Genomic DNA, 70,287 nt, shown 5'->3' with positions numbered 1-70,287 from the left:
TGTGTCCTATACTCTGATGAGCTCTGGGTGTCCCGGCCCATCTCACCTCCGACGTGCCTCCTCCCACTCATCCTAGCACATAGCAGCCCCTTTCTGGTCCTTTCAGATCGTCCTGGTGGGAACCAACTCTGTCAGGTCCACCATGTGCCCCACCCGCTGGAGACACATGATCCTTGTGACCCTTGTCTCTGCACCCAGAGGAAGCTACTGACCAAGCCTCTCCCCCTTCATGGGGGCAGAAATCCAATCAGATCTCTCTCCAAAGAAATCCTTGTGATATGATCTCTCCTCCTCTCTAGCCACCTGACCCTCATTCCCTTAGCAGGGGGGTGTCATTAATCTGTTCTTGGCCTGGCTCTCCTTCCACCATGACTCCTTATCTGTGCTCCCCTCCTCCCCATCATGCCCTTCCTCCAGGGTCTGGGTCTCCAAGCCCAGTAAATGGTGCTTCACTCAGCTGCCCACACTGAACCTGGGAGCCTTCTCTAACCCCTGCTACTCCCAGTTGGACCCTTGCTCTGAGGACACACTCACCCTCGGGGTAACAACCCCATTGGATTTGCCAGGGACTTTCCTGATTTCAGAGCTGATAATCCCGCATACTGGGGAATCCCTCAGTCCCAGAGTTGGTCACCCTCCTCACCTCCCCTCCTGCAACTGGCAGGAGACATCTCTTGCTTAGATCGCTGTCTCTGCCCCAACTCAAGCCTCTCTCCGATCCTTCCCCACACAGCAACCAGAGTGACGTTTCGAAGAAAAGTCTCCCCATCTGTACACTGCAGGCCCCAGGTCCTAGAAGAGCGTCTTATACCTCTAGGCCTTAGCACATGCGACGACTGCCTGGCAAATACTGCTCATCTCCATGAAATCCTTGGCCATCAAAGGTGGCTCTCTAGACCCTCTATCTCCTGCACATGCATGCTTCCTGTCTCTCCAAACAGCTAAGCTCTAAAGATCCGAGCAGGTCCTGCCCTGCCTGCAGGCTGTTAGGCACCCTACAGACCCAAATTCCATCCTACCCCGGACTGTGGCGATGACACGTATGGGGCCTCTGCACCTCATCCAATCGTTCATCAAGCACACACTGCATGCCAGCCACTGTGGTAGACACTCAGGATAGAGCGGTGAAGACAACGTCCCTACACACATTCAGGAGCCCTACAGTGCACCTGCGGGGACACACACACACACACACACACTTGCAGACTCAGGCCTGAATGGAGACCTCGGTGTACAGTGGCTTTCCTGGAGGCTGACTTCGGGAGGCCAAGTTCACGGTCAACACTTCTCAATAAAATGCTCCTGCCCCTGCCCTCCCACGTTTCCCAACACGGGTGTTGTCTTCCCTGTGTCCGGGATACAGCCTCAATGCCTTCACCAACTTCTAGTCTTAATGCCTGCTATACAGCTCGGGATGGGCCATGATGGAAATGAGGAATATTGACCATGACCACTGACCCCCACCCTGGGTCCTCCCCTCCCACCCTCCCAGAGCCAGGGGAATCTCCTCCAGGCAGGGCCCACTGGCCTAGTCACTGGTTTGAGGCTTTTTCCTGTCTCAGCTTCCTTTGCAAAGTGCTGGCCTGGACCCCATTCCCTCTCCAACGGAGCAGACCCGCCATCACACTTGGATGTTCCCCTGGGGCATCCTGATTCACAGAACCCTGGACTTGGCCCACCGGGGGCCTATGCCACCTTCCTCTGTCTTCTAGATGGGGTCATTGTGAGGAGGGAGCTGGACACCCCTGACCCTTGCATCTTTGCTCCCAGTCCTCAAGGTTGGCCCCAGGGCCACCTCCTTCAGGAAGCCCTCCAGGGTCTTCTCCCTGTCCCACCCCCTCAGACAGGGGGACACCCTGGCCTCAAGCCTCTGGGCCATGTTAATGGTGTATCTGCCTCCCTCTTCTATGGATTTCCTCTTTGAGCTTTGTTCTAAGCCAGCATTTCTCAAACTGCCTGTGTATATGAATCAGAGGTGCTTGTTAAAACCGCAGGCTCCTGGAGCCCCTCACAATCAGGGAATGAGAATCTCCAGAGGGTGAGGCCCAGGAATCCAGATCTCTAAGAAAAGGCTTAAGTGGCTGTTAAATCAGGCAACTGTGGGTGAGCACTGTTGCCTGCATTCCCCAATCACCTGATCTCATTCTGGCGCTGAGAACGGGGTCTGCTGTAGTCACGCACCCATCTAACCATTCATTCATGCAATAAATATGTCTTAGCTGCCCTCTCTGTGCCAGGCATTGTGCTCGAGCTGGGGGCAGGGCGAGGAACGAGCCAGAAGCTCTCTCCACCCTCTGAGGAACTTGGAGTCTGGGAGGAAGGCAGGAACTCTAACCAGCGGTCACATATAATTCACACTCAGGAAAGCTCCAACGTGGAAAATGAAGTGGGGGCCAGACATCCAGCGCTTGCTCTGCGACAGGCAGCCATTCTAAGGCCGCCCCTGGGCTAACTGACTTGGCCTTTGCGGCCACCATGAGGGGGAGGCTACAACTATGCCCGTTTCTGCAGGGAGGAGCTGAAAGCGACCTGCTTGCTGGTGTTTGCACAGCTCGGGAGGGGCAGAGTCTGGATTTGAACCCATGGCCCGGATGTGGGCAGAGAGGAGGCAGTGCTTTCTTCTTCAGGAGAAGGCCATTGTGTGTGTGTGTGTGGGGTGCACAGCGAAGCCACCCATGTCATCCCAGGACGTGACATGCAAGCTGCCTGAAGGCCGATTGGAGGGAAAAGCAGGCTTAGCCAGGAGAACAGGGGGAGATGGTTCCAGAGGCGGGGGGAGCACAACTCATTTCTGAGCGGGATAGCAGAGGAGTTCAGGACACGAAAGGGGCTCAGGGGCTGGCGACTTGCTCCTCGAGATCAGGCAGGCAGGTGGGTAAGCAGGCCCTGACCAGCGGCTGGCACACTGGCCAGAGTGTCCCGGCACCTGTGACTGTCACCTCTCTGGGAAGCAAGGCCGACAGCCATGTGGCGGAGCCCCAGGACTGGCGGGTGGGGTGGCCGACTTCAGGCAGCCTGTGGCCACTGGCTCACCAGCTACGTGACCCTGGGAAGCTTACTTCCCTGCTCCGAGCCTCCTCGGATTTCTCATCTGCGAGATGGGGATGATGCCAAGAATCCCGAGGTCTTCGTGTTGTCTGGGGGAATAGCGAAGACAGTGTGCAACGTGCTGAGCACGGGCTCGGCATGAGTTACTAGTGTCCGCCTGGCACGTGGCTCTGAGCATTCTCTGTCCACTTTCACAAGGAGGACGTGGAGGCCCAGAGAGGTAGAGTGAGTGGTCTGTGGTTTCTCAGCCGATGAGGGCCCCCAGTGCAGGCAGGGGTCCTTCCAGCACCCCATGTTTCCCCCCAGGGGAGAGGACAGCCATGTGTCGTTCAGGGATAAGATCACCCCTCCATTGTCTGGATGACCCTCTGCCCTCCTGGGGGTAGAGCCTCTCAGCTCTGCTCCCCTCCAGCTCCCACAGTCACACCTGCTAGAGTTGCTGGGCCGCCAGAGGGTTCCTCACAGCTAGATTCTGATGGACCAGGACACCTGCATGGGGTCGACTGCCAGCCTGGAGGAGGCAGCCTCTGGAGGGGCTGGGCTCCAAGAAACCCAGGAGGCCTACAGCTATGCCCCCATCCCAGGGATTGCCCTGGGAAGAGGCGGCAGCCCAGACTGTCTCTGAACTCCCCATGTGTAAACAGGTCAGCCAGGAGGGCCAGGGCTCCGTGCCCAGTGCCTGGTGCTGGCTGATGGCTGCAGTCCAGTAGCAAAGCGCAGGGGTGGGGCAGGCGGGACCAAGGGTGGCGGTGACTTGTCCGCTAGACACAAGGAGAATGGGATGGAGCCCGTGGCTCTCCCTCTACCCCCAGCACACATCCCTTCCTCCTGGGCCTGCTGTGCCCATGGCATCACCCAGGGCCTGAGCAGCGCACAGGGGGCTGACCAGCTCTTGGAGTCAGGGAACATTTTCTGACACCCCATCTCTCTTGGGGCCCTCTAGCCCCCCTACCTGCCATACACAGAGCCCCAGGGAAATGTCGAAATCCTTTTAATAAAAAGGCACAGCTGTGTTGATGGAGAAAGCAGAGGTCCTGCCTTAATTTGGCCACACCTGGGCTGGAATCCCGTCCTGGCCACTTAGCAGTTTGGTGGCCTCAGGGTGGCCACTGCCCTTCTCTGGAACCTCAGCTTTTCCATCTGTGAAGTGGAGGGAGGTGTGATCCTAACAACCACGGCGTCCCCGTAACAGTCACACGCGCTGAGTGAGGGCCTGGCATGCAATAGGGGTCCAGGAGGTGTCACGAACAAAAGAACATTATGGAAATGGGCTCATGACAGGTGCTCAATAAATATTTGCTGATTAAAGAGGAGGTTGAATTAAAGAAGAGATAAATGATCCCAACATCTGTGCTTTTGTCTTTCTTCTAAAAGCACACTGGAATTAGAGGCACTGGCTGGGGGTGAGATGCAGCATAATTCTTGGGGGACGGAAGGCTGAGAACATTCTTAGTGACGTCAGCCCCTGTGTGCAGAATACATTACACCCTCTCTCCGTGCTGCTGGCTTGCTCTGACATTGAGGCTCGTCAGGGAAGGTGACTCCGGGCTGAGTCCATGAAGACAGACTCGGGTTTCAATCTTGTCTCTGCCTCTTACGATTCAGGCAGCCCCGCCGTAGATAAGGGTCTTGGCCGGCACTCTGGTTTCTTATCTGTTAAGGGAGGATCCAAGTTCCAACTCTCAGAGCCACTGGGAGGAGGCAATGGGAGGAGTGAATGAGGTGATCCCGCCAAGAGCTCGGAAATGGGCCTGGCGGGCCATGGACCCTCTGCAAGTGATTGCTGTCGTCATTATTCTTCTCTAAGGCCAACAACCGTATCAGCCAGCTATGCCGTGTAATAACTGGCCCCAAATGTAAGGGCCGAAAACAACCACGGCTCATGATTCTGCAGATCGAAAATGAAGGTTCACCTGCTGGGTGATCCTACAGTCCTCCTCTTGCATCTGTGGCTGGCCAGAGGTGAGCTGGGTGGCTCGTATCTGAGGGTGGGCTGGGGTAATGAGGTGACGGGGCCACTTGCCTCTCATCCTGCAGCAGGCTCACCTGGGCAGGGTCAGAATTCTTCATGGGCAGTGGCTGAATTTGGGGAACGGAGGGAGGGTATGAAGCCTCTTAACACTTGGGCTCAGGATTAACTCACTGTCCCCTCCCCACATCCGATTGGCCACGGCAAGGCACAAGGCCAGCCAAGACTCAGGGAAGAGCTGGCTGCACAATCACATTCATTGCCAAGGGCCATGACACAAGAAGGGGAAGAGTGACCATTTCTGCCGATAAGTGACGGAGCCACCACAGGGGACCCCTGGGACAGGATGCGGGGCTCTTGATCCCCAGGGCAGTTCATGATCCCACCTCAGCAAAGCCCGTGGCTCTCCCAGATGGCTTCACCACTCCATCTCCTACCTGTAGGCAGAGGCAGGTTGCCACCTGCAAACTCTCTAACCCTCCGGAGATGGAGACCAGAGTCCAAATAGGGCCGCTGAGGGCCAGCTGCACATATGCCACACGTGGAGTCCTGGGGACCTGATGCCTGCACCCCCTCAGTGCTCAGAGGAAGGAAACACACACAACACCCCAGGACACCCCTCCCCACAGGCAGCCCCAGCTGTCCACTAAGGAACCTCATCAATCTATCCCAACCCCAAAAGTGGTCTTCAGACCATCGCAAGCTTCAGTTTCCCTCGGCCGCCTAGAAAAGGTCATTCTGCCCACATGGAATCCACGCGAGGCCGTGACATTGATATCCATGTATTTTTAAAAATATTTTATTTATTTATTCATGAGACATACACAGAGAGAGAGAGAGACAGAGACAGAGACACAGGCAGAGGGAGAAGCAGGCTCCATGCAGGGAGCCCCATGTGGGACTCGATCCCGGGACTTCAGGATCACAACTTGAGCCAAAGGCAGACGCTCAACCACTGAGCCACGCAGGCGCCCCTCTATCCACATTTTGATTGGTTCTTGTGCCTCCTTGAACCCTCGGCCAGCCAGCCTCCTGGGGAGTGGCAGCCCCCTGGGGACCCCAGGCAATGAGGACGTGGGGTGACAAGAGCCATCTGGGGACGGGCTTCTTCGGTCATCTGTGCATTTACTGGCGGGTAGGGACAGAGCTGTGACCGGCTGTCTCTGACACAGGGTACGTCTTGAGGTTTAACTTTGTGTTTCTTGTCTGTGTCCCCTCTCTAGACACCAGGGACTTCCTTCACCTGGCTGCGCCCTGATTCCCTCCGCAGAGCCTGGCATTCAGTGGGTGCCCCTTAGTTCCTGCACAGACGGATGGATGAAAGGTCAGATCTCATTGAGTTGAGCCTCTTTGAAAAGGGCCCAGCTCCTCAGCAAATTTTCTGAGCCAGGGCTCTTTATTCCCATTGGCCTCCCCGATGGAGAGGGCACTGGACGCAGAGCCACGAGCTCCAGGGGCCAATCCCCGCGTCTCCACTGTGTGGCCGTGGATGCGAGTCTCTCAGGTGCGGTGGTTCTGGTTATTGTTCACTCCCAACTCCAGGGGGGCCGCTTATTTAGACTACAGTGTGAACAACGCCTCCTAGATCGGTGCCGAGAGGCAGCCTGCAGCACACAATGCAGCTGGGCCGGAGGATGGTGATGTTGCGGACTGGGAAGGAGACAGGGACCAGGACATGCGCCGGCCCACGCCCACTGGCTTCCCACTCTCTCTCCTCCGGCTGCCCTGCCTGGCCCTGTGTCTGCTGCCCAAGGCACGCCTCCCCCTGCAGAGCTGGCCTGGCTCTTACCTGGGCTCTGGCTGGGGTCCTGTTCGTAGCCTCCTTCTCACTGCTGCACTCCCTCCCTCCTCGTGGGCTCCCTGAAGCTTGGAGCCCGGCCCCCCTGGGAAAGGGGCTCTCTCCACCCGTCCTACTGGACACAGGATACCTCCTGGCCCCTCGGCCCAGAGTCCTCCGTAAACCAGCACCAAGAGGATTGGCTGCTGGGAACACAGGGCCGCTGTCACCCCAGAAGCCACCAGTGGGGCTCACCCGGGTGTGTGATGCAGGGGCAGAGGCTAGAGCTCTTCACTTGTCAGCTGCCACCAGCACCCTCTGACCCCTACGGTCCTGGTTCTCAGTGGCCTCTTTCCACCCCACTTTCCATCCTTCCCTCCCCTGCAGCCCCTCTGCACTTCCAGCACGGCCAGCATCCTGCAGGAAGCCCATTTCTCTTCCCAGGGGGCCTGCTTGAGGCATCTGAGGTGACACTGTGGGAGCCAGCCCAGCCCAGAAGGCAGGTGCTGGGGAAATGACCTCAGAGGGGGCAGCTGGGGGTGGGGGCGGCCACGCGCAGCTCAGATGGCCTGCATTAGCCAACCGGCCCCTCCCACCTGCCAGGCCTCCCCCAGAAGCAAGGAGGCTCCACCCCACCGGGCAGGGGTGGGCACAGATGGCTTCCTGCCCCAGTTCCTGCCCTGGAGGCACCAAGTTCCAGGCAGGGCCACCGCCAGGGAATGGGGGATCCCGCCGAAGCCCAGGACAGGTCATGGGAAGCAGCAGCTCCTGGTGTCCGTTACCTCATGCAATTCCCACGGTAACGCCGGGAGTTTGGACTTACGGCCTCTGTGTCACAGAGGAGTCGGCGAGGTTACGTGGCTTGTTACTCCTGAGCGCAGGAGCTGGTTGATTCGATTCATTTCCGTTGGGAAGGGGGCAGCCAGGGGGGTGCTGATTCCTGTGGAGTGTGGCTGGAGGGGAAGGGGCTGAGCGTGAGCGCTTCCGCACCCTTTCCTGTTTGTCCACTCGCTGTTCATTATTCTACTTCCTTACACAGGATGCCAGAGGCTATGGGTGGGCCCCGGGGGTCCCACAGCAACATTCGGCATGGACTGGGCTGTCAGCAGTGGTGGTGGTTGTGCCCGTCTAGGTGCGTAGGTGTGTACAGGTGAGGGTGCCAGATTCCGTGTAAGCATCAGAATACAGGTGCCAAAAGGTCAGGGATCTGCTTTTCTTTGACCACTGTGTTCTCAAGAGCCTAGAACAGTGCCTGGCACATAGTAGGTGCCCATTTAAGTATTCACAGAATGAATGAACGAACGAATGAATGAATGAGTGAGTGAAACCACAAACAAATGGTGAGCAAATGAAGCCTAGCCCACAGGTTCCAGGGACCCCAGAGGGCAGCCAGGTATCTGCCCCGAGGTCTCTGTCCCCCTGCAGGGAAAGGAAGTGGTGGCAGTCCTGGCCTGGCCTGGGAGATGACGCCCTGGTGGCTGGCGTGTCATTAGTGGCATGCGCCGCCTTCACCATGCTGCTCCTCAGCCTGGGTAACTTGCTCACTTGTAAGACCCCAGGGAGGGAGCGGAGGAGGCTCTGCTAGGAAGCAGGCAGGATTGGGGTCTCCCAGGGCGGGTCTGGAACATTCCAGGCTGGCGGACATTTGCCCCGTCGTGCCTGCCCAACCCTGGCCAGGTACGGCTCTGTCTGAGGAGAAGATCTGGGTTCCCTCACGGCTAGGAATGGACTGAGTCCTCAGGGAGGCAGGGCCTGCGTGCGTGCACACACACACTGGGCGGACGTTCGGCGGTGCTTGCCTATGCAGCCAATGCAGCCATGGCAGTCATTAAAATACCGGAATATTTCTCTCCTGGTTGACAACAATCCTCCCCCGGCCAACCCCTAGGCCCCCCTGCACCTCCTGCCAATCCGCACAGAAGGGCTTTATTCCAGTTCGAGTCTGGCGTCTATGCCCATTGCCAGCATCCATGCCAGATGGCCCCCCTTCCTGGACACTTCCTGCACACCGCCATTGGCTCCCCCAAAGACCCCGAGCTGGTACCCACCTATGCTTCTCCCTGGTCCCAGGGAGCCGAGTGGACTCTACCCAGGGGCACCCTTGGGCCTTCCTGCCCTCTGTCTCAGCAACCAGGCCATTATGGGGCCCCTGTGCCAGTCATCTGAGTGGCATATCCCTTGGCCTGGACCTTCATGGCAGAGATGACAGCCTGGGGGTGCCCTGTCCCCCCACTGAAGGCCTGGTAGCCCTTCAGATGGCTCAGCAACCCAAGCAGGGAGGCAAGAAGGATGGAAGCCCCAGGTGGGCTTGGGATTGGTGACTGGCTATAGGGGCCAACTCAGGAATTAGAGAAGCCGGACTATGCTCTCTCCCCATGAATCTCTCAAGCCTGGGGGAGGCAGGGGGCAAGGAGGGCAGTGGAAACCGGGACCTCCCCAGGAGGTAGGAGTGAGGGGCCCGGCAGCCTCTGTGCTCACGATGACCAGATGTTACTGAACTTAGGCCCACGGTCTGACAACACAACCCAGCCTGGGAATCGTCCCAGGAAGCCTGGGAGGCGGTGGAGGCAGGAGGACGTCTCAGAGTCAGATCTGTGCGGTCCCAGTCCTGGCTCTGGCACTTTCCAGCTGCGAGGCACTGGGACAAGCCTCGGGAGGAAGTGGGCTGGGGGATCAGCCCACTCTCTTAATAACTTCTGACATTTTCTCAGCCTTCTTTACGGTATTTATTTTGCAAGCACAATTTTGAGCTCACCCCTGCTCTCTGGGGCCCAGGGTCACACGGGAAGATGGAGGTACAGCGAGATCCAAACCCAGGTCCCCGGACCCCCTGCTGTTCTGAAGAGCCAACCTGACACGCTCCCTGTACCCTCTCTGAGGGTGAAGATGGCAGGACCCTCAACGGTAGGTCAGGGAGCATCTTCCTCCTTCCCCTTCGCTCTGCTCACCCAGGAGAGAGACAACCCAAGGCCAGAGAGGCGATCCGAGGCTGACACCCCTCAGCTGGTCCTGTTTAGGTTGGGGGTCAGCAGGTGGCCTGAGACAGTGGTCATCTCAGGCCTCCCGCCCCCTGCTCCCCAGCCTTCTGGAGACTTCCAGTCTCAGCCCCAAACCCCTGGGCATCAGAGAGACCCACATCTTACTTGGTGCCCCATTCTTGGCCAGCTGAAGTCTGCTGCTGCTCTTTGGGTGGGGGCTCTCATTGTCCATCCCAGAATCCCATTCTCCCCCCGCCCAGGCCTAAAGTGGGGGAAGGAGGGGGAGACATACACAGGGCAAGACAGGGGCCCCCGGCTTCTCTGTGTTCATGATTGGTGGGTATTATCTCCAAAGCCAGGGGCCTGATGGAACCCTGAGAGCTCACGTGGGCAGAGACCCCCATTGGGAACCCACTGGCCCCCTTGCACCCTCCTCTCCAGGCCTTATGCCAGAGCTCCCCACAGCAGGCACCCCCAAAGGGCAGGAAAGCCCCTCATCTGGTGGCCTACTCTCCTGCCCCATCGCACCCCGTGCGCCTCACACCCCACCTGCTGCAGACCGTCACCCTGTGCAGGACCCCCGCAGCCGTGTCCTGCCACAGTCTGCCACGGAGACTGGAAAGCCAGGAACACAGCGCGATGGGCAAAGCCAAGGGATAGGATTGCTCACTCTGGTTCAGGGTTCCCAGGGAGCCAGGCACCTTGCTGAGGCTCCTACCTCCTTCCCAGCACCCGAGCGTCCCACAACACTGTCAACATCCTGGCATTCGGATGAGGACAGGGAGATCCCCAGGGGCCAAGAGGCTTGCCCGGGATCATGTGACTACACAGCAGCGAAGCCCCCGTTTGGACCCAGGCCTGCCCTACCCACCGCCCAAGCCCTTCTCAGGGAAGCCCTCCCCGAGACCTGCTGATGACGTGGGACAGTTGCGTGGGCACCAAGGGACCTCTGGGCTGAATCAGACTGTGTCCCCACCCCACACAGCCCCACGCCCACCTGAAGACTCGGATCTCCTTGTCTGCCCGGGGAGTCTGGCCCACAGCCAGGGACCAAGCCTTGTCTCCTAACTCAGCCTTTCTCTCCCTACAAGGCTGTCATCAGGGCAAGGGTGGCACGCGGGTCCCTCTGTGGGCCGGAGGAGGCTGACAGTAGATGTGGGACAGCTCGTGACTCCCTCAGGCAACGCCACCTCAGCCCGCAGACTGCACAACCAGATGGCCAGGGTGTGGTTCCTGCTCCTCTCGGCAGGAGACAAAATTATTTAACCCCTTTGTTCATCGTCCTTATCTGTAAACTGGGGATAATGGACCCACACCTCCTAGGATTATAGCAAGTAAATCAGTTAACATATGTCAGCGGGACTAGAACAGAGCAGATGCTCTTCAAGCAATTACTTTGTAAGATCGTCACCCAATTGCTTTGTGCGCATTCACTGGCCTTCCTGGCTCCTCCTCGGCAGGCAGATGCACAGCTTCGGTCCTCACTGCTCACAACCAGCACAAGGTCAGGCACAGTAGGCTCATGGGTGCTTTTTGCTCCAGTCGTGAAGGGATACCAGAGTTTGTGTTTGAGGGTGGCCTTTAATTCCACATTCCAGCCAGTCACGTTCCCCCTGGTAGCTAAGCTAAGGAAACCTTGGGAAATGAGAGCTATATAACTGAGAAAGTTTCCCTTTTTGCTTTGACCACCAGGAAGCTCAGAGGCAAAATTACATATGACTCAACTCAACCACTAGAGCTGTCAAAGGTAATTGCTTTCACTTTACATGCCAACTAGATTGGTGGACGGTACTGAATTGGGAAGGATTCGAGGCTGCCATGAATGATATCAGCTTAGAACATGGCCAGCGTGCATCCCGGCCAAGGAAATGAGAACGGCGATCAACTAGTGATGTCTGCTGCGAGCACAGTGGTGGAGAAGGTGGGATGAGCACAGCATGGATTCGCAATCACCAGGTTGGGCAACTTGGCTGGACTTATCTCACCCCTGTTTACGCTTCCTTGTAAGCTTATATTTTCCCTGTTATGTTTCCTGTTTTATTACATGTACTTCCCTGTGGAATGAGGCAGGTTATAAATAAAATAAACTGGCATGACTCCCTCTCTGCCTTGGCTGAGCTCCGGGGAGGGTCTCTGACTGCAGCAGAGAACAGGCTCCGTGGAGCGTAAGGATCCTTCGACCCCCAGGGGCGTGCCCTGTGCCTTCCACAGGCCACAGTATCAGCCACAAAAATCTCTTGCAAGAAACCAATTAGGTTCAGATCGAGAGTTGGACTGTCCCTAAGGTGTGCCCCACCACCGCTCGCTGAAGACAGGGCTGTCTGGCCTGCTCCCCCTGCCCTGTCTCTCTTGGGGGATCACCAGGGGGCAGGAGGGGGGCTATGGGGGGGGGCATCTGTAGCTCCATCTTATCAGGCAGGGCCCAAGAATCTCAGAATCAGGATTCAGGAATCACCTTGGAGGGCTGCTAAAAATGCAGACTCTTTGTCCCCATCCCAGATCTGCTACCTCAGAATCCTTCAGGCCTGGAATCTGCATTTTCACCAGGGCTCCAGCTGGAGTGAGAGACGTCCGTCCGGGGGCTGGGGCTGGGCCAGGGCCTGGAGAAGCCAGGGAGTCACTTGGGGCCCGGCCAGGCCCTCAGGCTGGGGCAGCAGCGCCACCTGGTGGGCTCTGCAGAAACACCTCGCGACCATCACCCTCCTGCGGCCCCACTTCCCAGGAGCCTGGCTCTTTCCAGTCCATCCTCCTCTGGACGCCAGAAGCAGCACCGCCAGGCAGCAAGCTGGATTGTTACAAATCCTCTTTAATATTTAGCTGTCACATCTCAAACATGTTTTACAGAACTATGCACAGAGCCCCTCCGCACTCCCTCGCAGGGCACAGCCTCACCCACCCATTCCCCAGGGGGCAAAGGACAGGCCAGCCTCAGCTTCTCCTGGGGGAGAGCATCCTTCTCACTTCCCTGGGCAGCTCGGGATCCTGGCAAATGCAGGACCAACTCTGTTCCGGGCCCCAAGCATTCACCCACCCCCGGATTCCCTAAGCAGCCCAGAGCCAGTCCGGAGGCCTGGGGCCAGGCGGCCCCTCTTCGGCCCAGCTTATCACGTGGCCTAGGTTGGTCTGAGCTGCCTGGATGAGGCTGGAGCTGGCCTGCAGAAGGGTTGCTCCTCCTACTCGTGTCAGGTAAGGCCCACCCTCTCCCACTACCTTCAATGAAAATGTAGAAACCAAAGAGTGGACAAAAGAGTTTGCCCATGCAGTGGGCAGTCCCCTGAAGCCCAGGGTGCCTTATCTGACCCCCCACCCCCACCCCAAAGTTTAATACATTTTCCCCATCCAATACACACAGCTCCCAAGGCAGGTAGAGACCCAGTCTACCTGTGCAGGGATGCCTCAGGAGCATTTTCTCTGGGTTGCTAAGGGAATCCTGATGGGCAATAAGCGGAGGAGCCACAGAATTGCTTGGCAGCTGGGGCTCAAGTCTGGAGGCAGAAAGGTGGGGAGACGGGTCCAGGCCCCAGGAAGCCCCCCACCTCCAGCCGGCACAGGATGGGCATGGGCGACTGAGGTGGGAAGTGAGCCTGGAGGAGAGCCAGGGAGATCCTGAGGAGCCCTGAGCCTGGGGGCAGGCAGGGAGGTGGGAGACAGCAGGTGCCTCAGTACTTGGGGACCTTGCTGTAGTCTTCAGAATGGACGTGCCGGCACAAGCAGATGGACAGGAGCATCCCCAGGAGCTACGGAGGGAGAGGGCAAGAGTCAGAGGGAGGCAGGGCCACCTGGTCCCCTGGAAAGCCCCAGAACAGCATCTCATGGTCCAGGTCCTTGAGCTTCACAGGCTTTGAGTGGGATTAAGCAGATCCACAATGAAAGCCTTGTGACCAGCCTGGGGTTTCAGCAGTAGGGGGGGCCCCTGGGGTGGGGGGTAGTGGTCAGGCCAGGCCTGCTCCGGGGCCTCTAGAAGGGGATGGAGCTCAGCCTCCCTGAGGAGGCAGGGCCAATCCCGGAGGGCAGAGCTGGGGGTGGAGGGCAGGGAGGGGTGTGGAACGCTGGAGGGGGGAGGGACTCAGACCTCAATGACAGCGACGCCCACACACACGCCCAGGATGATGCCCACATTCTCCTGAAGCCACGCCTGCACCTTCTTCATGCAGCCCTAGAAGGGGAGCACACGGTCACGTCACCCCTCGCCCCATAGATGCAGAAGCCCCAGGAAGGCCCACCCCAGCCCAGAGGGCCTGCGGAGAGAGGTTCCGGGTGGAGAAGAAGGGAGGAGAAGCCGAGGGGCCTGAGTACCTGAAGGCACAGGTGCCCCCCGCCTCGCACACACCTCACGGTACACGGGCCAGTACTCAGGGTTGTTTCCACTCTCGGTCCTGGTGCTGTTGAAAGCCTCACAGAAGCCCTTCCGCACCAGGAAGCTGTCGTCGGCCTCCCTCTTATCCTCGCAGGAGCAGGGGTAGGTGACATTGGTGCGGTTCATGAGCTCGGCATTGTCCGTCCAGTTGTAGAAGCTGGCCCAGCCGCAGCACCTCACCTGCCGGGGACACAGGCCGCTCACGCCCACTGGCAGAGGCGAGGTCCCCCAGGATGGGGGCTCACATCTGCCCGTCTCAGGGATGCCCCCCTCCCCGCCGCCCCCGCCACCCCACTCGTCCCAGCCGAACCGCCAGGATTAGGGTTTAGGCTTCACTTTGGCTTCTGGGAGCCACAGGGAACTTGAAGGGGCTTTCAGGAAACACGGACCATAAATATGAAAACAGCAAGAAACAGAAAAGTCAGGAGCAGGAAAAAGGTAAAAGCAGGACAGGAGGGACCGTTGCAGTGGAAAGAGAACAAGGACGTGTGGACACATGAAGGGCGAAGGACACACAGGTAAGAGTGTGGGGTCTAGGGGCGCCTGGCTGGCTGGTGGGTGGAGCATGCAGCACTTGATCTCGGGGCCGTGAGTTCAAGCCCCAGGGTGGCTGTGGAACCTACTTAAAAAAAACAAAATTGTTTAAAAAAAGAGTGCAGGGTCTAGAGTCTGGCTACTGGGTTCGAATCCCAGCCTTGGCATCCACCAGCGGCTTAACTTTGGTTTAAGTGCTTTCCTCAAGTCTCCTCATCTCCAAAATGGGGTAACCAAGGTTCCTAAGTCAAAGGGCTGTTGGGAGGACACGGTGGTTACGGGGCAGGCCAGGTATCCGGGCCCCACCTGGAGAGCACAGGAACCAGCTCCGCATCGAGCTGCTGTGTACATGTTGGGGTTGGGATTTGGCTCTGAGCTTCCTGGTTGCCAAGGTGAAAAGGAGTTATGGTCAATTGTGCCTTTTAGAAGAGAAAATGGTCTAGTTCCAGAAGGGGAGAGGCCCTTCTGGGCTCCCCGTGCTAGTAGGGGCCTCTGTGGGGCTCGTGAAGGGGACCCCGAGGGCTTTGGATCACGTCTGGGCTTGAAATCCTGATGAGACTGGGATCTGAGAGGCCAAGTCCACCAGGGGCAGGTGGAACCGAGTCAGGGAGGGCTGGTGCCCTGCGCCCGGGCGAGCCGCCAGGCCTGGCTTCCTCACGTGGAGAATGGGATGACAAGAGCCACTCTGCCAGGGTCTCTGGGAGGATTAAGGGGACTCCCATGGATACACTTCATGCCATTGCTCGAGGGCGTAGGGCTATCCTCCACCTGCTTCCCTCCCATCTCTGGGTGGCGGGTCCCCACGAGCAGCCCGGTGGCCAGCAGGGGGCGAGCCAAGCACGCTCAGGCGTTCTTGGGCGCCAGGCAGCTGCTCCAGAAGGTTCCTTTCTCCTGTTCCCATTTCAGGGAGAACTTGGCTGCCTCCTCTGGCAGGGAGGCTGGCACCTCACACTCAGCACAAGTAGGCAGCCCCCCTGGGCCCTCTGCTACACCAGGCAGGGCCCACCCCGACTCGGGCCGAGATCTGTCCTCCGTGGTCGTGTATGGCTGATAAACCCTCATCACCCACATGCCCCATAAGCGCTGCGCAAGTGCCACGGGCTCCACAAAGCCACCTCGGGCGAGCACGAGCCGTAGCCCCATTTTACAGGCGGGAGCAGCCTCGGGCAGCGCCCGGCACACACGGGGGTGACCCAGAGGCCTTGCCTGCTGCGGGAACCCCCGCCCGGGGCGCGCACAGCTGTCCCTATCCACCCGGGACGAGAGTCTCCCCCTAACCTCGGCAACTGTGGGTCAAGCCGAAGGTGGGAGGAAGACATCTTCCCTGCCGAGCCGCCAGGCCCCGACCGGCCCCTCACCAAAATTCCGGGGGGCGGAAAACCGCACCCTCCCCTCCTCGCGGGAGGCAGCAGGGGCGCAGCACCTGGGGCCTGGTGTGCGCGGCCACCGGCTCACCATCAGGGCAGGCTGGGACCCCAGTGGGCCAGTCAGTCTTCTGCCTCTCAGGCAGTCAGTCGGCCAGTCACTCTGTCAGTCATTCTGTCAGTCAGTCAGTCATTTTGTCTGCCAGTCAGTCCATCGTCCATCCATCTACCTATTCATTCATCATTCATTCATTCACTCACTCAGTCGGTCATTCATTCTGTCTCACTCAGTCCATCATTCATGTATTCACTCATTCATTCATTCACTCATTTAGTCAGTCAATTCTGTCCATCAGTCATTTTGTCTGCCAGTCAGTCCATCATCCATCCATCCATTCATTCTATCAGTCATTCATTCAGTCTGTCAGTCATTCATTCTGTCATTCCGTCAATTATTCATTCAGTCAGTCATTCTGTCAATCATTCAGTCAGCCAGCCATTCCATCAATCACTCGTTCATTCACTCAGTCTTCAGTCAGAAGTCTTCAGTCAATCATTCTGTCAACCATTCATTCAGCCTGTCAGTCATTCTGTCTGTCAATCATTCATTGATTCATTTATTCAGTCAGTCATTCTGCCAATCAGTCATTCAGTCAGTCAGTCTCTCTCTCACTTTAACTGAGGTATAATACACATACACTAAAGTGCACAAACAGCTTGATGAATTTTTACACACATACTGGCATAACTGCAAGTTGGATCAGGATGTAGATAGAACATTCCTTTCACCCCAGGAGGTTCCCATGGGCACATCACGTCAATACCCTCCCAGAGGTAGCTTCCACTCAGACTCGTGTCAGCATGTCGGCCTGGGCACCCAGTTAACCTTAACCCCCAGGACAGACTCCCGATACTCCCCAGCCTGGCTTGAGATGAGGGCCCTCGCCCTCCACCACAGACCACAGCACAGTGAGCCATGGGCAGCCTCCAAGACCCAGGGCCCCCCGCGTGAGGGACTGTGCTTAGCCGGGTGCCAGGCAGGGGGACTCTGCAGAGGCCCCTTGCCCCCAACACACACACACACCCACCGGCATACTGTGTCAGGCACATGGACGCCATCAGGCCGGGATCCTCACGCCACCCCACCCCCGCCACCTATGTACCTGAGCCTGCACGTAGTCCCAGGCCTCCTGCAGTCTGTCCTCTTGGCCGTCCTTGTAGTCCTGGATGAGCTTCATCACGATGCTGCCCATCTCTTGCTTTAGCTGCAGAGGAGAGAACAAGAGTCAAGGTCGGATTTCCTGAAACTTGTGCCCCACTTTTGATCACATCTACTTAAACGGCCTCCCTCGTCACCCACCCCATCCCTGGGGACATACTGACACTCGAATGGACCAACGTCCATTGCAACTACTTTCCTAGCACCTCCTGGTGCCAGCCCCCCTGCCCACCACACCAAGCCCAGTGTTGTTAGAGCCAACTGCTCCTGCGCTATAGTCTAAGTGGCACTCGGCGGCTGGGGGACCCTTTAAATGTGAATCTCTGCATGTCGCTGCTCTCATCCGTCTCGGGGAGAATGCCAACATCCTGGCAACAGCCCGCAAGGCCCTACGTTGTTTGGCCCCTGCTTTTCCCAAACCTCATTTTCTGTTTTTGGCTCCTTTTTCTTCAATAACACAGATCTCCTTGCTGGCTTCCTGCGAGGTGGCACTCCTGTCACAAGACCTTTGCACTTGCTATGCCCACCACCTGTATCCTCCTCCCCCAAACATTAACATGGCTCACCCCTCCACTTCCTTCAGTCACCTCATCAGAAAGGCCTTCCTGGACCACTCGACAGAACACACCCCTTCTCCATCCCCTCCACCACCCCCTCCCTGACCCTCCTCCACCTGCAAGGGTAGGCGTGCTGTCTTTTCCTTCCGTGGCACTGTCATTGCATGCTCTTTTGTGTTCAGGGCATATTATCTGTCCCCTCCACTAGAATGTCGGATCCAAGGGAGCAAGGACCGTCTCTGGAGAAGCCTGGCCACAGCAGATGTGTGGTGCACGGTCACTGCCATTCGCTACACACCGGGTGGGGGGTGGTGCTCCCACGCTCTCCCAGTTAATCCTCATGCCTGCCCCCGGGGCCCCACAAAACCTAAATCCTGACTGTGCTGGTCTTTCACCAGGCTTGGGAATTCAGGGTCCCTCAGTGAGGGAGAGAAGCGTCCACTCTGCCTTAGCCCCACCAAGGGAACAATGATTTCCCAAGAAGGCGGATGAGGGGTGCGGGGAACCAAAGGTCCCTCAGTGGTGCTCTCAACAGGGGATCTCACTGCGGCAGCTTTTCAGGAACAAGTTGCAAAGGGAGGCAAAACCGAAACCTGCCTTGAGACCTGACAACGGGGCCCGCGCCCCAGGTGGGAGCCGGGGGGCCCCCCAAGAGCCAGACCCAGCCTGGGCCCGCCTGGCCGCTCCCGTGGACCTTGCTCAGGGGCCTTCCTGGCACGCCAGCATGAAGAAGCTAGGGACAGCCACCTGCTGTCACCACAGAGCCCCAGGGTGAGGGGCCCGGCCACCAAGGGGACCGCAAACTTGCCTCCCCCCCCCCAGTTCAGGGGAAAGGGGAATTAGGATGTAGGACAGGTACTTCCAGGCAGGGGTTTTCAGGGCCCGGCTCACAAGGCAGCAAGTGGGCTTCCGCCAGCACCCCACAGGCAGCTCACAAACGCAGCCCTCAGAGAACCCACATCCTCCGGATGGACCCGCAGCCCTGGCTCCTCACCCCCTCCCTCCACTAACCCTGGGAAACGGGCCCCCCCTGCCCAGGACTGCCCTCTGCCTTTCTCCCTCTTCATAGAACTCCCAGCATGGCACTCTCTGTTTTACTCACAGAGCTTTACAACGACCCACACAGCTTCCCTCTGGGTGATTAATCACCATAGCGGTGGCCAACTTTTGCCAAACCCTTGTTATAGGCCCGCACTGCACTAAGCACTTTCAGTGCATCAATTCATTTTAATCCTCAGAACAGACCTAGGGCCTCGGTATGTACCTCATTCCCTCATTTTAGAGATGTGGAAAACGGGGCCCAGAGAGGTTGATTAACTTGGTGGAGGTCACACAGCCAACATAGGGAAGAGCTGGGATCGGGACCCAGAACCCAATTTGTGACCCTTTAAGCTCCATCAGCACTTAAACCACTTGGCCACACCCTGAAGGAGGTCAGGGCTGCGTTAAGGAGGGCCCAGAGAAGCTGCTACGTGGCTGGCTCCTGTCATACAGCTGGGGCTGGCTCTCACGGGTCCCAGGTCTCTCTGCCCCACCATCTCTGCTCCACCTCTCTTCCCGGGTGGGTGGTGGGTGGATGATCCCTGAGGCGTGGAAAGGAGGAGGGGGGTGTCCCCCAGAGGCATTTGCATGGAGAGCCGCCTGTCTCACAGCTGTCCTACCTGCCCTCCCCAGCGGACCTAGTCTATATTTATACCCCTGTGTGGTTGCCACGGCAGCCCAGACTTCCCTCTTTCAGGCCCCCTGAAATGAGAAAAGGGATGGAGCCGGGTGGTTTCCACTGAGGCTGGGTGGTTTCCATGGAAACACCACACCATCCTGCAGACCTGAATGTGGGTAAGCGACAGAACCCAGCCATAGGGATCACCGCTGTGGGAGCTGGTTCAGCTCAGAGCTGATGCCTTGGGATCCCAATGCCCAGGAGCCCATATTGGGAGCTCAGGGAGGTCACCCTGGCAACCAGGTAGTTCCTGAGACAAGAGAGAGCAAGGAACGGGGAGTGGGGAGACGCTCACTCTCTCACTTCATCCCTGCGGGGCCTGCCTCTGTGGTTTCCACCTGGTGGGCACCAGATGCTCCCTTCTTGAAACAGCACTTCCTTTCCTGAGGGGCAACCACCCCCTCGATTCCTCCACGAGCCTGGGAAGCCCTGCTCCCCTCGCTGACACGGGCGAGTCCCAGGTCGCCACGTGGCGCCTTCTCCATCCTAGGCACAGCGAGTGGTTCAAGGATGGGCAGGTTACCCAAAGTGACCTCCTATTTCTGCTAATCTGGCGAGATGAGGGCCTTTGTGGCTGGTGGCCACCTGAGGCTCCGCTGGGGGACTGCCTGCCTGAGAAGGGAGCCGACGGAGGAGAGCAGGAGCACAGGATGGAGAGGGGCAGAGTCCTGGTGGCAGCCTTTGGAAATCTGGACCAGCTGAGCCTCCAGTCGGCTCAGGCCAGTTGCGTTATTATCAATGCAATGAAGAGTCCTGCCCAGGAAAAAAAAAAAAAAAGGCCTGCCCAGGACCAGCAGCATAATTGCAGCCCAGTGCAAAATGAAAATGCATAACCCCTTGCTTAAAAATGACTAAGAATTTCAACACAGTAGCATCTGAGTATAAACCAAGCATGGATCCTTCTAAGTGGAGGACGCTATGTAACTGCCCAGATCACAGGCCTAGGAAGCCAGCCCTGGAACTGCCCCATACCATCCTCCCCATTTCCCGGAAAACAGGTTCCAAAAGTGAGCTTGACTTCCTACGACCACACAGCTAGCAAACAGCAGAGACAGGGCTGTAACCCTGATACTTCCAGCCCCAGAAGCCTAAGATCTCAACCACAGCAAACCACCCACTATCTCCACCTGACCCCAGACGGCACCATCCTCTGGGGTGACTCCCCAGTACCACGATGCTGTGCTTTCATTTCACCTTGCAGTGTGACTTTTCACGCAGAGGATGATTAGAAGAGACCTCTGAATCTAGCATATCATGCAAATGTTAAGAGTCCTTCCCATATTTTTTCCAGGCTTTGCTTAAAGGCTCCCTGTACGGGGAATTCAGGACCTCACAGAGTGGCACATCGCAGGGGTGGGGAGGCTCTTGATATATGCACTTTATTTAAAATTGAGCTCCAATGACTTCCACTCATTAATGTTGAGTTCTCCTCCTCTTCACTCCCTCTCAAGTCCCAGAGGGGACCATACCAAACAAATCAGGTGGCTCTCTCCTAGGACAAACCATTTGGATATTCCAGACCAGACTAGTCTTCCTTCTCTCTGGCTCCTCTGGCCACTTCTTGGGATGATGTCCAGAGCTCTCTCCACACTCTTTATGCAAATGCATCAAATTGCCCTCGAGAACAAGGTGGCCCTCCAAGCAATGAAATGGACCCACACCTTCCTGTTCTCTCCCGGGGCTCCCACAGGATATGTCACCAAGAGCTTTGCCTGAATGCAGAAACAGCGGGTCTGAGGCTTCAGCCTGGGATCCTGATAGGACATGAGGGCGATGGTGGATGCAGAAGGAGGAGGTGGCGTGTTTACTCTTAGTCACCACCTGAGCCTTTCCTGAAATCGGGCTGCATATGTACATAATCAGCTACCCCAGAACTCCCCAGGCCCCAGTAGGCTCCGTGAGGGCGGGGCCCAACTCAGGCTCCACCCTCCACAGCCAGGGAGCCATGTAGGCACCTAGCACCCAGCACCCGGTGCCTTAACAATCTCCATCTCACTGCTCTCCATGATCCCCTTCCAGAAGAACCACCTGGATGCCTTCTTTTCTTTCCCAAAAGGGAAGACGAAGGTCACCTCTCTCTGTCCTGGCTCCAGCTGCCCACCCCCCCCAAGGCTGGTAGCAGCCCTGGCCAGGGGATCAGGAAGTTTCCCTCACAGGGAGCAGGCATGTCACAGAAGGCATTGTCCTCGGGGAACCTGTCTTACCACCTGTAAGTTAGGGCAGGCACATGCCCACTGGCTATCCTGAGCTCCTTAGGTGAAAAAAGGAAAGAGGGGGGAGGGCATCACAGAGCTCTCTGACCATCCTCCCTGGGAGGCACACAGAGGTGCGGCTTGGCCACTGTCACCACCCCAACCCCCAGCGCTCACCCAGCCCACGCGAGCCCCTTGCCCTCCAAGCCTCAGCTGCCAGGCCTTTGGCCCAAGGCCCTGACGTAACCCACCAAAGTCCCAGAGGCCTCACCTGTGCGGGCTATGGGGCAGGTGAGCAGTATGGCCTGCATGAGCGCGCTAAGGCCAGTGCCCAGCACATGCCCAGCAGAGAGTGTGCTTGCTTCCTCCCTCCTGACCCTCTCCCACTCTCCACCTCCTGGAGAGTCCGAATCCCAGTGTCAGAGCTGGGAAAGGCCCGAGATGCCAGCTGAGACTCAGAGAGGCTGGCTATGTCGTCCGAGCCCATGAGCAACCAGTGGCAGAGCTCACCCTAGAACGCAGGGCCCCGGAAGCCCAGACTTGGGCCACAGAACAGGGGCTGGATAGTCAGAGGAGGAAAGAGCCAGAGGAACCTTCACTCCCTAATCCTGGCCCCTACGGCTCTTGCTAATCCTAACACCAGTGACAACAGGATCGGCTGCCATTTACTGAGCCCTCACTAAGCATCAAGGAAGTTAATGATGGTGAACATCACAGTATAAACCCTTGCAATGATGCCAGCAAATATCTGCCCCAGGCCAGGCGCTGCGCTACGCCCTTCCCATACGGCGTCGCTCTCAGATCCGCAGCACAGAGCTGTGAGACAGCCCTCGGGCCCAGCGTGCTGTGGCGCTGAGCAATGTTCCAATTTTAGAAAGGGATTGGGGTCTGTGTCACACCCCGAACTCTCTCCCATTCATAGTTCCCGAGGGCCACCTAAATGGGGTACACAGAGGCCAGAAATAGCCTTGCTTCTGTTTGGGTTTGATTTTGCCATCAAATAAGCTGCAAATGCCATTTCGGCTTTTTGGAGTGGTTTTTAGATTTCAGAATTGCAGCTCAGAGGGGGAGTGGACTTGTGTGGTTACTGCTGTTTGACCCGCGAGGCAAGTGGAGCGGAGAGGCTGAGTCACTTGCCGAGGGCCTCCGAGAGGTGATTCCAACATAGGGGGGCCGTGTGGTTCTAGAGTCGAGGCCTAGGCCACCATTCCATCTTATAAAAGTGTTGCTGGCTGTGCTCACTTCAACCCTGGGTGGGAGTGGGGGCCCAGCAGCCCTCCCCTCAACTATGGAAACAGAACCCAGGGCCTGAGAGGCCATGTGCCTGGTCCAACCATTCCCCTGCCCCCTACCCCACCGCTGTTGCTGCCCTGGGGACAATGGTCGATGGGAACGCGGGGCAGGAAGGACCAGTGCCATCCCGGGAGAAAACTTGGGGAGAGGCGGGGAGCCCAGCAGCTCAGGCCCTCGGCCCTCCCACCTGCCCGGGAGGCCTGGACAGTGTGTGGGGGGGTGGGGGGGTAGGCCAGCCCATTGCCTTTAAAAGGCCTCTTCCTCCAGGCCCCGCCAAGGCCCACCTCCCCAGCTGGACCTCATCTGCGGGAATAAACATCATCAAGGACATGTTTAGTCTCCCAGCGGGATTTACAGTGTGCTGGGAGAGAAAAATAAATCATTCATTCCAACTCAGGCAGAACCTCCCCAGCACAGCCAGGAAACGTCCCTGTGCCTTGTAGGAGAGGTGGGCCCAGGTGAGCTGGGCTGGGACCAGGGGGCATGAGGCACGGAGCCTGGTGGGGAGAGGAAAGCAGGAGGGAATGGGGGGGGGGGGTACGGCAGACAGTCTGGACTGCAGTCCGGAGTCCTGATTCGCCACACCAGCCTTGCTCAGGGGCCGCGGACGCCTCCGAGGCATAGCTGCTGGTCCTCGGCCAAGCAGATTATACAGCCCACAGGGAGGCAGCGTGCTGTAGAGGCAGGCATGGGCCTTGGGTCAGAGGGATGGGGAAGGAATGCTCCACTCTGACGCATCCAAGCTACGTGTGGCTGTGGCCACAAGCCATTTTGCTTTTCCCGGCCTCAGTTTCTTACACTGGAAACCGCTTGTGAAACTGAAATGTGTATCAAGTTACCAGCTCAGCTCCTGACATGTGGTTGGCATCTGACAGATGGATGCCATCTTTATTACTGTGGGAAGGTGGACCGCCCAAGACCCCTGAGTCATAGAAACAGCTCACCAGGGCCCAGTTCTTGTCCACCCTAATTGGGTCCCAGAGAAGCCCCAGGTGCCAAGGGGCAGAAATCAAAAGACTGGATCTCACAATCCTTTCACGGAGAAAAAGAGTTTCCCTCCCTTAAACACCGGCTTCCTGTCTGACAGCCAAGAGAGCTTCCTTTCATCTACTAAAACTGCTATTTCCCCTTTTGCTTTGGCTGCTGGGAAGCTCAATATTCAAGTTAGCCCTCAGTGACAAATCCAGTGCCCTGGCTTCCGGGACATGGCTTTTCCTCCTCCGTTGTGCACTCCAACCTCTTGTTATGATTTTAGTTACCCTGTCCCTGTGCTGGAACTCAGCTGTATTCTCCTGAGAAGCAGGCTGGGCGTGGATTACAGAGAAGTAGAGCAGACTCAGATTGGAACCACAGCAATGACAAATTCACCCGGATGAACCCCGAAGGCAGGCTGCCTGGGTTCAAATCCGGGCTCTGCTATTCACTGGCTGAGCCCCCCACTTGCCCTCCCACCGTCCTTCTAAGGGTGATCTGAGCCAACTGGACCTTCCAGTGGTGAAATGCAAGAACCCACTAGCCACCTGCTCTGATTGGGTAGTTGGTGGATGAGAACCGTAGTGCTGAAGGAAGGCGGGTGTCCTAGGGTCCGCTGGGTCACAGGCCGTGTGCCATGGGTCTAAGTCCTGGAGTCTGTGCCCCTGCCTGGCCCAGCCCCTGGCAGGCTGGGTGCCTTTGCCCCTCCCCTACTGGATGGGGATTCTCATGCTACCCCGACAGGGAAGGCATGGAGAGCATCCATGAAAGAATGAAAGTAAAGTGGTCGGCACTGTACTCAGTAGTATAGGGTGTGCCCTGAGTCAACTGCAAGGGTCCTGAGGATTTTAGTTCTTGTGATGTTATTGCTCTAACCTCTCTGAATACCTGTCTCCCTCTGTCAACCTAACACAGGGCACAGCTGCCATGAGGATGAGACAATGTGTGTAAAGCCTCCAGAAGATGCCATGTGCACACAGTAGGTGCTCATAGGGGGTCACCTTGACAGTCACCATTGACTATCTCACCCAGTGGCTATTCCCAGCTTCCCTTCTCCCTTATGCCTCTGTCCTTAGAGTCCCCCTGAAGCCAGGGGTGCCTTTGTGACCCAGTCTAGCCAAGACTGTTGGAGGACTTGCTTTTCAGATAAAAGGGCTGGGGGTGGCTGGCACTGCCCCTTGCCCTTTCTTCTGGCTACACCAGTACGGATGTTGTGCCTGGTGCTGTGGCAGCTGTCTTGTGACCATGAGGGAGTGGTGTGAAGAAGCAAGCGGCATGATGAGGATACTGAACAGAGAGTGGGAAGCATGGTCCCTGAGAGTCCAACCCAACTTCTGGTTAAGTCGACAGCAAATGTCTTTAGAGTTGAAGCCGCAGTTAGCCTGATTTTCTATTTCTTAAAGCTGAGTGCCTTCTCCATGATACAAAACTAATTTTTTGTTTTAATTTGACAGAGCGAGAGGGAGCACAACCTGGAGAGAACAGTAGACAGAGAGAGAGAGGGAGAAGCAGGCTCCGCAGCGAGCAGAGAGCCCAATGCGGGGCTCCATCCTAGGACCCCAGGATCATTACCTGAGCCAAAGGCAGACGCTTAACCTACTGAGCCACCCAGGTGCCCCACAAAACTAATCTCTTTCTTGACAGTCTCCTCCCTGGGCCTCATCTGTGGATGAGTGACATGGATTTAGTACTTGCTGAGGTGCTTGAATAAAAACAAGAAAAACAACATTTATTGGGTCTTTACCATGTCAAGCACTGTGCTGTGTTTTACTAAGATAATCTCACTGAATCCTCACCAGAACCTTGGAAGTCAAATTTATCACTGTCCCTCGTTTGCAGAAAGGTGAGACAGGCACAGAGAGGCGAGTGGCTTACCCACTGCCCCACAGCTACAAAGTGCTGGGGTAGAGCTGTGTGCAGGCCCAGCAGCGACTCCACCCAAGATGCTGCCCCCCCTCATATCCCAGCAGGTCACAGGGACCGAAGGACCCAGGGTGGTGGGGCAGGGAGTTGCTGGGCACCTCCTGAGTTTGTCTGTGACAACTAAGAGGCCCTTTTGTCTCTCCCTCAGCCCAGCCCAGCCCAGCCAGAAGGATGCTTACCTTGCCTGTGTTGAAGTAGAAGAGGACTCCAGCGGCCACCTGGACGATGAGCATGAAGAGGAGGAAGGCAAAGTACTGGAACACAGACCAGCATGGAGTCAGCTGCATGGCCCCCTGCAGGTGCCCCCGTCCCGCTCACAGCTGTGCACGTTCCCACAGCTGGCCCAGGGCAGCATAGGCCCCATTGGTGGACAGGGAACTCACCAGCCCCAGCAGGCAGCGGACCTCCTTGATGGCACCGATGCAGCCCAGGAAGCCCATGAACATGGTGACGGCACCCACGCCGATGAAGACACAGGCCCCCACCTTGAGGGAGTTGGAGGAGGTCTCTGGGGTGGAAAGAAGGGCATATGATCAGCCAGGCACACCACCAGGAGCAGAGCCCCAAGGTCTGGGACTGCTCGCCTTGGAGTCAGAGCACTGGGGTCAGCCCCCCACCCCTGCCCCACCCACGGGGACCCTGCTCCCTCCCCCCGCATCCCTCCTGTGGATGTGTGCCCTCTCTCCCTTCCACCCCCAATCTATCCTAATCCCCAGTCCTCTTAATTTTCTCCTTGGTGTTTAGGATTGCAAAAGCTATGTTTTACTGCTGTTCTTGCCTGCGACCCTCACCTTTCGAGGTGAACTGGACAAGGACAGGGACTTTGATCCCTGCTGAGCCCCTAGCTATACCCCACTCCTAAAAGCGTCTGGCACAGCAAAGTGTTGCCTGAAAGGTGTGCTGAATGAATGAACCACAGCCTGGAAGGTTCACCCCCTGCTGGGGTCACAGGCTTTAAAGGCCTGCTTTCCTCCCTGTCCCTATAACAGTAAATACTAGGCTGTCCCACCCACTCCCTGTGTCCCTAGGGCTCCACACACACCAACCCCAGCTCTGACATAGCTCTGTCTGGTAGGCACTGGCCCAGCCATTTCAATGAGGCTCAGAGAGGTGGGGGCCCAGGGCGGGGCTGGGATTTAGAGACCTGCAGGCTCCTTCCCCTGACGCATGGGACACACCTATTGACACAGGCGCGTATTCACTCAGCTAACCAGTTTACCAGGTGCCCACCTGCCCACCGTGGGCCAGACTGGGTGCTGGCTGCTGGGGATACAGAAGTTGGAGTGAGGAGGTCCCACACCAAGGAGCTGCCATTCAGTGGGGTGGGGGCGTAGAGACAATAAGTACCTGGAACAGATCTCCGAGTTGTGTGAAGAGCCGCACACAGACACGGAGGCCAGCTCCATGTAGAGAGCCGTGGGGCAGGGAGTGGGCCGGTGGCTGGGGAAGGCTGGACTGAGCAGGTGACATTTGAGCTGAGAGGAGAATGGGGATGCAGCCCTAGTGAAGATCTGAGAGGGGGAGGAGTTCCAGGCAGTGGCAATAGCAAGGAGGAAGGAGTGAGGCTGATGTATTTGAAGGAGACAGAACTGGCCACTGTGAGTCTGACAGGTGACATGCTTCAGGCATGGAGGGAGGGGCCCGATGGCAAGGGACCCTCTTGAGGGCCATGGGCAGACAGAGCCCACCCGGTGGGTGGAGGTCGGGGCACTGGACCAGCATTTCCCAAGAAGCCCAGCACATCCCCTGCCAGAACAGGATGTGGCTCACACCCACCCTCAGCCCACCTGGACGAGGTGCGCTCTACCCAGGGGTGGTCATATGCCAGGAGCTCCAGGGTCGATGTGCCTACTCCACTGGCAAGGGGCTGCAGACTCCTCCCACCACAGCCCCTGCATCCTCAGGAGGCAGCTGGGGCAGGATGTTTCCAGAAAGCTGGAGAGCATCCTGGAGTGCATTAGCAGATCAGGGGAACCTCTTAGGGAAGTAGGTTCCTGGGTCCATCACAACTGGACAGACTTTTCCTGCAAGACCACCTGGAATCTGCAAATTATTGTGCTCTCCTAAGGGGGTAATGTCCAGAGCTGGCAGGAGTGAGGTCAGCAAGGAGAACACTGGTCAGCTCCCTGGGGGACCTCAGAAAGCTGAGGGCCCCACCCCGGGCCACCCAGGGGGCATTCCTGCCCTTAAGAAGTAACTACAAAGCTGAAGTGTGGGTGGAGAGGAGGGCCTGATTCGGCTCCACTTCCTGGTCAGACAGGATGTTCTGGAGCTCAGGAAGGGCCCTGGCCAGCCCACTCTGCTCTCAGGGTGCCAGGGCAAGGCTGCCTCCTGCCCAGCTCCTCTGCAGGAGCCCCCAGGCAGGCGGGGATGTGGGCAGGAGGAGACAGTGCCCTGCTGGGGGGAGAGTGGGGGGCTCCTGGCATTGAACCCCCACTTTCATTCCAGGCCCTGACAGCCCTGCTCTCAGCAATCAGCATGGTCAGGAGGAAGCCATCCAGTGCTACTTTTTCTAAGCTTCCCGGGTTCGGGTTCCTCCCAGGGACTACTCCCAGAGAAAAGGAACTTGGCACGGCCTGGAATCCACTGTGTGCCAGCCAGAACAAGGCCCTTTATCCGAATCATCTGCTTTATTTCCACAACAGGCCGCTGAGGGTAGATTTACATTCTAATTTGTCCCTAAGAGCTCTGAAGCCCAGCGGGGAGTGCCAGGGGGGCGGGGGGGGGGGGCAGCAGGCAAGACCCCAGGGCTGAGACCACCAACTCAGGTTCTCCCCCAGGAGGCCAGCCCGGCCGCGGGGTCTCAGCTTCTCAGAACATCTAGTGGACGCCAGTCCTTGACCTCACCCGGAGTCTCAGGCTGGCCCCAATGAGCAACCTGACTTAGGAAGGGGACAAGTGGACATTCTGGGGTGGCTCTCCGCTGTGCATGGCAGAAACATCTTGGTCTTGCCGGGCCCGGCAGGTGCCAGCGAGGTAGAAGCGGCCCAATATGAAAGAGACCCGAGGCAACAACATAGGGGGTCTAATCCCAGCTGTGCTGCTAACCGGCTCTGAATGTGGGCAAGCTGTTCGCTGGCCTCGCTGGCCTGTTTCTTTCTCTATAAAATCGAACTAAATCCTCCTTCTTAAAAATGTCATTATCAATTTAACAAACTTATGTAGGGGTGACTATTTAGGAGGAGCTGTTCTAAATGCTTCTTGTACATTAACTCATTTAATTTTTCACCATAACCTTATGGGATATATTCTATTACTACTCCCATTTTCCAGATGAAGAGGCAGAGAGAGGCGAAGTAACTGGCCCAGGATCACCCAGCTAGTAGGTAGCAGAGCCAGGATCTGAACCTCGGCAGCCCAGCCCTAGAGTCTGTGCTCCACACCATGGCGCTTGCTCCCTCTGGTTAAGGCAGGAATGCGCAACGCCTATGGAACCCTGCAGTACAGGGGCTCGGAGTGTGGGAGCTCAGGAGCCATGCCGCCTGGTTCACATCCCAGCTCCAGCCCCTGGCTGTGTGTCCCGGGATGAGTTACTTTCCCTCTCTGTGGCTGCAGTTTCCTCCACTGTTTAATGGGGACAGAGACACCTCACCCCGTGGACTCACAGTGAGGCTTCAGTTAGGTGAGGGAAGAGCTGTGTCACGCAGGCCTGGGACAGAGCAGGTCAGGAGTCCTGGGTCACAGCCCTGGCCCTTATGTGCTGTGTGACTCTTAGCAAATCTTTTCCCTCTGCTAGATCAGTGCTTCTGCACCCTGGCTGCCTGGGAAATCACCTGGGGAGTTTTTAAAAAATGACAGTGCTCCAGGCCCACCACCCACACACCAATGGAGTCAAATCCCTTGGGGTGGGCCCAGGGCCCTTGTATTTGTGCAAACATTCCGGGTGCATCTAGGGGACCTCTAGATCCCGGCAGCTCAAGAGTCTGCGAACTGAACAGGGAGGAGGCCAGAGGTGCAGCAGGAGGGTTCCTGCGGCCGGGGACGAAGTGCAGAGGACAGAGATGCAGCAGGTGAGCTGGGCCTTGAGACTTTGCCCCATGGTGCAGGGCCCACTGGGTGTGGGCCACAGCCAGGAAGTGGGGGAGCCTGGCCCTAATCAGAGTGGAGCAAGTGTCCCCCATTGGGAAGGCATAGGGAACAGGGGTGGGAAATGCAGACCCAAGCCCCCAGTCTGCAGCCCCCCCAGAAGAAGGCAGAACTAACAGCCAGCCCCATGCTGCATCGGATGTGGCTGGAGGGTGGACCGTCCTTGCTTCCTTTCAGGTCTGAGGGGAGGCCTGGGCCCCTGGGGCCACAGTGACAGGTGTGGCCTCTCCATCACCCATCCTAGCCTGGTTCCGCTTTATTCAAATCAAGCAGCTGTCATGGGCCTGAGGCCAAACCTGCTGCCTCAGCGGCAGCTGGGAGGGAAGTGAGCCAAGGATGCACTCACTGAGGGGAGTGGCATCACTGTGCTACTTGGGGCCCTCAGCTGTGCCTCCCTTCCACCTCAGGGTGCCCATGAGATCAGTGCAGCAAGCCTGGCAGGCTTCCTGGGGGAGGCTGTGAGTAGACCTGGAGAGGCTCTCGTCTGTGCCGGAGTGCTTTGGGCTTCTTTCCTTCTGCTTCAATAGTGAGAGAAGGGGCTTCCATGCTGTGGTTCCCCCTACCACGGGCAGCATTTAGGATCAAAGCTCTAGGGGTTCGAGTCTCACACCTATCACTCTGACGCTCTGTGAACTCTGTGAACACGAGCCAGGGGCATCACTTCTCTGAGCCACATCTCTTCATTTGTAAGGTGGGACTAGAATACCTTGCAGGGCTGTTGTGGGATTAAGGCAATTTTCATGTGCAAAATGCTGGGCCCCGGGCTTGGCACACAATGAGCACAAACAACGGAGGCCGGGCTGGTGACTTCCCCCTCGGTCCACAGGCCTGACGCATCTAGCTGGCACCAGGCGCACAGTAGGCACACCATCAACTCCTGACAATCAGTCTTTCCCGGCCTTTCCTACACTTCCCTGAATGACTGGGGAGGGGCTGTTGCCCACATCTTGCTGAGCTGGCAAACGGAGGGACAGGGAATGTAAGAGGCTTTCTCAAGGTCAGGGCTGCGGGGAAAGGGCCGGGATGGGAGAGCAAGCCTCCCTCAACCCCCAGTGTTCTTCAGACAACAGCAGCTTTGTGTGGGGAGGGAGAGAAAATTCTTTCCGAAAACCCCTGCAGAGGGGCCCAGGGCAGAGTGGTCAGCACAGGACCTGGGCAAGGCCCTGAGTTCAGCTGGAAGAGTGACTGGCTTTGAGGCTCAAGTACTCAGGAGCTGCCCTGCCTGCTGCCCAGGCCCACCGCTCCAGAGCCAGCTGGGCAGGGCGGGGGGGCGGGGGTGAGGGGTGGGGGAACAGAGGGACCCTTACGTAGCACAGAGATGAAACTGCTCCTGTCAGCCAGGATCCACACCCCGAAACCCAGGATCACCGCGCCCAGGATCTGGAAGGAGAAGGAGCAGTGAATGGGGGCCTGAGGGGGCCCTGCCCAGCTGCCCCTGCAGCCAGGCCAGGACATGGGGGGGCACCACCTCCATCCTCAGGTACTCCCACACCCCCAGTCCTGGTACGCACCACCAACCACACAGTAGGGCCATGCGTGGGGAGCCCCTTCTGCCTCCATCTCCCCTACCCCATGCCCATACGTGGTCAGACCATGCCTCTTAGCTTTGAGGGGTGCAGCCTCCTCCCAGGAGTACCTTTCTACTTTACCTCCTGGCCCTCTCCCATGCTCATCCCCTCCACCCTAGCCTGGCTCAGGGGCTGAGGACATCCCAAACAAGCTCTGGAGAAATCCTTCCATGGACTTGAACAACAAAGCCCACTTGCTGTTCAGAGCTCCTGACCGCACCCCCCCCCCCCCCAGGCAGACAGAGGGTCCCCTACTCTGTGGTACCTACCTTTGGACCCTTCTTAATAGCCATTCCTGCTGGCTTTTTTTTTTTCTTTTTTTTTCTTTTTTTTTTAGATTTTATTTATTTATTCATGAGAGACAGAGAGAGAGGCAGATACATAGGCAGAGGGAGAAGCAGGCTCCATGCAGGAAGCCTGATGTGGGACTCGATCCCAGGATCCCAGAATCATGACCTGAACCACCCAGGTGCCTCTCCCACTGGATTTTTTTTTTTTTTAAGATTTTATTTATTTACTCATGACAGACACACAGAGAGAGAGAGGCAGAGACACAGGCAGAGGGAGAAGCAGGCCCCATGCAGGGAGCCTGATGTGGGACTCGATCCCAGGACTCCAGGATCACACCCTGGGCTGAAGGCAGGTGCTAAACCGCTGAGCCACCCAGGGATCCCCTCTCCCACTGCATTTAATGTGCTCTGTGTGTGTGTCTCTCTCTGGTGGACTGTGAGCTCCCTGAGGTCAGGGTCAGGTTGCACACAGCTCTGTATGTCCAGGGGCCTATAAGCTAAATGCTCAGGAACGGAATGAGCTCATGAACCCACTGGAAAGGCAGGAATAGAAAGGCAGGTGTGGGGCGAGCGGCAGGGGTAGGCCCAGGGATTCCCTGTTTCCTCCCCCTTCCCCTAATCTGCAAGGCCCACAGCCTGAGCCTATCTCCCCAGCTGGAACCCAACCAAGATCCACATCCCACCAAGCCAGCTAAGGCTGGGAAGAGCCTACAGTGTGGGCAAAGGCCCAGGTACCCTTGGGGAGTAGAGGATCCTGCATCAGGCCCACAGTGCTGCCCTTCTCCCAGGGCCTGGCCTGAGCCTACCTCAGGAATCAGCCACCTTGAGAGTCCTAGCATGTCACCACCCACCTCTATCACAGGCTCTGGGTCCCCACCTCAGCCATCATCCCCTACTCTGCAAGGACAGCAGCTACTGACAAAGCCTGCGGGGTGGTGTGAGCACCCCAGCCCAAGGGGCTCCATCAGTCTTGCTCTACCCAGTATCATCATTAAAGCCAGAGCCAGGCCCCGAGTAAGGCAAACAGGATGCTTGCCCTGGGCATAAAACTTAAGAGGATGCCAAAAAATAAAAAATGAAAACCAAAAACTCAGCAACCAAGATTAATAAGAATTTACAGTATTTTTTTTAAAAGAACCAGAATTAATTTTAAAATCCATGATAAAATATCAACCTTTTAAATAAAGGCGGGATGTGATTTTTTTTTTTCTTTTTCTTTTTTTCTTTTTAAAGGGAGCAAAGCCCTGAGGCACAGCGTGGTGCCACTTCTCATCCCCAAGCGAGGACCTCACTCACCCTACGCTCCTCTGGGCCCCTTAAAAACAACTGCAGCTGATGATGACCCTACATCTCTCCTGTCTCCCAGCAGGCCACTTGTCACCACCTCCCCCCTTGCCAGGTGGACCCTGTTACTGTCCTCATGCTACAGATGGGGGAAACAGAGACCCAGACCTTGCCAGAGGTCACCCAGTCCATCCACAAGGTGCTGGAAGCCAGGCCAGATGGTGGCACACTAGCAGCAGGGAGGCTTCTGAGGTGCTTTTGAGGGGAAAGGTTCCCCTCAGGTGACACAGCTTGCTGGGATGAAGGGGGACTTTACAGAACCTGGGAGTCTGGTTCCCAATGATTCTTGAGGCCCTGCCCACCCCAAGCCCCTACCTCACGGTGTGGTTGGCCAATGGCCAGGCATCGGGCCCACGGTCTGCTCCTGTGTACCTCAGAGCCCTATGGCAGCCCCTCACCTGCCCACCTCTGCTCTCACAGGGTAGGGCAGAAAATACCCTCTGGGCAAACACAGCCCCAAGTCGATGGAAATCCAGGACTGCCCAGCTAACCTCCTCAGCTGGCCTCAAAGCACCCAAAAAGGCACTGGCCTGTCGGTCCCTCTGTGGGTCTCATGTTCAATGACTGCCATCTGGTATGGCTGGACCAGCCAGGAGGCTGTAGGCCAGCCGGAGAAAGGCCCAGCCAGGCGGCCAACCAAAACAGGGGGAGACACTAGGGCCCCCTCTTTCTCTGTGAACCGAGACTGGAACCATGGGGCACCCCCCACATGAATCACCCCTCAGCTCCACCAGAATCTCCCGACGGGCTCAGCCAGGAGCCGGGACCCTCACGCCAGCGTCCTTCCCCAGAACAGCACAGCATCAGCAGCCTCTGGGCTTCTGTGAACCTAAGAATAGCTGATGAGGCAATTTTGTGGGGAGTTTGGGGCCGGGAAGGGGTGCAGGCAAGGATGTACACGTGTACACGTACGCACACACGAGCACACACAGCAGCCAGAGCGAACTTTCCAAACCACAAGTCTGATCATGTAACCACTTCCCACTGTGCATAAAACAAAGACCAGAATCCTTCCTGGAAGGCGGGTGCGGCCTGCATCCCAGGGAGCCACCCTCTGCCCCAAGCCCCCATGCTGGACTTTTGCTGCTTCTCCCAGAACTCCCCTCTCCCCTCCTGCTCCGGCCCACCACACCTACAACTCCAGGGAGCTTTTGCTGACCATCCCGACAGGGTCAACTGCCCTATTCTCTGCTCTCCTGGGGGCCGTATCCTTCATGCCCACACCTAGCACAACTGCCTTTTTATCATCCATTTGAATAAGTACTTGACTGGAGCCCACATCACCCCGCACCCCCAGAATACAGCCCCAAGTGCAGAAACCATGGCTCTTCTGTTGGCGTGTCCACCTGGCACCCACAATCGGGGTCTGAATACAGAGATGTCAAATATCCCGTTGGCGAATGGGTGATGAGCAAATGAGGTCCCCAAAACGCACACTGTCCCTGTAAGTCTCTCCTTTGCCCTCTCCGGCCCCACCCGTCCCCACATCCTGGGGGGCCATCCTGGGCCCCAGCACACAGGGAGTTAACACCTGACTCCCGCCAGCCAGCCCCCGAAGCTCTGGCCAGAGACAAGCTTTTCCAGTCTCTGGCTCCACGGGGCAGGCTAGGAGCAGGATGAGAAGGGACTCCTTGGCCAAAACCATCAACCCTGTTTCCTTTCTCTGCAAAGTCTCCATCCCCTCCCTCTCACTGCATGGGGTGAACAGGCTGTGCCCCTGGGCTGCAAGCCCCCACACCTCCTAGGCTATAGCCTAGACTCCTCTCTCCAATCCCTAGGGTCCCCAGGATAGAAGCACAACATTCTGACCCTCCTGTTCCCCAGTCCTGACCAGGTGGCCTTGAAGCCAGGCTGAGGCCCAGGAGCTATGCACTTGCCAGGGAAGGCTTGGCTCTGGCTGTATGGGCAACCATTTCCCAGAACCCTGGCCCAGCCAGGAGGGAGCTGACTGTCAAGCCGGGGAAGCCTAGGTGCCCTAGGTGGCTTCCAGATCTGGCTGGAGGACAGCCACACAAGGCCTCAGCACTGTCCTCGAGGAGGGGGCTGGGGCCAGAGCCAGCGCGGACAACGGCAGGGCAGGCAGCACCACCGCGGTCTGGACGCATGTGTGTGCGCGTGCACGTGTGTGGGTTTGCATGTGCCAGGAGCACACTTGTAAGCACCTGTGTGCTGGGTTATAGTTAGAGGGGGAATTGAGAACGATTACTTCCCAAACTGTCTACAACCCTATGTAATGCCTTTTCCCCAGGAAATCATGTCCATTGTGGAAAATTTGGAAAATGTAGAGAGGCATGCAGAAGAAAATCCAAATTCTCAAGAATCCCTGTCAGAAGAGGCATCTTCTCCTCTCAAAATATCTTCATATGTGTGTATAGTTTTTAAAAATAAAATCAGATCATAATAAAAACATCCTGTTTTTCAGCCTGATTTTTAAATGCTAGAGGTTGAACCACCAACACAGAGGAGACACAGCCCCCAGGCCCCCCGGGGCCCAGGAAGGCCTCTTGGGCCACTCCCTACTGCCCCATCACACTTACACACTCATGTATACACGCACATTCACACACATGCACACTCACACACATGCAGGCACACACACATGCGTCACTCTCCCCCCTGCCCCATCACATACACTCACAGATACACACGCATGTACATTCACACACATGCACACTAACATGTACTCTCACACATGCATGTCTCCTCCCTACCCCCCACACTCACACCGATTGCTCATACACTCATACACACATCCATACTCATACACTTTCATGTGTCCACACTCATACACTCACACACATACTCTCACTCACATACACACTCAAACACACACACACACACACACACACACACACATATCATCATCCTGGCAACTGCAAGCAAAAGGAGTCAGTCAGTGCCAGGCCTGAGAGGAAAATTGAGGAAAACCAGCTCCAGATGGACACCAGGCTTCCATCTGGGCGGCCCTGGGGCTCAGGGACTCGGTGAGGCCTGCCAGGGTGGGTCTGGGGAAGGGGGACTGTGTCCCCACTATGGCCTCAAGCCTGCCTCTCTTGCACACCGTCTGGGAGGTGAGGGTACAACCCCCCCAGTGGGGGTGGGAGGAAGGGGCTGCTGAAATCTAGGATCATAACAGAAAATTCTTCAGAGGGGACACAGGAGAGCAGGGGAGCCAGCACAGGGCACGAAAGATTTCAGGGAACCCTCTGTGGATGAGTGAGGGGACACCCAGGGGGCTCTTCCCCACCCACGCCCACCTCCAACCCCGACTAGCCAGGACCTTAGTGCTCCAGGAGAGGGGACAGCTCAGAGAGGCACCAAGGGCCCTGCCACAGAACCAGCTGGAATGCAGGTTCCAGATTTCCTGGCTGGCCCCACCCACTTCCATTTGCAATGGTCTGCCTCAGCCCCCACCTACCACCCCCTACCACCACCATCCTGGGCCTGGAGCCTTTGCAGGGTCTCAGACTGGGCTGCCTCAGGGAAGCGTCTCTGCTGGAGGTGGTCGGCTGGTGCTGGTCATACTTACAAAGAAGAGCAAGTTGAAGAGGAAGAGAAAGTACTTGGTGACTTTGATACAGGCTGACCCCATCCTGCCGGTCCTGGAGCTCCCTGGCAAGAAGAGAGGAGACAGGTAGGTCAGGGCCAAGAGGAAAGGGAACAAAGCTGATGGGCATCAGTGACCCAGCAGCCCCAAATCATCCCAGTTTGTCCTTGCAGCAATCTCAGAGGGGGGTGCTAACATAAGGTCGCATTTTATGGCGCCTTGAGGCCCAGAGAGGTTGAATGACTGGCCCAAAGCCACACAGCTAGACAGGGTAGGTCTATAGGCCATCTCGGTTGCTTGATGTTTTGACAGTTGGAGTCTGGCCTGGCCCCTCTACCAGGCCAGAAGGAATGGAGCCTGGAGGGAAATTACATAAGATCCTCTAGGGCTTTGGAAATACCCACATGGATGCTGGTCAAAGTTAGGAGGCCAGGAAGCTAGCAGGTGACTGCTGGAGACCCAGAGGAGAGACCACAGCTTGTGGCACAGATATGCAGCCCCCTCTGGGGCCAGGGGGCTGCTGGGGGAGAAGGGGGGGTGGTCCAGACTCTCAGAAAAGGGACGGAGTGCTCCTTCCACCGTTTCCTCACAATGGGAACAAGTAGAGGAACAAGTTTGTAGAACATCCAATGGATAGAACATCCAGCAGAGTAACATGAATTCAACAAAAATTTTTATCTCACACCAGAGATTAAAAAAAAAAAAAACTGTCATCATTTTAGTAGTTATGCTTGTAGCATGTGTGCCTCACAGATGGTTTCAAACAAAACTGGGCTCTTACTATATAGCGTGATTTGTAACCTGCTTTTCTCATTCTACAATATACTGTCTCTGTATGCTGGAAGAATGTTCTACAACATAACTTTACATGTTGCATAGGATTCCATACTGTTGATCATTTAACATTTTGGAGGGTCAGGTTCCTCCAGAAAAATTCATGCACAGGCAGCATTTTACATATAATTTCCGGGGGTTCTCAGGCCCCATAAAACCCATGCAGGAGCCCCCAAGGATCCTAGGGGTTAAAGTCCCAGATACAGACACATCACAGAGCATGTAACCAACACTCGATGGTTAGACACACGGCTGTTTCCAATTCTTCACTGTCATCCTGGGTGATACACCCATGTTTCTGAAACAACACAAACCATGCTGGAGCACGCTGGTGTCTGTCTTTCCGCACTGATGGACCACAGGCCAGGGCGGGACTCAAGGAGGAAGAGGGGAGCTGCAAGCCGGCTGCCCTCACCCCTCCCTGAAGCCATACAATCCAGGAATGAGAGCAGCCAGCTCTCAGCTCTGTGGGGTGATGGGAGGCAGCGCTGGGCAGCTGAGGCCAGGACAGCTGCATAGGACAGCTGCTTGGGCAGAGCTGGGCTTGGGGGTAGGGAAGCAGGCACGAGGCCCAGTCCTGTTCCCACAGGCCCCAAGGGAGGGGAGGAGGGGAGCAGGCCACAGAGCAGAGGGAAGGAGGGCTGAGGGGCAGGCTTCACCCCTTCTTCCTCCTGCAAGGGTAATAAAGGGTAAAATTCACAGTCCTAAGCCTTGTGAACATCCCCTGTCCATAAGGAGGTCCCCTCTGCCTTTTCTGGAAATAATAATCTTCCATCATCCTTGCCAGGGGGAGCTCAGCTTTGACTTTCTATAGCTCCCGGGATAGGGGAGAGGGCTTAAGGGAGTCCAGTTCTCTGACATCTCAGTTAGAGATCTGACCCCTTGCTGTGGGTCAGATTTGGGCACAACATAAAACAAAGCTGTCCAGAGAAGGAAAAGGCTGTCTGGGTAGTAATGAGCACCCCATTACAAGTGGCATGGAAGCAAAGTCTGAATAGATCATTTGGGGGGATTCAAGTGCTACATGGGAAGATTTGACTGAATGGCTCTTCCGGTTTACCAGGGTCCAAGGCTTGGGTCTAAGAAGGGTCCCAAGCTGGGACTTGGGAGTCAGGGAAGTCCAGCCCCAGCAATGCCACCTGGGGTCTACTCCAGACCCAGAGTGGGGAAAACAAGGACTCTCCTGTGTCAGGAGGGCTAGAGATGGGAGATCCCGGACCCAGGCTGGCCCGAGGGAGCCCTGCAGGGGATGGTCCACATAAAGGAGCATTATTGTTCTCCAGCACAGCGCTTGACAGGCCACAGGCTCTTCGGAAACTTGCGCTGAACAGAACAGCAGCAGAGGAAAGATTCTCACACGGAGCGGGCATGTTTTTCATTCCTACCTGGACCTGTGTGCCTGGCTGGGTCTCCTCCCAGTAAGTGACACGGGACGCCCCGAGTGGTTGACCCAGGCTTGAACCCCAAGCAGTCTACAGAAACGTCACCCTTTTACTGGAAGAACCTCACTAACTACGCTCTAGCGGCGGCCAAGGGCCCGAGCGGTGCGCACTGGGTTTTTGTGCAATTGGAGAAGTATGCAAACGGTCTTTGGCAACTGCTGCTTGCTTCTCGTGGGTACGGGAAAGCAGTTTCTACACGTTCAGCTCCCACATCCTCTGCTCAGGCTGGGCTGCCAGGGCCGCCTCACAGGGCTGGGAGTGCTCAGAAAAGGGAAGTTTGTGGACAAGAGTCAGTTCTGGGCCCAGGGAGTGAGGAGGAGTAGCTGCCCTCGAATGGCAGCGAGTCCAGGCGGCCACCGGTGTCGGGCATCCCCCTTAATCCTCCTGTGCCCAGCAGGTGAGGGGGGAGGCTCAGGGAGGTGAAGTAACCACCCAAGTCACACAGCTCGCAAGCAGGGGTGGGCTTGATGGTATAAAAGGATCTGTGGGATGGCTGGGATTCCCAAGTGGGCAAAAGGAAGTGGAGGTGCTAAGCGAGTATCCCCTGATAACTCTGACCAATGTCGCTGGTCTCGGACACTCACACAAATTGTACTAGGCATCCGGCAAAGCCCCTTTGGTGTCCTGGGAGCAAACAGAGGCACAGAGGGGTGAAGGAGCTGGCCCCAAATCACCAGCACATTGACCAGCAAGTACAGAACCCAGGCCGCCTCACCCCTTAGGCTGCCCCAACCTCTCCAGGAGGCAGCTGGGATGTTAGAACAGAAGCCAGACAGCCCCAGGACTGGCAGGCAGTTTGGCCCATCTGGGCAGACCCAGAGGCTACCCGGAATCACTTGGGGGAGAAGAAGGTGCTGGGAACCAGAGCTTGGGGTGGCGGCTCCAGGGCACATTAGCCAGTATCCAAGAATGCAAAGGCTTTCTTCCCTCCATGTCCAGACTTTCCCCCTCAAAGCACCACGAAGCAGAAGATGGGCAGTTCCAAGGAGGGCAGGGGGTCAGCTCAGGCTGAGAACATGCCCAGGTGGTGCCACGATGGGACCACCTCCCCCAGAAAGTTGGATTCAGAGGGCCTGGGACGGTGGGTCGGGGGGTTATCTGAGCCTCAGTCTTCTCATACATGAGATCGGAATAAGCACTGCTGTAGGGCAAGGGGTGGCCAGCTGGGTCTCTAAATGAAATCCAACCCACCACCTATTTTTTTTTGTACAACTTGTGAACTAAGAACAGATTTTGCATTTTTAACTAGTTGGAAAAAAAAAAAAAAAGATTTTTTGTAGCACACAAAATTCACACCATAATGGCCCTAAATAAAGTTGCAGGGAGGGGCACACAGCCATGCCCCCTGGTTGATGTCCCCAGTGCAGGGGACCCAATGAGGTACACACGAGTGTCTGTAAGAGGCAGCAAGGGTCAGGACCGCCTTCAGCTTGAGATCCTGGGGGAAAGCGAGCTGGTGGCAAGAACTGAATGTAAGGAATTACAGACAAGAGGGAGAAGACAAAGGCCCCCCAGATAAGGGTTCAAATACTGGCTCTGCCAGTACACGGGCACAGGGAAGGGGGACTTCCAGGTCCTCCGGCCCCTCACCTGTAGAGTGAGGGCCCCGCTATAAACAGATAGTGAGGTCAGTGCTGGCACAGGGGGGCTCAGTGGGCCAGAGCAGGGGCAGGCCTTCATCAGCACTTCTGGAAGGAGTACGGGGCAAGGATTTCACCCGCCAACGAAACTGAACAAAGGGAATGTCTCCCAGTGTACTGCTTCCGTGTATACACTTTCTGTAAACACTGGGGGGTCTTCCCAGGCTTTCCTGCGAGCTATATGGACCGCCGACAACACAAGGGAATGGCACGCGTGCGCATTTTATTGGAAATTTCCAGAACAGCCACTGACAGCTGTCTGAGCAATAGGAAGGCCATACTTACCTGATGTTATACTGTATAACAGGTAAATCGACCATTTCTAAGCAACTACAATTGAAATTGACCAAATATATAATTTTACGCCAAATCAATTCATGCAATGAAATTACTGTGCTGATATTTTACTAACTCCTACTCCTTCCTCAAGACTGACTTCAGATATCACCTCCAGGAAACCTCCTCCTCCAGCCAGCCTTGTCTATACCACCATCGTCAGCCTGTCCCTGCCAACACACATGTTGGTTAGCCACACTCCCTCTCTGCTTCCTGCCAATAGCTTTGGCGACTGGATCAGTTCCCAGAACAGGCTCGGGTGTTCAACTGCCTGGGTACAAATGTGATTCTCTTATCTCCTTGCTGTGTGATCCCAGACCAATGACATAACCTCTCCGAGCCTCACCTTACTCATTTGTAATAGTAGGAAAATAAAATCCATTTGGAATATTTGTCCAGAGATTAAATTAGATAATGTGGATAAAATGCCTGGCATGTGGTAGGCTTTCAGTAAATGGAAGTTGCTATTCTAATGCCTGATGCTGTACAGTAATGTTCTACTTATTTGTCCCATCTGCCCTGTGAACTGTGATACTTTGAGAGGAAAGACTATGTATTATTTATGAGAACAAAGTAGGCCCCCAGCAAATGTTACCTAATGAAAGATGGGATGGGTGGCTGGATGGAGCAATGGATGGGGAGATGGGGGATGGAGGGATAACTAGATGGAGGGATGGAGGGATGATGGGTAGATTAATGGAGGAATGGAGGAATGAGTGGATGGGGAATGAAGAGATAGAGGAATGGAAGGATGGCTGGCTGGCTGGCTGCCTGGATGGATGGATAACTGGATGGAGGGATGGAGGGATGGAGGAATGAATAGATGGGGAATGAAAAGATAGAGCAAAAGAAGGATGGAACAATGGCTAGATTGAAGAAATGGGTGTACATGAGAATGGAGAGATGGAGGGATAGAGGGGTGGATCTATGGAGCGATGGCTGGATGGTAGGATGATGGAAAGATGGATGGAGGGTTGGAGGAATGAGTAGATGGGGAATTAAGAGATAGAGGAATAGAAGGATGGAGCAATGGCTGGATGGAGGGATGGTAAACAGGAGAATGGAGAGATGGAGAGATGGAGAGATGGAGAGATGGAGAGATGGGGAGATGGAGAGATGGAGAGATGGGGAGATGGAAAGATGGAGGAGTGAAGGGAAGAGAGACTTCCATGTAAAACACCAGAACTTTCAAGTGCTCAGCCACCTGAAAGGGGACTGATACCCTCTGCCCCTGAGTCATCTGAGACTCTATTTTCAGGCCTCTTCTGTCCTCACCCAAGGGGTGGGGTGGGGGTTTTGTGTGGTGAGCACCCTCAGAGCCAGCCCTAAGTGCCAGGACCCATTGCCAAGGCTCCTTCACCTTCCTCGAAGACCCTGAGTATAGGAAGTGGGCCTGGGGAAGAGCTGGTGTCTTCAAGAGAACCCCTTGTCTGTGTCGGGGACCTGTGAATTTGCACCTGTAGGGTAGGAGGCTTGGGAGGGTGGGGTAGCAGCCCTCCAGCCTGATCCTAGAACTTGCGTGTCCCAAACAGTGTGGGGGGGAAAAGAGTTATGTGATGCCGTGGCACCTGCAGGCCCAAAGTGGGGAGGTGCAGGCTCAGTCCCTGCTCTAGCAGAGCACGGGGTTCGAGGCACAGCACGGTGACTGCCCGCCCTGGGCCTGCCGCCTCACCTGTTCAACGACGGGCTGGGACACACGAGCAGCGGTTTCGGGTGTGGCTCCTCAGTACGAGTCCTAGAAGACGCGCTGTTAAGAACAGAAGGTATTGCTGTTACGCAGTCGGTGGAGTGCCACCCGCACATCAGCCTATTAACATCTCCAGAATGCTCTGCAGCAAACACTGCTGAACTCAAATGATTTTTACACTTAATAGCCCTCAATACCACATGGAGCACCTCTTAGGAAATGCCAAACCAGAAGCTCTCAAGGACACCTTGGGGGCTGGTGCTAAGGGTTCTAAGAGCTGCAGGGTTGCAGATGGGGCTGGGGATGCCCCTGCGCCACCCCCCTGCTGGCCCAGACCAAACACCTGAAAGTCACACTCACCCATGCTCCCTCTCATCCCACAGCCCAAAATTGTGTCCTCTAGTCCAGCACTTTGCCGGGGCCCCAAATCCCACTTCCCGCCTGGACCAGGGCGGCTCCCTGCGGGTCCCGAGTTCCACTCCTATCCTCCTAGCCTCCCTTATTCACATGGCAAGGGGTTTGAACACTGTAAACCAGACCTTGTCGCTCCCCTGCCTACAACCCTGTAACCGAGATGTAGCCTACATGGTCCCTATAAAATCCAGGCTCCTATGGAGCCGGCGAGGCCTTGCCTGGTTTGCCCGCTGCTCCTCTGTCCTCAGCACTTCTCCCTCCCATACACACACGCATTCCTAAGGCTACTCTCTTCTCTTGCTGATCTCTTCTCTTGCTTCTCAGCTCAGTGTCCCCCCCAAAGCCCTCCGCTGGCTCCTCCTCCTCCCATGGGCCAAGTTCCCTCCTCCCAGAGGCCTTCCCTGAACACCTGATCCACATGGCAGGCCTCGCTTCCAGTTGCACAGTAGAATCAAAACATGCCAACATCCAGGCCCTTGACTCTGCCCAGACCAAGTCACCAGAATCTCGGGGTGGGGGTGAGGGGTACAGGTGGAGGGAGCAAGGGAGGCTCCCCTGCCCACTGTAAGGAACAGCATCCTTGACACCGGGGCCTGTCACATGGCCCACTCACTGCGATTAGCTTACGGGCTCTCGAGTGTGTCTAGAGCCCCCGTTAGAACACGGCTCCTCCAGGGGACGGCCGTTCACATTCGCCACAATCCCCGAGCCCCAAGCAGTTCCAAGCACGGGCTAAGCACACCGTATGTATTGTATGTATTTGCGGAAAGAAGGAAAGGGAAGTGGGTGTCTGGGGAGGTCAGGAAAATTGCTTAGAGGTGATGGGACAAACCAACCTTGATCCAATAACTGGAGATTTCCAGTCTTTAAAAATGACATTGTTGGTTTATGGGAAGGGGTGGTTGCTTACTCCCAAGAATGGATTTTAATCTCCTCTAGGTCAGAAAAGCTGGTGGAAGCTGTGAACTCTCTCTAGATGCACATGCCTTTGTCAGGTTTCAGGGGGTCACAAACCCTAGAAAGCCAAGAGGTTCCTAATTCCCTCATCCCCCAGTTGCCTTAGAGCAGTTGCTGGTCTCCTATGTCGGCTATAGGTCAGGATTACCCTGGGGGCTGTACAACTTGCTCATGCCTGGGCCCCCTACCCTGGGATCTTGATTAAATTGGTCTGGAGTACGGACCAGGCATTGGGATCTTTTAAGTTTTCCAGAGGATTCTAATGTGTTGAGACCCACTGCCACAAACCCAGTCTCCAGCACAGCCTGGTCCCTCTCTGCTCAGAGGGAGATGTAGGTGGGCTTGAGGGAATCGTCCATGAAGCTCCCTGCACCTCTGCTCCAACTCCAACTTCCTGGAGGCTCACACCCTCCGGGGTCATTTATTCCGGGGAGCAATATCCACTCTGCAGAAGACCTTCCAGATCATTGCGTTTCTCAGAGGGGATGGCGAGAGCAAGAGCCTCCAAGTCACACCGAAAGATCAAGCCTAAGCACACAGTGGTGGACTTGGACGGGCTGAGTGCATCTGCTGCCCTGCCCTGGCTCACCAGGCCTTCCTTCTGCACAGAGAGGTACAAGAAAGTCACACTGCAACCTTGGGTTCCCCTACCCCCACCTCCACCCCATCCCCCCCGGAGCTGCTGCAAAGCAGCCACATAACCTGGGGAAACACTGTGGTACTGCCCCTTTCTCAGCAGATGGAAAACTAAACCCACCCACCACACACAGGTAGGAAGAGGAACCACAATCCAGCCAGTGCCTAGTAGGGCTCAGTCCATGCTGGTCACCCTGGCCGCTCCTCCCACTCTCCCTGCCTGAGGATGCCAAACCTGCCACATCTTACCAGCTGTGTGGCTTCGAGCAATCACTTCATCACTGTGCCTCAGCTTCCCCACCTGTCAGATGGACTTACTAATGAACTATGGCAGGGCTTATATGAGCTAGCATCTGCCAAGGGCCTGACACCCAGGAAGTGTCAAATAAATGCGACCAATAATGACAATTACTATCCAGAAGTTAGTTGTTGATTTCCTGACCAACAGTCCAAAGCCCTCTGAGGGGCTCCAAATGTATGCATGGCCCGGAGGCCTCCATGCCAGAGGGTGGCGGCTGCTGGTGACGGCTACTGGTCCCCTGCAAGAGGGTGAGGGTTAAGCAGGGCAGGCCTGGGCCACAGGGTGGGGATTGAGCAGGGCAGGGCTGGGCGATCTAAGGAACAGGGCCTCTGTCCTGCGCATGGGCAGAGCCTCTGTCTCTGAGCCTCTGGCTATGCCTCAGGGGCCTGCCAGAGGCCTAGAGGTCCAGCCGGTTTGGTGAGTTGACAACTGATCACACCACGTGAGTTCAGTCGCCTGCTGGGGCAGAAGGTAGAATGAGAAAGCCTGGCCTGGCTGCTCTGTTCTGGAAGCCCGCCTACCTGTGGGCTCTCCACCTGCAAGCTAGTCCTCAGCCACTCAGCTCTCCGGTTCTCTGGACTTTGTCCTGGTCATCCATAAAAAAGAGGCTGGCCACAGGTGGCTGTGTTTGTTTTCATGTGTAACAGGTGATATGTTTCCTGAAACCTCAGCTAGCTCCAGGCGCTGGCTTTTTGACCTCTTCACTATCGTATTTTTCATTCTCTGCTCTTACCTTTTGTTGTTGTTGTTGTTGTTAAAACAGAAAAGAAAAAGTAAAAAGCTGTTTCTCTGGGCAGCAGGAAAATCACGAGGCCACCAAACATGATTAGGCTCACGTTTCCCTCCTAAGACCTAGGTCTGAATCCCAGCTCTGCTTCCTATTAGCTGTGTGACCTTGAGCCACTGAATCTCCCTGAGCTCCCACGTCTCATCTCTTACCGGGGGGTTAAAATCTCACCACCTCTGCCAACCGGGGTCAGAAGATACTCACCCCTCCCAGGAATCACAGGATTGTGAAGCCCCAAGCCCTCCTGTTAGTCTTACAGCTGCAGACTCTGAGACCCAGTGAGACTCCAAGGGTCCTACCGCACGACCCCACAGGCCGGGGTGACAGGCTCTGGTTCTCTCGAGGACCTTAACACCTGGAGCTGAGGTGGACTTCTGGCATTTGAGGGAAAAAGGTCAGGGGTACCACAGGAATGTAGACAGCAGCCACCCCTGGCCAGACTGTGGCAGAGGAGTTTGCATCATACCATTCCCACTGTCTGATTTATTCTCTATAATATCCCCTACCCCGAGATATTGTTATTCCCACTTAACAGATAAAGAAACTGAGACTCAGAGGTTCACTGACTTGTCTAAGGCCACGAGCCCAGAAGGCCATGAAGAAGAGGCCACTGGCACAGAGGGTGCAGCATCAGGAAGAGCAGACACTTTAAGCCTTCCAGCCTCTCTACCTGGCACCACGCAGCCAAAGACTCAAATTGAGGCTGAGCCATAGCCCCTGACTTCTCCCTCCCCACAGCTCCCTTTCTGGACTGTTTTTGGCCTTCTTTGCAGGCTATTTGGGCCCCAGGCAGACCCTGCTCCCTCCCAACACTGGTTCTAGGGCTTACACTCTCTGATCCACAACACTAGAAGGATGCTTTTGACATCACTTACTTCATCCCCATTTCTCAGACGAAGAGACTGAGGCCCAGAGAGGACCATGAGCCCCCATCCATCCGGGGAATGTGCATGCTTAGTATGTTTGGTGGAGGCAGGGAGGGAATTGTTTAGAGCCAGCAGGGCTCCCCAACCTGTTTCACATATTTGTTTGGTACCCTGAGGTAGACAGACAGAACCACACCTGGTCCAAGGTGACCAGCCCAGGCCTCTGTTCCCAAGGGCTGAGAAGATAACCAACCATCCTAACGCACTGGGTACATTCAGCATTATTGTTTGGGAAACCCTAAGTTAGAGGGACATTTAGAGCTAGCTGAGAGGCTGTCCAGGAGCCCCCGATTTGAGGGGCTCTAGCAGGAAGACCTGAATTCCCAGACAGGCCTTCAGAATTTAGCCCCTTCCCCAGCCCCATGGCAGGGGAGAGAATGATGAACCAACCAGGTCATCGCATGGCCTCTGGATTGAGAGACACCTCAGTGCCAAGCCCTATCTCACTGAGCTGTGTGACTTTTGGCAAGTTGCCCACCCACCCTGAGCCTCAGTGTCTTCATCTGTAAAATGGGCACATCAAGGCTTGGCCAGGAAGGAGGAATCAGCTTGCCAAGCCTTCAGAGGGAAGCATACAGAGACAGGAGACTGTGGGAAGGGTCAGCCAAAATGATGCCCATCCTCCCGTGGCAGGAGGAGAGTGTGCACGAAGACCATCCCTTGAGACGCATGACACAGAGCTTCCTGCAAACTGCCCCAGGTAGGTTGCTGTCCCCAAGACCGTGAAACAGATGTCAGGCAGAGGGGAGATAGATCATGACATGAGCGCCTATGGAAGCAGCCCCCCATGAGCGATGCTTCGTTAACCTTGCCTTGTTCAGGCCCACCCCAGTCTGAGGTGGAGAGAGGGGCCTCATCGTCCCTGCTTTACAAGCGGGACCTCCGGGGCTCAGGAAGGTGGTGGCACTGGGCCTTGTCACAGGGCAGATGGTGGCCCAGCTGAGCCTGTGTTCCTCTGGACCCTCTGACTCTGAAGTCCAATGTCCTGCCCACTTTGTGATACTGCTCCCTACCACCGAGCATCCGCACTCAGGTCACTGGAGCCGGGCGTTAGAGCGGTCGTTCCTGGGGTCCTGAGCTCACGGAATCAGAGCAACCAGGGACAGGGACAGGCATCTGCAGGCTTCACACACAAGCGTTTCAGAACCCGTACCCCACACTAGCCAGCGGTGACGGCAGTGGGTGCAGAGAGGCAGGCTGAAACACCAGGACACGCACCCGGGCCTGACCAGCACAGGCGACCTGAAAGAGGACAGCATGCCTCCTCTAGGATGGCCCACGGGTCAGAAGGCCTGAGGGGCTGCCCTCCCAGGGGCTCCCAAGTGGCCACTGCCACTCAGAGTTCCCACCCCGAGCCATGCCCACAACAATGTGTGGAATCCAACACTATAACTTTCAAGAGCACCCAGCCTCCAGCTCTCCCTCTGAGACACAAGACATGCACCTCAGAACATAGTCTTGGGTCCTGAATAACAAAAGCTGACATTTCTGCAGTTACTACTTGCCAGAGATTGTGCTAAGTGCTTCGCGTGGCTCTGCTCATCCTTGCCATGGCCGGATGAGGTGACTACTGCTGTGAACTCCAGTTTATGGGTGAAGAAAGTGAGGTTTGGGGTGGGAAAGGGACTTGCCCAAGGTCACACAGACAGACCATAGAGCTCGGACTTGAACCCCACCAGTTCGACGCTCTGCCGTCACGCTACACAGCCTGCAGAAACACATTTATAAATGATAGGGAACTAAAATAGCCTCGCCAAGGCCCAACCCAAGTTCATTGGGCTTCACGGCCCAGCCTCCGAACCCAACCAACTGAAGACACTCTGGAACCTCACTAGGCACCAGGGAGCAGCTCTCACAGCTATCGCAGAGCCCGGCGGCAGGTGGCTAACAACGGGTTAAGCCCTGGGCCAGGGCTAGGGTTCATACGGGACTGAGGCTGGGTGATAAGTGTGGGCCCCCAGGAGCCAACTAGGGAGAAGGAAGGGGACTCTAGTCAGGGACCCCGCATGGCATCATGCAGGCTCTTCAGTCACAGCATCCTCTCCCTAGGCACTGGGTTCAGGAGGAAAGAGAAAGGGCAGCTGAGATGCCACCTCCACCAAGCAGCCTTCCCAGGAGACTCTCCTGCACAGACTGTCTCAGAGCACTGTCTGGTGGCCCTAATCTCCTCCACACAGGTAGGTAGGGTGGGCATCAGACAGATGTGCGGCTAATAGTACTGCCTCCTGAGGCTACAGTTCTTAGCCCCACTAGGCCTGAGAGCCATTTTGGCTCTAGGGGTATCTGATGGGAAGAGAGAGGGACAGAGTCAGAGTCAAAGAGGGTGGATGACTGAGACACAGTATAGGAAATCGTTGCACACATGGGTATGGGGACTCTATCTCTCATGGGTCCTTAGGTGAAAACACAGAAAAGATGGGGCCAAGGGTAGAGGGCAGGAGCGAGTGTTTAATTCCAAGAGCAGGGGGAGGGGGATCGTCCTGGCGGAGACCCAGCTAAAGCAGCTCAGCCCAGGTGAGAAGGAAAGGGCAGGGCTCTCTGGGGTCTCACACTCTCTCCTTCAGTCCACCCCTCCCTACCTGCCTCTTCCCTTCTGTAGATGCCCTGTCTCTGCTGGTGGCATCCTCTGAGCCTTGCCCCCGTCTCTCCCTGTGTCCAAGACCAGCTCTCAAGTCTCCTCTGCTTGCATCTTGAGAGCTTCTGACATGTGGCATGTCCAGGGCAACCTCGCCAGCACACGGGCCCCAGGTTCCAGCCTCGCCAGGCCTTCCCTGGGGCAGGCTCCCAGCTTCAGGGAGGTGTGGCCTGGAGAAGCCCATATCCACAGTGGGCTGTAGGCATCCAGGGCCTCCGAGGCTGGCAGGAAGGGCAGCCCTCCCGTACAGCAAGTAGAGCCCAAGTCCTAGGTTCCCAGGCGGGGCGGGGGCCATTTAACCAGCCCAGACAGCTGACGTTTGGGGCACAGCCTGTCAGGGGTCCACCTCCACGGAGCGAGGGCCCCGGGGCTGTCGGGTCCTCTGGGATTGTCCAGGAGCAGGGCCTGGGCAGACTCAGCCAGGGTGGCCTTGGTCCTTGGCACCCCGAGAGAGACGTTCTGGCTTCAGAGGTACTTGGAGGGTAGACTGAGGTGGGGGGTGTGGTTGGGCAGGGGGATAGAGGCAAGAGAGGGCAGAGACCCAGAGGTAAGGAAAGAGAGACAGAGAATGAGTGGGTGGGAGTGGGTGGGGGGAGAAAGAGACAGACCCTGGGCGAAGGGAGCCCCCTGCGCAGCCACATCTCCAACCCACAGACCCTCTGGGGTCTGCGCAGGAAGCCCCGGGAGAAACCTCAGGCAAAATCCACCCAGGAAGGCAGGCCGGCTAACCCAGGCAGGATGCCGCCCTGGGAGCCAGCCCAGCTCCGCCTCCCCCCTGTTGACCCCTCACCATCTGTAGCCAAGAGCCCACCTCCCTGTGGCCTCCCTGGGAGGCTCACACCCTGCGTTCTTGCCCACACTGTCCTCCCCCCAGCAGCCATCAACAACGGCCCATCCCCTCCCCTGCACATTCTCCTCAGCCTTGGCCTCCCCCTGATTCTGGGAGCGCCAGGCAGAGCTAGGGACATAACCTCCCCCCTGAGACTCCCCTTCCCCAGCAGGCTGGGCCTGTATCGCCGGAAGGGGTACTGGAGCCACTCACAGACCCCTCAGATGCCGAAGCAGCTGGACTTGACCTCAGCCCGCAGTGGCTCAGCCCCAGTCCTGATCACCCAGGTCCCAAACAGCCCCATGGAGTTCCCTAACCTGAGCCCTCAGGGCCCTGGGGGGCCGGGGGTGGGGTGGGGAGAACAAAGGGACAGAGCCCAACTGGCTCTACCCTGTACTCGCGGCCCTTCCCGAAACTTTAGTTTCCCTCTCTGCGAACAGGGCAGGCCCTGTGCCCGCAGCACCCCAATCTCCAGGGGCGGGAACCCAGGACCCTTCACCCTGGAGACCTAGACTCTGCTACTTCTACCTCCTCTCAACCTGCTTCCCACTCCCAGTTGCAGGGGACATGCCTCTGCAAGGCAAAATTCAGCCAAGAATGTGAGCAGGGCTGAGAGGTGGGGATCGGGGGTGGATGGAAAGGCCATGAGTCCCAGCAGGGCCTCGGCACGCCCCCTGCCCTCTCTGGGAGATGATGGCCAGTTCATTCCCATCTTACAGGGAGGTGGGGGTCTGAGGAATAAAAATGGTAGAACACCACAAAGGGAAGCGTGTGATTATTATCACTGCAAGAAGGTTCTGGGCCATAGGGTACTAGGAGGAGGGGTGGACAGACAGACATGGAAAGGGAAGATGTTTGACACTACAGGAAAGGGTCTGTGTCCCCAGAGGGCCCCAGGCGCCAAGCATTCCAAGAGTTCTCAGCATGGGGACCTGTAGGGACATCACCTTGGTCTCAGACAGGCAGGGCCTCAGGCCCAGCCCCTCAGACATGCTGCTCCCCGCCAGACAACCGACCCAGCACACTAGGACCAGAGCCAAGAGCTCAACAGCCTGGTGAGCACCCGGGGTGACCAGAGGGAGAGGGAACTGTTTGCATGGCATTGGGAAGACAGATGTGCAAATGAACCCTTGGCAGGCTAGAGAGGCTCCTGGGAGGCTGCACTCAGGGCTTCAGGTCACCTGCATTCCCACCCTGACCCTGCCAGGGCGCCTCCAGTGTGATCCTGAGAACACAGAAGGTAGGAGTATCTCGCTACAGGTCGGGAAACTGAGGCTCAGGGGGGTCCTGTGCCCCGGGGTCACAACTTGGACCTAGTAGAGCCTGATTAAACATATCTGTTTGCAGCTGATTCTGTCCCTCTCCCCAATCTGTCCCCCTTTATCAGCCTCGCACACCCTCTAGGCTAGAGGAGATACAGCGCAGGCCTCAGACCAAGGCCCAGCCAGACACCTGCTCTAGGGTGTTAGGTGGGTGGAGGCGGAATGAAGCCTGAGCTGATTGCAGGGGAGGGAGGGATAGGCATTTCCTGAGCGCCTCGAACCCACCAGACATCAGTGGTAGGTGTTTTGCACACTTTATCACATGCAAGCCTCACAAGCGGTCAGGGAGGAAAAGTAGCTTTCTTATTTTTAGGAGACGGAAGCCAGAGGTTCAGAGACGATAGGGGGACTTGCTCGAGGTCACAAAGTATGAGAGCCATGAGTCTGAGGCTGACTCTGAAGGTGAGGTCAGCCATCCCCGGTCCACACAGACTCAGCACCCTGAGCCCTGCCAGTCAGGTGGACCCTGGGGGGGCCGGGCTCAGACCCACAGCAGCCGCAGCCCTGCCCTCATGGCCTGGGTGGGGAATGAACTAACCCGGTTAACTAGCTCACCCACTGGACAGACCCGAGACAGCTGAGTCCGCTTGGCCAGCACACCACAGCTGGCCCCAGGGAAGAAGGTGGCCGGAACTGGGCCTGGAAAAATGAGGAAGACTCAAGTCAGGGGACAGAGGAGGGGGTGAGGGCGTTCAGACAGAGCTGTGAGGTCCAGGCACCCCAGGCTGGGAGTCTGGAAAATTCTACAGGAGTACAGTGGGGCAGGGCAGGCACATTCTCACCCCCTCCCCCCGCCCCGCCACCAGGGGCTGATGTAGGAGGGCAGCTGGTCTGGACCCCACCTCCTTGGGCATTAGGGGCTCACCATCAGGGACCCCAAATGCCCAGGCAGGAGTCAGTACCAGGGATGGCCTGAGCCACCCTGTCTTCCCTTCACAGGTTCCTGGTCCAGCGCGAGGATCCCAGTCCAGTCCTTTCCTGGAGCCCCTCGCACCCAAAACCCACCAGCCCAACTAAAGAGCCCTGGGATCTCCAGTGCGGAGGCTGAGAACAGAAAGGAGACCCGAGTTCTCCCTCCTTGCTGAGGAGGCAGCTCGGGGTGATGGGCCAGGCTCAGGAAGGGGAGCAAAGGCAATAGGGGTTCACCCCCTTAGCTGTGGGATCCTGGGCATGTCACCCACAGCCTGTCATTATCTGTAAAATGGGCTCAGAAATAATACCCTTGCTGCCTATTTTATGAGGTGTGGGGAGGCCCGCAGGAATAGGTACGTGAGAAAGTGTCCATGGCTAAAAGCTATAAAGCATAAGGTATCATTAGCAGAAATGAGAACTCTGACACCCCAAGGAAGGGAGTGACCTTCCCAAGGTCACACAGCCAGATGGCAGCAGAGCACCGTTTGGACAGGGGCTCCTGCCGGCTAGGCCAGGGCCCTCCTACAGCAAGTGCCCCCTCCGGCTGACCCTCTTTTTTATTTTTATTTAAAAAAATTTTTTTTTTTTCCGGCTGACCCTCTTAGTGGGTAGTGGGTAGAGCATGGGCTTCCTCCCCACCCTCCAAGTCCCAGCTCCTTTGGCCCAGGATCCACTGCCACTCTAGACCAGGGAGTTGGGGAATGGAAGGCCAGCTCTGCACCTTCAGTTGTGGCCCTGGGCGAGCTGCTACAGCCCTGGGACCTCCATTTCCTCACCTGTAAAATGGGCCTGGAGGGAGGGGGACTGACACCATGGCAGCAAAGAGGGCAGGGCCTGGCACGTATGAGATGCCCCACAGATGAGGGTTCTCCCACTTCCTCTGCTGTACCTGCCAGGTGGCAGCCACGGCTTAGGCACATTTCCGAGGCTTCCCAGAAAAATGCCCCGAACAATAACTGGGAACATGAACTGACTAGAAAACACTGGATCTTAGAGGGTCATGTTACTGAACGACTTGTGGGCGGGGTGGGGGGTGGAGGGGTGTGAGTGGGAATAAGAAGTAGAGCAAGACCCTGGCTCAGAGACAGTGTGGGGGAAGCTGCCTTCCCAGCCCCCTCACTGGACCTGCATGAGGGAAGCCCAGAGTGTGTGATACAGTTCGGGGGGTGGTGGTGGTGGTGGGTGGGTATTGAGGGGAAGAAGGGAGGAGGTGACAAGGCCGGGGTTCCTGTATCAGTACCCCTGACAGCTTTCAGGGCTGCCTTGGACATATTAGCTTGCCTGTCAGAGCTTCAGTTTTCCTTTCCGTAAAATGGGGATGGTGATAAACATCTTATCCTCTTGTACATAAATAATATAACAGCACATACTGGAAAAGGTGATGAGGTGGAGGCAGGCGGAAGGTGAGTTTAGGCCTCATGCAAGCCTTTACTCAACAGGACAGGGTTCCTACTGTCAGTAGCACCAGGAGCTGAGATTCACCACACAGCCTCCCCGGCCCCCATTCCACTACTGCATTGGTTCTCAAATCATCGTTCCCAGATCAGCAGCAACAGCATCTCCTAGAAACCTGTTAGCAATGCACGTTCCCGGGCTGCACCCCAGACCAATGGAATCAGAAACTCTGGGGGTATGATCTGTGCTTTAACAAACTCTCCGGGAGACTCTGACACCTCCAGGATCCACCTCCTGCTCCAGAGAAACTTCCTCCCACGGACTCATCTCCCCATTCCCTGGCTCCCAGAAGGCTGTTAGGAAGGAGTCACCATGGAGAAAGGTCATTAAATAGTAAAGAGATCCTATAATTAGTTAATGACACCACAGGCTCCTGAAAGGGAGACAGAAGGAGGGTCAAAAGTCCTCACTGAAGAGGAAAAGCAGCCCATTTGTCTGACTCTCTCTTTCTGTCTCTTACACACACACACACACACACACACACACACACACAAGCACCGGCCCCTTCCTTCTATGGTGCTACCTAGCACCAAGGGACACAATGCCCTCTTTTTCTCTGGTGGGGCTGGAGCTAAGTTTGGGGGTACATTCTGGTGGGTATTGGGGAAAAGGTCTTGTCTTGAGAACTGGTCCTCAGACCATGAGTTTATTTATATATTTTTTAATTTATTCATGAGGGACACACAGAGAGAGGCAGAGACACAGGCAGAGAGAGAAGCAGGCTCCATGCAGGGAGCCCGATGCAAGACTCGATCCCAGGACCAGTGGATCATGACCTGAGCCGAAGGCAGACGCTCAACCACTGAGCCACCTAGGTGCCCCCGGACCATGAGTTTAAAAGCCACTTCCAGGAATTCACTCCATGGAGAGTATTAGATTTGAGCACAAGATATATGTATGGACGAGGTGGTCACTATAGTGATGTGGAAGCTAATGAAAAATTCAAAATGGCCTAAATGTGTGCCAGTAGGAGAATGCTAAACTGGGTCACGGTAGATCCACATAGTGTGACACTACAGATCTGGGAAACACACTGTGGAAGAATACTGAATATCACGGAACAATCCTCCTTCTGCAGTGTTAACCTCCCTCTACAGTGTTAACCTAGAGCAGGAAGTGGTTCATATGGTATAATCCCAACTGTGTGTGTGTGTGCATGCACGCGCCCATTTGGTTCAACTAGAGACAATGGTTTTTAAACAGTTGACAGAAATACCTCTTTCCTACATCAGAACCACTGGCCTGGGGTGGCCTCTGCTACAAGAGGGGCTTGCTCTCCCCAGAGAGCGTCCACATTCCACAGGGACATCATCTCAATGAGCATGATCAGGACCATGAGTGGAAGCTACCGGAGGATGAATTTGCTCAGATTCTATACCATATTTTTTTTTAAGTCAGATCTGGGCAGAGATGAAAGATAGTGAGTTCTCCAAGCCTTTAGGTATGGGAGCAAAGGCTGGATCCTGTCCAACAGACTCGATAGGTAGTGACACAACACTACAATCCCGTTGGGGTAAACACAAGCCCCTGAGTTCCACGCTAGGCCAAGAACACTCAGGTCAAAGCTGGGCTCAGACAGTCCCATTGAGGATGGAGCACCCTGAAGCCTAAGGCCCTCCTGACCCCCGGAGCTGTGGGCAGCCCTGGAAATCTCCTTCACCCCGGATCAGAGTCCTCTGTCTCTGGTGGCAGGAGCAGCCTTCACATCATTCTCTGGGGTTCCCTGAGGATGCACACTGCGTGTGTGCGTGTGGGCGGGGGGGGACTGCTCAGCAGCTCGCCCAGACCCATTGCCTCATTGAATCCTCCCACAGGCGAGCCATGAGGAGGGTTATCACCAACCACCCCAAAGTCCACGAGGAAGGAAACCAAGGTTGTGAGCCGTTGAGACACTCACCCAAAGGCGAGCAGAGGGAGGAGGAGGAGCTGGCCCGTACCTAGGTCCCCTACTTGCAGCTTGCCCCCTAGGGACTTCTGAGAGGCACCATTTGGGTAGTGTGCTCTACAGCCTCCTGGCCCACGGGGAGCCCGTGCTCCACCCCGCCAGGAGAGGGGCTTGGGCGGCCTCGCCCAGAGCCTCCGAATGTCCAGTGCAGCCAGACCCACACGCCCTCCTAACCCCCCTGACTCCTCTGCTGTGTGCTCACCCGAGGTCAGCGAGGGGGGTTGTCTCTGTGACCCACAGGGACCCAAGGTTCTAGCCACCCACTCACGTCCCCCCCACCCCCGCCCTCCAGCTAAAGTTTCTATTTCCTCTACACACCCGGGGCGTCTTACAGGGCAACAACATCCTAATAAACCATCTCCTAAAACAGCGAGCGCGAGAGTGACTTCTCCAACTGTAGTAGAATTATTCATGGTGTATCGGGATTATTAGCAACGACAAGTTAACATGTATTGAGCGCTTCCTGTATACCTGGCATCATTCAAAGCGCCTTATAGTAGTCACCAGGGGAACATATATTCCCCTCTCCACTTGTTTCCCTAAGGAGGGACCTCTACCGGGAGGGCACCTCGGGACTCGCTCCGCCCCCTCCCTTAACTTCCTGGACCCCAACAGAGGCTTCTGTGATTGGCTCGCCGGGAGACGCACCGCGCATGCCCTGCGGGGCCCCGCCCCCCCCCCCCCCCCCCCCCCCGAGCCAGGCTGCCTGCAGGCGGCGTTCCATCTGCGCCGCCCTGTGCTGCTGCCACCTGCTCCTGCAGGGAGGCTGGCCCCTGCCCAGCGCCGCCTGTGACCGGACAGGCAACTCTGCCAGTTCGAGGGCAGACGGTCAGCAAGCCCTCTGGGCCCCGGATCTGAAGCCACGTTCCCCGGCCAGCCTGCTCAGTGTGGACGCTGCCTGTCGGAGCCCCAGCTCTGTCTGTGGTCTGTTTCCATTGGGTTCCAAATTCAGAAGAGGGAGCTCTAAAATCTCACCGTGTGTTAGGGACCTTTAACCCTCACAGCACCGCCCTGAATTGGATATCATCATCATCGTCATCATCATCATCATCGTCATCATCTCTATTTTACACACGAGGAAATTAAGCCCTCCGGTGTCCAGGCCTGTTGGAAAGCTTTCTAAACAGGCAGCGCTCAGGGTGCATGGCCCCCAGGATGGAAGTTGGAGGACACCTCCAAGCACATCTGCCTCTTGTCTCCCAGGCTCTGAGGCCAGCAGGCATAGCCACTCCCTCCACAGACACTCCTTCAGTCTTGCGGCTTGGCAAATTGATACTCACTTCAAACCAATACTGGCCCCTTTTGGGGGAAAAAACAAAAACAAAAACGATTTATTAACAACAAAAACCTGAATGTGATTCCAAGTTCAAATAATACATTTCTGTTTAAATATGTATAGTAGTTGCTCGACAGCTCTATTGTGTGTGTTCCTTCTTTCTTGAGCATAAGAATATGAAATCATTGCAGAAGATTCAGAAAATTGGGAATAATAAAAAAAAATAAAAGTCTGTAATCTGATCTGTATAATCCCATTGTTGTGTAATTAAATGTACTTATTCATCTACTTTTCAGCCTTGAGTGCAGTCGTGGGGTGGGGGCAGCTCTGCCATTCTGTGTCTGCAGTGACCCCATGGCAGCACCAGGACCTGCCCACCTACAGTGGCTGTCTGTCTCCATGCAGGAGAATGGGCTGGGCACCCAGAGTCCTTCTGAATAAAGCTCTGCGACTACGCACCGTGACATCACATGCGCCTCACTTACAAAAGCTAATTGCAGCAAATGCAGGATAATAGTTAATAGTTTTGTAGCCAGAGAAAGGCTGTAACTTGGCCAAGGTCACATGGCAAGTAAAGGACGGGCTGGGGTCTCCTGATCCTCACACTCAGGCTATTCACCAAGCTTTCATACCCCCAGAGATTTAAATCCTGCTTCCTATTAATAATAGCACTACCAAAGCCGGCTGATATATATATAATATAATATAATATATAGTATATATAATATTATATATACTATATAATATATTACTACATTATATATATTATATTATATTACTATATTATATATATTAGCATTTACTATGTGCCAGGCACCTATCATGAGTGCTTCACATATATTAATTCATATCATTCTCAACAACCCCATGAGGTAAATACTATTATGATTTCCATTTTAGATCCTGAAATGAGGCGCTAAGACACTTGCCACAGGTCTCATCCAGCAGGTAAGCTGCAGAGGCAGGAATCATCCTTAGGCAGTTTGGTTTGTGACATTGCTTATGGTTCTTTCCCAATTTGGGCCAACCCCAGCTGGACTCCCAGGCCGACTTCTGGAGCACTTACTGCCCAAAGAATAAGAAAATCAACCTAGAGAGTCACATCCCTAGACGAAGTCACTGTACAACTTCACAGCAGAGCCAGGACTGAACCCAGGCTTCCTCACACCCAGACTCCAGCACTGTGTCCACACGCCTGCATCAGCTCTATAAGCCAAGGTCCAGAAACAACTTCTGTCCCAGATCACCCCTCAATACAAGAAAGAAAGTCAGGCACAGCGTCCAAAGGAGAGCCAGAAGCCCCCACTGTGGGGAGAGAAGCCAGAGGGGAGAGTGAGTTAAATACCTGGTGGCCTGCAAAGAGACTGTCAGGGCTGGGCCTCCCAGAGGGCAGTAGCACCTTCCACAAATAACTGCTGACCAAGTCAGGGTTCACTAAGGGTCAAAGCAGCCCCTTCACTAGGCTGGAACCAGAGGAAGTCGGGCTGTTCCCCTCTCAGAAGGGGAAAGGCCAGGCCTCACAACGGAAGCTGAAGCCCTACCCCAAGCAGTCCCAGACCAGCCAAACCATGCTCGCCTCCCTGGACCCAGGTTCCAGGAGCAGGATGGGCAGACTTGAAGGACAAGGCACAGGCATCCAGACCCTGCTTCCCAGCTCCACTTTTGCCAAGGAGTCACCAAGGATCTGGCACCGAGCTGGGTCCTGCTGGGCCACCCTGAGGAGAATCACTTACTTATTCATTCGACCATCATTTCCTGAGGAGCCCGCTGTGTGCCAGGCCTTGTGCCAGGAGTCAAGGAAACAAGGATGGACAAGGCAGTCCCTGCCTGGGAGGGTTCACGGAGACACTCCATATGCCACAAAACAGCAACGGAAGAAGAGGAAAGGACTCAGTGTAGACAAGCCCAGAGGAGGGAGGAGGGAAAGGAAGGGTTCAGAGAAATCTGCCATCCACATTCAGACCTACTCACCCTCAGAAAGCCTGGGGTCACACGGAAGAGGCACCTGCTCTGTGTCATTTTACTCTCCCACCACCCTATGAGGTTGTTCCCATCTTCCAATTTACAAATTCAGAAACTGAGGCTCAGAAAGGGTCACAGTCACAAAGCTCGGAAGGGGCAGCATCCAGATGCTAGCTCGAGTCCACAGCTTTTTGCCATCAGGCCCTGACACCTCCCTAATCTACAGGCAGGCGGAGGTAGGTGACGTTGCTCCAGGTAGGGTGAGTGAAGGTAAGGGGGTGGGCGCGATTATTGCACGTGTGAGCGGAGTCGCCCAGTTCACCCTGGGTGCGTGTGTGCATATGTGTGTGCATGTGCTCACACGTGCCCTACTTTGCCAACAACAGATCCCAGGCCACATAACTTCCTAAAAGCCAAGTAACTTACAGGCGTGTGCACAACAGAGAAGGGAAGCCCAGAGAGAAGGAACATATCAGGGGTCACATAGCCTGGAAACGGCAGAGTTGGAACTAACCCCAAGAACCAGAATACAGGCCTCTTCTCTTTCAGCTGCTTCTCCATGTCAGCACACAGTGAATCAGCTGCTGACAGGAAAACCAAAGTGTAGGGGGATCCCCAGGGGTGAGTCAGGAACCAGCCAGCCCCCAGACACCAACTGGGCCTGCTACAGAGGTCCTGAGCCTGTGGTTGGCTCCTGACAGGCAGCTTCAGGAGGAGACATGGGGAGGAGGGAAGCGACACATACCACACTGCTCCTTATGTTTACCTCTGGGCTTCCCTCCTGGCTCCTCAGATCCAGGCTTAGAGGAGGGGAAGCCGGTGGGCAGGGCAGTTCCTGCTGAGATTAAACAGACCCCCCAAGCCCTGGCCCCATCCTGTCCCACAGAGAGGACCAGGCTCTTCCCTCCCCCACCCCCACCTCTCACTGGGCCAACTTCTGACTGTTTGATGCTCTTGATTAAATCATAACCGCCCCCTTGGAGCTTCCCATGGGGTGGAAGAAGTGACTATAATGGTTTGGATCAAGGGGTCAAGGCCAAGCCAAAACCAGGGGGTGCCAGCTGGCCCCAGATGCTCCAAACCCAGAAGAATGCATAGGGCTTGGATCTGCTCAGCCTTGGGCCCGGAGGGGTAAGTGAAGGTAAGGGGGTGGGCGCAATTATTACACGTGTGAGAGGAGTCACTCAGTTCACCCTGGGTGCGTGTGTGCATCTTCAGGTGGCACAGGACTGGGTCCCCAGGGTGGGGAGGAATGAGAAGGAGGAGGAGCTTCCAGGCAATGGCCCAAAGTCTGAAGATTCAAGAGAAGGGGCTGCCCCACATTGTTGACATTTCAGAAGAGCCAACCAAAATTCACTCCCCACATATGGGAAATTTCCGTCCCCACCAGCTAGCTTTCACCCCAGCCCTCCCTGGGCTATAGCCAGGAGGCGGAGAGGCACAGGCACTGCTCCCCGTCCACCCTGCTCTCAAACCCACCAACTGACTGGTGCAAGCTCCCACCACTTGGCCTGGATGCTCCCCCCCTTCATGGGTAAGCACAGGGCCTCCTTGGGCGGCTCCTTCCCTATCACTCCATAGCATGCATCACCCTCCGCAGCACCTCTGAGCCCCTGCTATGCACCAGGGTTGAGGCTGGATGGGGGAATAGGAAGAAAAACAGGTCATACGTGGGGATCCTCTCTCTGCTCTCTACATTGCCCTGGCTCTCGTCCCACCCCTCTGATGCTGCCTCTTCCTTCACTCCCAGCAGCAGACATCCCCACAGGCCTGCAGGCCCCTCCTTCCCCATCACCATAGCTATGGGATCATTCTCCCTTGACCGCTGGGCCCCTCACCCCAGCACATCTAGCAGGCTGCTTTCCTAAAGTGCCCCTCTGATTATGTCACTCCCTAGCTCAAAAACCTTCAGTGGCTCTCACTGTCTACACATCAGATCCAAACATCTCCCCTTGGCATTGAAGGCCTTCCATGAGTTGATCCAACCTACCGTCCCCCCTTCACATCCCTGCGCCATCCCAGTCCTTTGGGTGGAAGGGATCAGCCTAGCAGTTGCTTAAAAATTCCCTGAACGCCTTGACCCTGTGCTTTTGCCTAGGTATTTTCCTCTGCCCAAAGCTTTCACTGGAGCTGAGGAAACCTTCCCAATTCTTAAGACACTTCTCCCCTGCCCCGCACACCCCCCCCCCCCGCCTCCCCGCCGCCAGATTTTACCTCATCCATGAAAGTTCCCTATAATCCTTTTTTCCCTTTGTCTCCTATCAGAGTCCCTGGTATCCCTTCCCAGAAGGTCAGCAACTGAAGATGGGGGCAGTGTGTCATCCTTCGTCATTCATCATGTGGGCTGGAGGGGTGTGGGGAAGACTTCCCAGTATTGGCTTAGTAAGTACTGTCTGAAATGCACATCTTCTCCTCCCCCCACGGGCCTCACACCTACTGACCCTCTTCCTCCCCACAACACCACACTCTAATCTTACACTGTTTACATGCTTAGACAGGGGAGTCTGTGGCCCCAAGCTAATCCAAGCCCAACCAGGACTTGGGAGCCCAGGCAGAAACTCTTGCTCCTGTCACCAGGACTAGGAAGCCCCTCCCCCCTCTCCCTACCCTGGTTTCTCTAGGGTCTCACTGCTTTTAAGCACCCTCCCCTCCCAGAGGCATACACACTATCTCCTCCATATAGTGCAGCTTGCAGTCCCATACTACTTTCTAGCTGGTTCCATCTCCCCAGGGCATTCAGGGAGCTGACATGCAGCACCCCCAGTCTTTCTTCTTCAGTGCCCCGCCTTGACTGAACAGGTAATAGGCGCCCACACTGACCCTCACCTTCACCTCAAGCCAAGTGTTCAGTGGAATAGCTGGGTCCCAGACACCAGAGCAGTACAGACTCATGAAATCTCATCTGGCCCCAAGCCCTGGGTGTGTGTTATCTTCCCCAGCAGGAGCCTGGTGGGGGTGGGGGAGCCCTCTCACTGTTGGCAACTCAAAATGAGGGCAGAGCCCAGATCTGACTAGATCACCTCTGTATCTCCTTGCACTATCTAATATAGTAGGTGCTCAGTAAACATTTTTGGGTTTACTTCACTGGATGACCGCCAGCCTCAAGCACTATTACAGAAAACTCACCCACTCTTTGGTCCAGATGACACAATCCCCAAACCTGAAATGGACAAAGTGATGCAGGTGGCAGGTGGGAATTTCTGGTCAGGAGGGGCTGCAGCCAGCCTCTGGCCCTCCAAAAACAGGCTCATTCCCAGGCAGGAAGCCAGCCCATCTCCTGCCCATCTGCATCAGAGCAGCTGTCATATAGTGCGGGCTCACTGGGTGCCTGGGACCTTGCTAAACACCGTATATGAATTATTCTGTTTAATCCTCGCTACTGCCCTTGGGTACTATCAGGACTCCCTTTTTACAGATGAGGAAACTGAAGCTTGGAGGGAGTGGAATCCTACTCGGTCTGGTACCAGAGCCTAAGATCTTGCCTGCGGAACTAGGCTGCCCAGCTTACTATGGCCCTGGCACAGGGCACCCATTACCACCAGGAACAGAAACCTCCAGCCCAATGAACTAACCCCGAGCATGCAGCAAGAGCCCTGGGCCCTGGGCTTGACTCTGGGCCCAGAGTTTGGTGGGGTTTTCCCTGCTTTCCCCAAAACCCAACCCACCTCCCATAAGAAGTTGTCCCCTGGTTTCCAACCAGGGCCTCTCAGGCCAGCTCACCTGGAAATGCCCCAGGAAGGGGACAAAAGCCCCGCTGAGGCTGGGAGTCTTTAGTCTTAGGGGGATCTCAGCATTGGGAGGAAGGGGAGACTGACATTTCCCTGCTTTAGGCCGCTTCCCCAGGGCTTGTGGGTTCAAGCCCCAACCGAGGAACTGGTGTGAGCTTTAAAGTACTCCGCTTACCGATCCAGGAGAGTTCACTTGGCTCAGTGCCACTCGGCAGGGAGAGCTAGGCAGCGCGTGTATACCTGTGGCTCTCACCTGCCAGCCCTCGCCTTCCGGGGTTTTTGTGGGAAAGGGCACCAGAGCACGTAGTTCACCAGGCTCAGCCTCCGGGTTTATGGAACCCGAGAAGTCCAGAGCAGGGCGGGGAGGGCCGGGCCCGGGGCCGCCCAGCTGGTGGACGACGGAGCCGAACTGGGGGATCAGAACTCGGGGCCTTAGGCTCCTGTTCACCCACCAGCTGCTCCGTGGCCCTGTCACTTGCTCCGAGAGAGCTGCCCGAGCCGTGCCCGGCAGGGGTGACGAAAACTGGCTTCGCTGCGGTCCGTCCGGCCGGCCTCCCCCCTGCCGCTCACCTGCTGGCTGCGCTGTGTGCTCGGCGCCGCAGGCCCGCCGCGCCCGCTCGCCCCGTCCGCGTCCGACTGTGCTCGCCGGTCCCACTGGCGGCCGTCGGGGATCGCAGCGGCCGGGCCAGGCCCCGCCCCCCGGAGGACACGCCCCGCCTCGGCCCCGGCCCCGGCCCCGCCCCCGCCCGCGGGAGAGCCCGGCCGGGGGCCCGACCTGGCCCCGCCCACCAGGCCTCCCTCGGAGAGGCTCGCCGGCCCCGCCCCGGCCCCGCCCCCCGCAGGCTCCGCCCCGCAGGCCCCGCCCCCGCAGGCCCCGCCCCCGCCCGCCTCCTGGGCTCCGTTCTCCGCGCCCCTCCCGCACCCTGCGGGGCTGCAGCCTGGCTCCCCGCCCGCCCGGGCCGCGCTCCAGCCCCGGCTGCGAGGGGAGCCCCACTCACAGTCCCGCCCCTTCGGGGCCCCCCTCGTCCGCCCCAGCGCCCCCCCCGCCCCCCCAGACCCTCCCGCCGCCCCGCCGGGGTCGCGCTCTCCCCCGGCCTCCCGCGCCCGCCCCAGGCGCGCCCTTCTCCGCCCCAGCGCCTCCCTAATCCTGCTCTGCCCTGCCAACCCCCACCCGGGGCGGCGGCCTCCGGCCCCCAAGCTGGCATTCCTGGGCGGGTGTATCCGGGTGCGACCCGGGCGGCGTGGGAGCGGTTTGCGTTCCAACTCCCGGCCTTTATCAGCAGGCGGCCTGGGCCCAGGCGGTTTTCGAAAATACTAACAACTACCACTGACTGGGCTCTCGCCAGCGGCCGGGCTCTATGCCAAGCCATGTTAAAAGGACTGGCCCTTAAATTCGCACGACTCAAGCCATGGGACTCCTGTTGCGCCCATTTTTTGGATGAACTACCTGAGACTCAGAGAAGGGGAGTCATGGCCTCTTGAGTCCCAGGCTAGCGGGGAGCAGGATCCGGCCCCAAGTCCAGAATCACAAGCTCCTCGCTGCCCCCGCCTGCCTGGACTGGCCCCTGGAGAAGTGGCCCTGGCCAGCCAGCTGTTGGGGCTGTACTCAGCAGGCTGCCCGAGGTGGGAAAGGACGCGTGGGTTGATGAGGCAGGTAGCAGGAGGAGCTGCTGGCCTGAGCCCCAGAAGCTGGTTTTCTCTCTTAAGAAGTGAGTCAGAATTAAGATGGGCTGCAAAGATCTCCAGAGGGCTGGGCTGTGGTGCCAGGACCTGCATCCCAGCCCTCCGCACTCCCAGACCCCAGGCAGGAACCAGCCTCAGGCAGCTTTCCTCCTTAAGACCAGGACCATTCACCTTGCAGCTGACAAAGCTCTTTAACTCCCATTATCTCATTGGCATCTCACAAAGGACGCCATTGTGGGGAGGGTATGATTATGCCCATTTTGCCTGGGTGGAGTAGGGTGGGGAGCTGGATCCCAGCCCAGCATGGTGGTTCCCAAAGCATGGTCCTTGGATCTACAGCAGCAGCAGCAGCATCTGGGAACTTGTTAGGACTATGTGTTTTGGAACCCCATTCTAGACGGACTGAGTGGGAAACTCTGGGGTAAGAGCCTAGCAATTTGTTTTTAACAAGGCCTCTAGGTGATTCCAAATCACAAGCAAGTTTGAGAACCACTGTTGGGCATAATGGTGAAGAAGTTAGAGTGGTCTGAGAATCACGAAAACTGGGTAGCATCCTGGGAGCCTGGTGACCCAAGGCAAGGTACTGAACTTCTCTGGGAGAAGCCTGTACTTGGGAATAAGAATATCCGTCATGACAGTGGCTGTTGAGGATTAAACATGGTAGCGTTCATGAAATGTTTGCCCACTCTTGCACACTGTGCATGCTCAATACACATTCTCTTTCCAGTAAAAAGTCTTCCTTATAGAATCTTCACACCAAGTTAGGGGAGTGAGTCTGGGGGATCTTTAAACCTAGCAGTGTCCACACTGATGTCCTTCCCATAGAGGGACACCATCTTTCCGGCAAGGCGCCAGAGCTTAGCAAGCTCCTGAATGATGCTGGTCCAGGGACCACTTTCAGGACCAGTGTGCTACTCTTGGATTGGGTTCCTAGTCAACCCATGCAAAATGGGCATAGAATACCCTCCTCTTCTACCCTATCTCATGTCCCTCCCCTCAAGCTGAGGGTATATGATGGTGATTGGCACTTGGCAAAACAGCTGGATCACATCAGTCCCTCCCTTCCCCTCCAGGCAGACTTTCACTCACAAGAGTCCCATCTGCTACCCCTTCTGGTCTGTCACTCCACATTAGAGATAGTGGCAGCTGTGGCAACACGGAGGGGCCATCCGCAGGCAGATTTTAGAATCTCTGCCATACTCTCCTACCACCCTCTGCAGTTCCTCCATGGTGCCACAGCTGCCACTATCTCTAGAGGAGCTCAGGGTCTAATGGTCCTGTTCCACAGAACTCCCCTAACATGTTAATATAAGACTGGGCCCCACATACCTTACATTTCAACATTTACTAGACTATAAAATAAAATGTTTATCCTCCTACCTTGAGAAATATTCTTTAAAATGACCAAGAGGGCCATGCTCAAATTTAGAATTCTCAGACTCCTTAGAATTCTGTGCAGGAACGAGGCAGTGTGGGGTGAGTTAGCCCTGACCCCTCCACTCTCAGCCCATCCACTCAGATTCTTTTCCCAGCCCCATGTCTGTCCTGTGCATACAAGTGGCCTAGGACTTAGGACCTCAGCCCACGTGCCCAAGCTCTGTCCACACTTCTTACCCACAGCTACCACCCAGTCACCCCTCTATGGGTGCTTCTGTCCTCTCAGAAGGATGGATCTGAAGGAGTTGCATATTGGAACCACTTAGGCATACATGTGTAGGGTTTTGGATATCTGAAGCACAACTGTGGAAGGCAATGGGGTGTAAGTTCTGAGTGGACACAGGTGGCGCTCTTGCCTGGGCCTATGAATGGCCCTGCTGCTTGTCCCTGTCTCCCCAACACCTAGCACACTGCCTGGTACATACTGGAAGTTTAAGTCATTGAGGAGAGGGGTGTCTGAATTATTTACTAAGATATCAAATTAGCTTGGTCTCCCAGCAGCAGACAGGCTTTGTCATGATTTGCCTTGGCCATTTGCTTCTAGCGAGAGACAACTTCCTCCTTTTGGAGAATTCCTTGGTCCATTCCAGAAGTGAAGCCAAGAGTTTGGGAGGTGGGAAAAGGAGCAAGAAGAACTACCCTAGAAAGACTTGAGAGAAGTTATCAAATGGCCAACTTGGAGGTAGGGGAGATGGTGATATGGCAAGACCTTAAAAGGCTCGGGGCACCTGGGTGGCTCAGTCAGTTAGGTGTCCAACTCTTAATTTTGGCTCAGATCATGATCTTGTGGTCATGAGATCAAGCCCCGCAATGGGCTCCATGCTGAGCATGGAGTCTGTTTGATATTCTTTCTCTCCCTCTGCCCTCCCTTCCTCCCCTGCTTGTGCTCTGTCTCAAAAAAAAAAAAAAAAAAAAGGAGTATGGCTTTGCAGGTCCCAGCCTCTGAGATGATTCCCCCATCCCAAAGGTGGCACAGGAGCTGCAAAGCAGAAGACCTGAAGGTCCTTGTGGTCAAGAAAGTTGGTATCAGAGTCTTGTTGGTACCCAGGTACCCAGGCCTAGGTAAGGCTCTAAGACTTTTACACAACTCTGGGAGGAGGGAAGGAGGGAAGAGTGGTGTGTCTGTTTCCTATTGCTCTGTAACAAACCACCCAATCATTTATATGGCTCATAGATCTGCAATTTGGGGCAGGTTCACTGGGGAAGGCTTATCTCTGTTCTACGAAATGTCAGCTGGTTCATTTGGAGGTGGAGGATCCTTTACAGATTGGGGCTCTCACATGGCTAGCAAGTTGGTGCTAGATGCTAGCTGGGAACTCAGCTAGAACTGTGGATCAAAACCTCAGTTCTTCTCCATGAGGCCTCTCTGCAGGCTGCTGTGGCTTCCTCACTGCAAGATAGCTGGGTTTCTTTCTTCTTCTTTTTATTTTTTTTAATATTTTATTTATTTATTTGTTCATGAGGGACACACAGAGAGAGGCACAGACATGGGCAGAGGGAGAAACAGGCTCCCTGCAGGGAGCCCGATGCGGGCCTCCATCCCAGGACCCTGGGGTCATAACCTGAGCCAAAGGCAGATGCTCAACCACTGAGCCACCCAGGTGTCCCCAGGCAGCTGGGTTTCAAGAGCAAACAGAGAACAAGGTAGGAGCACATGGGATTTTCTGACCTAGCATCCGAAGCCATGTAGCCTCACTTCCTCTATATTTTATTAGTGGGGGCATTCACAAAGGCCCAGCCTCAAGGAGGAGAGACAGGAGAGGAGACATAATCTCCTTCTCTTGATGAGGGGGTGGCAAAGTTCTAGAAGAGACTGCAGGAGAGAAAATACTGTCACAGCCATCTTTGGAAAATACAATCTGCACCAAGTGGGTCCTCAGAATAAGGGGAGAGTTTCCTCTGGTGGGAACTGAATGTCTGAATGAAGCCGATTTAAAGAGAAAGGTGTATAATGTCTCTTGCATAACTCCTTGCACACAGATGACTCAGAAGTCCGAGGGACAATGAGTCTTGTGTGCTTGGGTTATGTAGGATCTTCCTTCCTCGGAGAGTCCTCAGAATAGAGGTTAGAGGTAAGACCCCTTTCCTCTTCATCTAGACTGTCTCTTTAAAATGGTACATTTAAATCCCATTCATTTGATCCTCTTAACAATGACTTCTGTGAGCTATAGGCTATCTCTTATGATGCCTGTTTCTAAGATGTGGAAATAGAGACCCTGAGAAGGCAAGTAACTTGCCCAAGGACATACAACTAGTCAGCGATGGAGGAAAGAGAAGTGACAGTTTGTCACCACCCCAGTTTGCTGTTGCAGAAACTGAGCCCCAGGGGAGAAGCTCAGATTGGGCAGGACCCAGGTACCCAGATTCAGAGCACCCAACCCTGAGCCTGTGTGCAGTCTATCCCTGAAGACTCACAGTGAGTTGAAGAGACCCAGCTTCCAGCCTAAGAAGCAGAAAGGATGCTGGTCCCCGGACTGCTGGGCTGTATAGTCCTTTCCTGGCACAAGTCTTGCCCCAAACTCTGTCCTCACTCAGAGAGTAGTTAATAGTAGTTTCTCAAACCGGAGTGCGTTTGACTGCACTCAGCAGGGCCACTGACCTTTACTGGCTTCTCCAAAGGACTCCTCTGGGAGGATCTGAACTCTAAGCTCAAATTTAACTCTAAATTTAACTCTAAGCTCCTTAGAGCTGGTTTGTAGCTGGGGGAGGGCCAGGCTTCCCACCTGAGAGCCTGACCCACAGCTCAGTCATTTTGTGAAAAGCATTTAGACCCCTGTTCCGATCCCCTCTTCCACCAGCCCCCTGCTACAGCTCGAGGTCTGAGGGTTAATGCCACCCAGTCCTGGCCTCGGGGGTGCTTTTGGCATGGTGGGGAGGCTGGCGTGTGAAGGGGAGCACGCTGCAGGCTTACAATGCCAATGGCAAGAGGACAACAGTCATGGCAGCCTTCATTTTTCAGGTAAGCTCTTACCATGGGCCATTAGAAAAATATAGCCACTAAAAAAATGGCTTTGACTATATTTGACTTATTTGATGACTAGCGTTTGTGAAGCACTTCACATATTATAAAGCTTTGGTTTTTTAAAAATGTTTGAGATGATTCAGTGATGTGTCCCCATCCACAATTCCCTGGATGCCTGGTTTTGTTTTGTTTTGTTTCCCTTTTCAGGCATCAGCTCAACCCTGTGGCAGGGGTTGGGCACCCCCAAACAGTCATGGGCTCACACCCTAACATATGTTAGATTATTTATTTATTATTGAGATGTATACTATTTTACTGGCCATTTTATGTATTTTGAACCACACACAGAAACAAAGTTTAAAAACACGAGACAAAAATTATGTAAAATAGGGGCACCTGGGTGGCTCAGCAGGTTAAGCGTCTGCCTTTAGCTCAGGGCATGATCCTAGGGGCCTGGGATTGAGTCCCACAATAGGCTCCCTGCTCAGCAGGAAGCCTGCTTCTCTCTCTCCCCCTGCCCCTCACCCTGCTCATTCTCTCTCTCTCTCTCCCTCTCTCTCTCTCAAATAAATAAATAAATAAATAAATAAATAAATAAATAAATAAATAAGGGGCACCTGGGTGGCTCAATGGTTGAGCATCTGCCTTCGGCTCAGGTCGTGATCCCGGGGTCCTGGGATCGAGTCCTGCATTGGGCTCCCCAGAGGGAGCCTGCTTCTCCCTTTATGTCTCTGTCTCTCTATGTGTCTCTCGTGAATAAATAGATAAAATCTTGAAAAAAAGAAAAAAGGAGAAAATCTTTAAAAAATTATTTAACATATTAACTACATACAAAAATAAAAATAAAGAATTCTAAACCTATCTCACTATTTTTTTCCTTAAATGCCAGTAGCTCACATTGTAGTCCATCTACAGTGGCCTCATACCCACTCATGCCCAAGTAAGAGTTGCTGGGGGTAGAAAAGAGAGAATGCTCCTCAGGGCAACCCTCCTTCAGTGTCTCCAGATTCTTAAAAGTCCCTAAGGAGGACAGGGAGATGCTGCAGAAAGGGGCACAGGGATGGGAACTGCCATTTTACACCTGCCAATGAGTAGAGTTGCACAAAACCAGAGTGGAATCCCTCTCTGAATCAGGCTGAGGTCAAAGAGAACACTCCTGAGGCCCAAGAAGCCAGTGGGGTACACATACTCCCCATCGTACAGTTGAGAACAGTGAGGCTCAGAGCAATGAGTTGAAAAAGCTTTGAATTTGTCACCAGCATTTCAACATTGGGAAATTTCACATAACATTTAGATTTGTGGCTTCTGTTGGAAAATAGGAAAATCCACACACCCTTCTGACAGGGCAACAGCTGGTGGGGCCTGAGTGTGGCTTCCCCTTTCACTTATTCTATATACCCTCGAGCGGACCGCAGTCCCCGCCACTCCCCATTGCCCACCCAA

The 70,287-nt window shown here is 55.8% G+C and overlaps 1 protein-coding gene across 6 annotated transcripts; it reads right to left on the bottom strand.

Annotated features, from left to right (window-relative positions):
• Positions 1 to 12,558: 12,558 nt before the first annotated feature.
• On the bottom strand, positions 12,559 to 63,470 carry CD82 (CD82 molecule). 6 transcript variants are annotated; one of them, XM_072758806.1, is made up of 11 exons: positions 63,333 to 63,426; positions 52,053 to 52,123; positions 42,663 to 42,737; positions 36,721 to 36,803; positions 31,297 to 31,369; positions 26,287 to 26,411; positions 26,083 to 26,157; positions 17,191 to 17,292; positions 14,103 to 14,309; positions 13,845 to 13,928; positions 12,559 to 13,509 (listed from the first exon to the last, which is right to left on the bottom strand). In XM_072758806.1, exons 4-11 carry the CDS (start codon positions 36,781 to 36,783, stop codon positions 13,432 to 13,434), a joined length of 807 nt encoding a protein of 268 aa, XP_072614907.1. In that variant the 5' UTR covers positions 36,784 to 36,803; positions 42,663 to 42,737; positions 52,053 to 52,123; positions 63,333 to 63,426; the 3' UTR covers positions 12,559 to 13,431. The 6 variants fall into 6 exon arrangements, with proteins under 6 accessions (XP_072614907.1, XP_072614906.1, XP_072614905.1 ...); XM_072758805.1 differs by having other exon boundaries at positions 52,023 to 52,123; positions 63,333 to 63,421; XM_072758804.1 differs by having other exon boundaries at positions 52,040 to 52,123; positions 63,333 to 63,421.
• Between the last annotated feature and the right edge of the window lie 6,817 nt (positions 63,471 to 70,287).

Source organism: Vulpes vulpes, chromosome 5, assembly GCF_048418805.1.
Source record: "Vulpes vulpes isolate BD-2025 chromosome 5, VulVul3, whole genome shotgun sequence".
In the NCBI taxonomy this organism is placed as follows: domain Eukaryota; kingdom Metazoa; phylum Chordata; class Mammalia; order Carnivora; family Canidae; genus Vulpes; species Vulpes vulpes.
The sequence above is the reverse complement of the archived record's forward strand: the minus strand, read 5'-3'. Positions and strand labels throughout refer to the sequence as shown.

Bases quoted from the DNA above. Each gene is read 5' to 3' on its own strand.
- CD82 (XM_026004137.2), bottom strand. From the start codon at position 36,783: ATGGGGTCAGCCTGTATCAAAGTCACCAAGTACTTTCTCTTCCTCTTC. The intron at 26,412-31,296 runs GTAAGGGTCCCT...TTTCCACCCCAG, and splicing joins CAGTTTCATCTCTGTGCTAC to AGACCTCCTCCAACTCCCTC. The intron at 17,293-26,082 runs GTAAGCATCCTT...TCTCCTCTGCAG, and splicing joins TCTACTTCAACACAGGCAAG to CTAAAGCAAGAGATGGGCAG.